The sequence below is a fragment of the Aplidium turbinatum genome, chromosome 4 (genome assembly GCF_918807975.1).
Source record: "Aplidium turbinatum chromosome 4, kaAplTurb1.1, whole genome shotgun sequence".
Lineage (NCBI taxonomy): Eukaryota > Metazoa > Chordata > Ascidiacea > Aplousobranchia > Polyclinidae > Aplidium > Aplidium turbinatum.
Genome location: NC_137475.1, coordinates 30,953,689 through 31,025,777, shown reverse-complemented (window position 1 = coordinate 31,025,777; position 72,089 = coordinate 30,953,689). Strand labels below are relative to the sequence as shown.

At 38.1% G+C, this 72,089-nt stretch overlaps 2 protein-coding genes and 1 long non-coding RNA gene across 3 annotated transcripts in view; 2 read left to right on the top strand and 1 right to left on the bottom strand.

Moving 5' to 3' along the window:
* The window catches only part of LOC145768142 (unconventional myosin-Ib-like), a 25,640-nt gene extending 1,253 nt beyond the window's left edge, over positions 1 to 24,387 (top strand). Inside the window, exons 2-25 of the mRNA XM_082579615.1 lie at positions 5,342 to 5,452; positions 6,052 to 6,167; positions 6,360 to 6,559; positions 7,212 to 7,258; positions 7,720 to 7,783; positions 7,951 to 8,049; positions 8,602 to 8,696; positions 9,979 to 10,126; positions 10,336 to 10,454; positions 11,115 to 11,273; positions 12,460 to 12,627; positions 15,064 to 15,258; positions 15,755 to 15,990; positions 16,834 to 16,983; positions 17,394 to 17,538; positions 18,609 to 18,758; positions 19,416 to 19,484; positions 20,419 to 20,580; positions 21,087 to 21,221; positions 21,570 to 21,651; positions 21,896 to 22,050; positions 22,359 to 22,514; positions 23,032 to 23,153; positions 23,836 to 24,387. Of these exons, the coding sequence (XP_082435741.1) occupies positions 5,342 to 5,452; positions 6,052 to 6,167; positions 6,360 to 6,559; positions 7,212 to 7,258; positions 7,720 to 7,783; positions 7,951 to 8,049; positions 8,602 to 8,696; positions 9,979 to 10,126; positions 10,336 to 10,454; positions 11,115 to 11,273; positions 12,460 to 12,627; positions 15,064 to 15,258; positions 15,755 to 15,990; positions 16,834 to 16,983; positions 17,394 to 17,538; positions 18,609 to 18,758; positions 19,416 to 19,484; positions 20,419 to 20,580; positions 21,087 to 21,221; positions 21,570 to 21,651; positions 21,896 to 22,050; positions 22,359 to 22,514; positions 23,032 to 23,153; positions 23,836 to 23,956 (3,204 nt within the window). The 3' untranslated portion in view covers positions 23,957 to 24,387. The remainder of the gene's footprint in view (positions 1 to 5,341; positions 5,453 to 6,051; positions 6,168 to 6,359; positions 6,560 to 7,211; positions 7,259 to 7,719; positions 7,784 to 7,950; positions 8,050 to 8,601; positions 8,697 to 9,978; positions 10,127 to 10,335; positions 10,455 to 11,114; positions 11,274 to 12,459; positions 12,628 to 15,063; positions 15,259 to 15,754; positions 15,991 to 16,833; positions 16,984 to 17,393; positions 17,539 to 18,608; positions 18,759 to 19,415; positions 19,485 to 20,418; positions 20,581 to 21,086; positions 21,222 to 21,569; positions 21,652 to 21,895; positions 22,051 to 22,358; positions 22,515 to 23,031; positions 23,154 to 23,835) is intronic.
* A 12,593-nt stretch (positions 24,388 to 36,980) lies between these two features.
* On the bottom strand, positions 36,981 to 38,945 carry LOC145769702 (uncharacterized). The gene is made up of 3 exons (XR_014289038.1): positions 38,650 to 38,945; positions 38,155 to 38,288; positions 36,981 to 37,777 (listed from the first exon to the last, which is right to left on the bottom strand). It is a non-coding gene; the product is annotated as an uncharacterized LOC145769702 (long non-coding RNA).
* Positions 38,946 to 51,084: 12,139 nt separating this feature from the next.
* LOC145769340 (uncharacterized) lies at positions 51,085 to 64,366 on the top strand. Its single transcript, XM_082580950.1, has 8 exons — positions 51,085 to 51,516; positions 54,699 to 54,860; positions 55,150 to 55,228; positions 55,557 to 55,792; positions 57,309 to 57,401; positions 60,357 to 60,486; positions 60,727 to 60,790; positions 61,237 to 64,366. Exons 1-8 carry the CDS (start codon positions 51,145 to 51,147, stop codon positions 61,373 to 61,375), a joined length of 1,275 nt encoding a protein of 424 aa, XP_082437076.1. The 5' UTR covers positions 51,085 to 51,144; the 3' UTR covers positions 61,376 to 64,366.
* The last annotated feature ends 7,723 nt before the right edge of the window (positions 64,367 to 72,089 follow it).

Below are 72,089 nucleotides of genomic sequence, written 5' to 3'. Positions count from 1 at the left end.
CTATTCTAAATACCCATTGTCAGGCATTGTCGGGCAATGTCGGTTTTTTGGGGGGTTGTTGAGCATTTCTAGGGGTTGTTGAGCATTTTTAGGGGTTGTCAGGCATTGTCGAGTAGCTACTTTCAGGAATTGTTGGGAATTTCCAAGCATTGTCTAGGATTTCCAGGCATTGTCGATTATTATCAGTGGTTGACGGGTTTGTTAGGCATTATAGAACATTTTCAGGCATTATAGAACACTTTCAGGCATTGTCGAACATTTTCAGGGGTTGTCAGGCATTGTAGAGTAGCTAGGTACTTTCAGGCATTGTCGATAATTTCCAAGCATTGTCTAGGATTTCCAGGCATTGTCGATCAATATCAGTGATTGACAGGCTTGTTAGGCATTGTCGAACGTTTTCAGGGATTTTCGAACATATTCAGGGGTTGTTGAGCATTTTCAGGGGTTGTCAGGCATTGTAGAGTAGCTACTTTCAGGCATTGTTGATAATTTCCAGGCATTGTCCATCATTACCAGTGATTGACAGGATTGTTAGTCATTATAGAACATTTTCAGGCATTGTCGAACATTTTCAGGGGTAGTCGAGCATTTTCAGGGGTTGTCAGGCATTGTAAGAGTAGATACTTTCAGGCATTGTTGATAATTTCCAGGCGTTGTCTAGGATTTCCAGGGATTGTCCATTATTATCAGTGATTGACAGGCTTGTTAGACATTGTCAAACGTTTTCAGGGATTGTCGAACATTTTCAGGGGTTGTCGAGCATTTTCAGGGGTTGTTAGATATTGTAGAGTAGCTACTTTCAGGCATTGTTGGCAATTTCCAGGCATTGTCTAGGATTTCCAGGCATTGTCGATCATTATCAGTGGTTGACAGATTTTTAGTCATTATAGAACATTTTCAGGCATTGTCGAACATTTTCAGGGGTTGTCAAGCATTTTCAGGGGTTGTCAGGCATTGTAGAGTAGCTACTTTCAGGCATTGTCGGACATCTTCAGGCATTGTCTAGGATTTCCAGGCATTGTTGATCATTATCCATGGTTGACAGGCTTGTTAGGCATTGTCGGAAATTTTCAAGCATTGTCGAACATTTTCAGGGGTTGTCGAGCATTTTCAGGTGTCAGGGGTTCTCAGGCATTGTAAAGTACTTTAGATTCTTTCTGGCAGGCATTGTCGGACATCTTCAGGCATTGTCTAGGATTTCCAGGCATTGTCGAACATATTCAGTGGTTGATAGGTTTGTTAGAATGCCTGGCTACCCCTGAAAATGCTAGACAACCCCTGAAAATGTTCGACAATGCCTGACAAACCCCTCAACCACTAATAACGATCAACAATGCCTGGAAATCCTAGACAATGCATGGAAATGCCCAACAATGCCTGAAAGTAGCTACTCTACAATGCCTGACAACCCCTGAAAATGTTCGACAATGCCTGAAAATGTTCTATAAAGCCTAATAAAAGCCTGTCATCCACTGATCATGATCAACAATGTCTGGAAATCCTAGACAATGCCTGGAAATTATCGACAATGCCTGAAAGTAGCTACTCTACAATGCCTGACAACCCCTGAAAATGCTTGACAATCCCTGAAAATGTTCGACAATGCCTGAAAATGTTCCATAATGACTACCAAACCTGTCAACCACTGATATTGATCGACAATGCCTGGAAATCCTAGACAATGCCTGAAAATTCCCAACAATGCCTGAAAGTAGCTACTCTACAATACCTGACAACCCCTGAAAATGCTCGACAAACCCTGAATATGTTCGATAATGCCTGAAAATGTTCGACAATGCCTCACAAGCCTGTCAACCACTGATAATGATTGACAATGCCTGGTGGAAGTCCTAGACAATGCCTGGAAATTCCCAACAATGCCTGAAAGTAGTTAGCATATTCTACAATACCTGAAAACCCCTGAAAATGCTCGACAACCCCTGAAAATACTCCACAACCCCCAAAACGCCGACAATACCTGACAATGCTCGACAATACCCGACAATGCCTGACAATGGGTATTTAGACGCACCCCCTGAGAACCCCTGACACCTGAAAATGCTCAAAAACCCCTGAATATGTTCGACAATGCCTGTCAACCATTGATAATGATCGACAATGCCTGGAAATCCTAGACAATGCCTTGAAATTACCGACAATGCCTGAAAGTAGCTACTCTTACAATGCCTGACAACCCCTGAAAATGCTCGACAACCCCTGAAAATGCTCGACAACCCCTGAAAATGTTCGACAATGCCTGAAAATGTTCTATAATGACTAACAAACCTGTCAACCACTGATAATGATCGACAATGCCTGGAAATCCTAGACAATGCTTGGAAATTCCTAAAAATACCTGAAAGTAGCTACTCTACAATGCCTGACAACCCCTGAAAATGCTCGACAACCCCTAGAAATGCTCTACAACCCCCCGAAAAGCCCACAATGTCTGACAATGCCCGACAATGCCTACAATGCCTGACAATGGGTATTTAGAGGTACCGGTACCCTTAAAACAGTAGGCTGCAGTGCTGCACATTACCATTAAGATGCTAAAAATGGTGTGAACTAAAAAGCTGTTTCTGTCCTTGCAAAGCTGTAGGCCTATCCATGCCACAATTTTTTTTTTGGTGTAGCTTTGGTGTTAGGCTATAGTATACACATTGCACTTTTGGACATTCGTTTCGATATGTTTCAAGTAGTAGCCAGAAAAAAAATTAGGGGGGGGCCAAATATTTGATGAAATGATGAGAACGACAAAGTGTTTGATTAAGCCATCGCCACCTGATGTGCAGTGGCAGATGTGCAGTGGCAGATGTGCATCGCCACCTGATGTGTGTATCCTGGTGGATTGAGCAAGGAAAGCAATAAAAGTGGTGGAGGTTAGAGCGTGCCGAAGACACGCGTATTCTAGGGAGGTCCGGGGGCATGCTCCCCCGGAAAATTTTTGCAAATTTACACTCAAATAATGAATTATAGTGCTTTCTGGAAACACTTTTAGGGTAATATTTGTATGAAATTTATTGGCAGAAAAACAGCTATTAGAGAAATAAAACATAGTAACTTTAGCGGGTTTAGCATACTTTATTTCACACAAAATATAACATGATTAAATAAAATAAACTCAAACGTTTTCGACACGTACGTGTGTCCTCATCAGGAATTAAATCTGCAATACATAAAATGAAAAATCGTAAGATAAATTTGATTATGCACTGTAACTGTAACGACACTCTGGACTGAAAGCACAAACTGAACAAATGATACGAGAATGATTGCGAGTAAATTATGCGGTGGGAAACAGATCACGTGAGGTGTAGACTACAGGCATTGGACAAAACAATTAGAACACACACAAAAGGAACGATGAGCCACAGGCGAATAACTGCCGGTTGAGAGATGGATTGTTACGTTTGATTCTTAAGGCTTCCATGATCTTAGTCTGAAAATCAGATCTGCCCCGAGAGATGATTTTAAATTGGTCGATCGAGACATTGTCAGTGCACGTTTCACAAGAGGCGATGTGCTCCTTAATTGCACTTTTAGTTGTTAGGTTTGGGTTTAAGTGCTCCCCGGCCCTTGTCAACAACTGTCTGGTTGACATACCAATGTATGTCTGGTTTGCGTCACGCAAACAACTAAACTTATACACAACATTTGAAGAAAGAGCAAAGGGGGTAGGCGACTTCAATTGAAAATATTGGTGCACTTTAAATGTTTTATACACAGGATGAATGTCACATGAAAATTTTTTTTTTACAAGTTTAGCTAGGTTTTTCGCAAAAATTGTTGAATCTTTTCCTAGGTAGGGTATATTGATGAAATAACTAAAATCTACTTCTTCAGGCGTGTCTTTTGGTTCATCAGCCATGAAGGTGTGTAAGACTTTATTGAAAAAGGGAAAAGGATATCCATTTAAATAAAACATGTTTTTTAATTTCTTGATTTCTTTCCGAAACAACTGATCATCAGAACACACCAACCGAGCACGAGATAACAGACACAAGATTAAACCAGATTTCCATTTCCTAGGGCATAGAGCGTTATAATTTAAAAGCAAGCCAGTGTTGGTAGGTTTTCGCCAAATCCAGGTGTCAAAAGAATTGTCTTTAATTTCAATTTCAACATCTAAAAAAGCGATGGCCCCTTTCTCCCCCCCACCTGGCTACGCCTATGCATGAAAACCCAAACTGTCAAAAAGAGGACATTTGAGCATTTTTTAGTGTTCTTGGAGGACAATTCATTTTTCTTCAAAAAAGAGGACAAATCCTTTTAAAAGAGGACATATGGTAGCCCTATCTTAACCTAAGGAAGTAGTGGGATGCTTTAAAAATGCATTTAGTACAAGAAACTAGTTGCAAACAAAAAACAGATGTTACATTGCTTTTTTGCATACATTTGTGCATTACAAGGCATTGATGTGACACTTTACATCAAAGAAATGTTGAAATAAATAATTTTATTGGATTAATTCAACAAAAATCTCAAACTTACAAAACAAACGTTATTAAACACAAAATAGAATACACAATGAAGTTGTTTTAATGCACTTTTTAGAACAAGCAGTTCCACCTGACACAAGGGTCGGAGGAAGACTGTTGCAGTGCTTTACAAAGAATTCAGTATCAGTGTAGCTGTATAGAAGTGCAGTTGAGTACAATATTGTCATATTATTTCTGTATTATTACCGTATTTTACGGACCATAAGGCGCACCCGACTATAAGGCGCACTGTCAATAAATTGCTTTGATCAGTTTTTTGTTCATACATAAGGCGCACCCGACCATAAGGCGCACCGGACCATAAGGCGCACCGGACCATATATAATAGTAGTATCGGTACTGGTTTTGAGTGTAGGCAATACAGCACTACCGCACTTGATCCATACATTAGGCGCACCGGACCATAAGGCGCACGATCAATTTATGAGGAAAAAAAGGATTTAAAGTGCGCCTTATGGTCCGTAAAATACGGTACCCTGTATTCATAAACTGTACTTTGTCATCAATTTTAAAGCTGAAGCTATACCAAACACTTGTTCTTCCCGTTTCTACTTATGCCTGCCAAACATGGAAACCAGCATTAAATCTTTAAAATACCATTAACACAATCCACACACAATCAAGAATTTTCAATATTTTATTGACTGAACATATTGACAATGACTTGTTATATAGTGTTGTCGAAGAAACTCCCCTGCTTCAACCAGTCAGCAAACGTCAATTTCTCTGGTTGGGAAATAGAATAGATAACGACATCACATTTTATTTGTTTGTTTTAATTCTAAAGGTATTTTTTCTCTTAACAATAAGTAGTTACAATGACCAGTAATGGAATTGAGAGCTTGCTGGATGGAACAATTGGAGTTGGAGATGCCGTTCTTATTGAACCTTTGACAGAGGATGTCTTTCTTCAAAATCTTTTTGAACGATATCAACATGACAACATATATGTATGTTGTTGAAGATATAATTTCAAATTAATTTTTAATACATTTTGATACTTCTTCAATGACATTCATGTTTTGACTTCGCAATTTTTTGTTTTCATAGTTTAAGCACATTGAGTCACAAATCACATAACTATTTGTTTATTATGATAATGTAAATTTAAGAACTTATCTCAGTCCTTTGATAAAGTAAAGCCCAATTACCACATAGTTATGCTAATTTCATTTACAATTATTACATTTTTACATTTAAAAGGGCACTGGCTCGACACAGCTCAAGAGCATGTGACTGTCTTTAGTAAGACACTTGAAGACATGCCTGAAGATTATACATTTACACAAAGATTGGATTCCTTCCTGTTCACGTTTCATCTAAATCTTCAACTATTGGGCATAAGCTAGGATATGACAAAAATTCATTTGTTGAAATGACAAAATTTTAAGAGATTTGATGTTGAGCTGGCACCAGTGTCCTTTAGGCTTTGCTCGGTGTTATAGTCAATATTCAACAAGTATCAATTTTCAAATAACAGTATATGCAAGACTGCGAGTAAGAGCAAAGATTTTCTTGATTTAGTCTGAAATTGTGTTCTGTGTCATAGACGTTTATTGGAAGTGTAGTGGTCTCAATTAATCCATACAAGAATCTTCCAATCTATGATGCAGATATCATTGAGCGATACAGAGGGAGAAGCCTCTATGAGCTCCCCCCGCACATGTAAGTTCTTATTAAATGAAGACAAGTACCGGTAATGAATTTCTGCAAAAGTAGCTACAGTACCGTAAAAACCTGATGCTTTATTTCTTGCTGAAAAAGTCAGAAAATGTTTTGTTAGAATTAATGTGGGATGTCAGCTCATGTTATTGAGTTTTTCTGCAACACCTAAACAATGTTACACTTAATTTTCAGTTTTGCTGTTTCAAACTTGGCTTACACTTCAATGAAGCAATATGCTCGTGATCAGTGTATTTTGATCACTGGCGAGTCGGGATCTGGTAAAACAGAGGCCAGCAAGCTTGTAATGAAGTATGTGTCTGCTGTAAGCAGTCATTCAAGTGAAGTAGAACGAATAAAAGAGCAATTGCTTCAGTCAAATCCGGTCTTAGAAGGTGATAAATTAACTGTCATTGTTGTGTATCTATGAAACGCAAAGGAGTTTATTGGATATGTCATACAAAATATGTGTAATTCATTTAAATTTCTTTTCCAACAAAAACATTACAACGTTTTTTGATTAAAAGCAACCAGTTTTTTTTTCAAACATAATGGTCGTCATGTCTGTCTCATTTGCACAAAGCTCTTTCTTGGGTTTAGCATGTTTTACTTATATATATATATAAGCTATAATTATACTGTATTATATAACATACATTTGTTCTGCTACCATTATTTCATATGAACTTGCAGTTGTTCTTTGTGAATGTATTGCATGCCGTAGTCAATTGATATTGGTCATACTTAATTTGTAGTGTTGTCAGATTACAACAGTCTTATGTTATTTTTTTTAAGTACATAGGCCATTAGTTGCAATATAGGCCTACTAGCATGCCGAGAAGTAAGTTTTTCCAAAATGTTGCGGTAGGTTGTTGCTTGACTATATAATATTGCCATACTCCATAGTTTTAATTTCGTATAGTATGAGTGTATTGATTCCGCAGATAAACTCTGTATTCTTGGATAAGTTTAAAATATATTATATATATATAAATTATACAGTATACACTATACAGCTAATATCTAATTTAAGTGCATTTTTTACAGCATTTGGTAATGCCAAAACCAACCGAAACGATAATTCTAGTCGCTTTGTAAGTATTGTTTAGTTTCTGTGATTTTAGTAATTCAGTAAATCTTTGTCTCACTGTTATGTAGTTGTGAAAGCACAAACTAAGAATGAAGAAGGCTAAATAGCTTCATGGATTTACAGTACTGTAGCCTATGTGCTTGCTAAATGCTGATTTGTCTGAAAGTATGCTGTTGCCTAGTCTGAAATGTTGTTTTTTTAAGTTCAACATCAAATGGTGTGTCTGTTGCAGGCTGCATTTAACACATGATCCTAAAGTGAAATTTTCCTTCTCTTTGTTTGCTTTCCAACGTTTTTCCTCCATAATTTGTGTTTGCAACATGATACTTTATATGTACATTGTACAGTATTATTATAGAGTAGTTAATCAGATGACAAAAAAATTGTGATTTGATTAATAGAACAAAAATAGCTGATCTTGTTCACAACTTGTAGTAATTAAATGAATGTTTTTATTTGAAACAGGGAAAATATATGGACATTGAGTTTGACTTCAAGGGTGACCCCATTGGAGGAGTAATAAGCAATTGTAAGCATTGAACTGTAGTAGCTAATACCGTTTTAGCAATAATTATTAATAAATTATCACGGAAAAAAATAAACCATCAATTTGAAGGGAAGTTTGGTATATTTATGTGTGTATTATATTTATGTATTCACACGTAGACACAAGTATTTTTATTTCACCCTTGTCAGATTTGTTGGAAAAATCTCGGGTTGTGCGTCAAGCTTCTGGGGAAAGAAACTTCCACATATTTTATCTCCTCATGAGTGGTGGCTCGCAGGAAACACTTAGTAAGTGCACCGAAAACATTGTTATTTTTTACTTGTTTTATGTCAGTAAACTGGGTTTACATTAAAGTTGTCGAATTCTTTTATTAAAGATTACCGTATATAATCTTAGCGATATGTAGTGAATCATACAGTTTCTCTGTCCTAAATTTAAGCATTTGAACTAGTGTTTTATTGCCTTATATGGTTACGGTAAATGACGTACAATGTAAGGCGTATCTTTTCGGCACTGTGTTATTTGCATGCCAAAGCTTAAAAAAATATTTCTTGCTGAATGGAACGAAGTGCCGTCATTCATCTTACCGGTAATGCATGTTTTATAAGCGAATACATTTCCGTTTTCATTATTTATAGCACACCAGGTTGCCATTTCTCAAGTCTCAAGGCACGTATATTACTGCAACTGTACAATATGGTTCAGCCTCACAATTTGACTAGCGTCTCATCTCGATGTACTTTTGATGACGTCATAATAATGACTGGACTTTTCTTGGCTGGCTTATTCTGCTTTGCTAACAACCACTTAATCATTCGATTGGTTTTAAATTTTTGCAGAGAAACTGATGCTTGGAGGTAAATGCGCGGACTATAACTACACAAAGTCAGGCGAAAGCACCAGAAATGATTCTAAGTCCTTCGAAGATGTTATGGTTTGTTGTTTTTTTTCCTGACGTTCAAAGTATTTTATTTGTTGAGTTGACACATGCACTATCAAATGAAATCAAAACCATTTGAAAACTGCGATTCATGCTTGATGCGGTTGTTTTCAACCGTACAAGGCAAGTGCAAGTTTGTGGGTGACTTCATATCTTAAATTTATTTCACCTCCCGTAAAGGGACGATCTCGAATCTCTACGAGAAGTACCGGTAGTAGTCGAGTTTGGTGGTCTGCTTGCTTTAATCTGTTTCTGTGCGCTAATCATCTAGTCTAATGCATTCGTCATGTCACTAAATTAATCTCTACTTACCAAGTTTGTCATCACGTCGCAGATTGACCGTCTGAAAACGTTGAAGTAATGTCAAAATTCATGAAAGTTGAAGGATTGTGCGATGAGCCACTCCACGACATTGTAATTAGATTAAATGAGACAAGACATTTCTTTTTTTGTTTTTTCATTCGCTCATCGTCTTAAAACTGCTATTTTCGGTTATTTAAAATGGCCTTACGCTAAAGCGACTGCAAACTTTGATATGCCGATTTACTTTGAAGTGCACTCAGAAATTGCATTTACATCCCGAGATTTCCAGTTTTTAAGAGTGGCATACGTTTTCTCGGCTTTGATAGATAGCATACGTAATGATTTAACATATGGTTTGTAATTGCAAAAACTTCTTGAAAACTTTGCCACATTTTAGAGCTGCCAATTTCAAGAAGAAAAACAGAATGTTGCATGGATAAATGCTTATGCAATGAAGGCTCAGGAAAATCAAAATTACAACAGTTATTTTAACTTTATGATGGTTGCTCGTTTGGCAGTACAGTAGTAAGAATATCTGTGTCCAGTCGAGTAATTTGAAATGATTGTCGACCAAACATATTGGGTGTCGATTTTCACCCTCTGATTGTCTCATCGTAGAAGTTTTTATTCTTAGACTTAAAAAACTGTTTGGAAGCTTATCCTAAAAGTTTTCTATACTTGTACAGGCTTGGAACTACTGACTCAGGCCCGGTCATTGAGGTTAAAATAATTAAGTTTTTGCTCATTAGAGTCATGTTGGCCTTTAATTATTTCATTCATTAGGTGCTGTTCGATAGAGATCTTTCGTTGCTCAAGCGTACACCTGGAGAGTAGATACATCATTTTTCGATTTTGCATTTTTTAACATAGAGTCCGATTCTGAACCGACTGCACTATCGCGGTGGACTTCAACAGCGTCCCTGTTTTTTCGATCCCATTTGCTTGTATTGATGTTGTTTAATTCTTTGCTCAGAATGCTTTTGACGTGATTGGATTTTCTCGTGATGAGGTGGACAGCGTTCTTCAGCTCATTGCAGCTGTTCTCAAGATCGGAAATGTCAAGTTCCAGTCGCAGTCAACAACAAATGGAATGGAAAATTGCGTCGTCGAAAACGCAGACGGTTTGCACACGTTGTAGTTGCTTGGTTACGCTTTGTTTAACCTTTGAAACTTTGTCAAAGTGTTCGAAGTATTTTGCAAATTGAAGCTTTTATTAATCATCCATCTTTACTCAGACAGCAAAGTCCATCAATTCACCTTTTTTATGTACGTTTTTCTGCCGTCGTTACGACAGAGTTGATTGTATTTTGGCAGTTTTTATTTTTTTCAGAGGTGGCTGAGATATGCAAGCTTCTTTCAGTGGACTCTTCCATCCTGACAACTGCCTTCACTGAACGGAGAGTTGTCACCAAGCAAGACTCTGTGACCTGCACTCTCTCAGCGAACGAAGTAAGTGCTGCTTCCAACTTTCGCCCAGCTGTAAAAAACCCTACTCATTTTTAAGTTAGTCTAATGTTAAAAGGACAAGTTTTGGTGATAAATCGTCTTGTAGTTTTACTTGGTTGTAGCTGTCCGTTTCATTGAAATTTGAATGTAACACAAGAAATAAGGATTGCACAGAAGATATACGCAATTAAACCTAGCGGTGAGCTTCTAATTGACTCGTTTTCGCATCAATCATCTTTGCTGGTGTCATCAAACATAGGTTCCAACTGTCAAACCAAACGCTTTAAACGTTGAATCAATGTAGAAAATGTCTGATATCATCTGTCTGGGATGCTCAACTTGCAAGTGTGCCAGTTGACGCTATATTAGGATCAACGTCCAGACAGCCCGATTGTCTGGTAGAGCAACAAAGCTAATGTTAATTCGATGCTTGCCGAGTTTTAAGGTGGCTCATTAGCATCTTCGTGTATTTAATTGATATAATAACAAGGAAAAATGACTTAAGAACATAACTCATTTCCAATAAGCGTAGTATAACCACTCGCTTCTAGAAAACTAATAAAAAAAGGATTTTTAAGACTACAGTTGTTTGGGAGTTTTTCCAAAACTACGACGTTGCAACGTGCAACAAAAATAACTAAACTAAGTTTCTTTTTTCTGCAGGCTTCGTACAGTCGAGATGCCCTGTGCAAGGAAATATACGATCGACTCTTCTCTTGGCTTGTGGCAAGGATAAACAGCAGCATAAAGGCTTCCCAGGCCAAACATAAGCAATGTCGTGTGATGGGTGTGCTTGACATATACGGTTTCGAAGTGTTCGAGGTTTGTACAATTCATCTGTTCATCTATTATTTATTAACGTTGAATGTCAAGCACGACTGAAAGGTTCAACCTTGATGCAACCATAAGTTGATGCTATTAAGGCGCGAGATTAGTTGGCGAACAACACATCAAGTTTTCTTCAGCTTTATTTGTTTGAGACAGTTCTTGCTTTCGCCTGGGCAGCCGGCATCTAGCGGTAGACTTCACACCATAGTGACATCCTATAGGCTACTGTAATTGCATGTTGCACGGACAAAAGCACGATAGAATGGTATTTTGCATAATTGCTGTGTGGGAAGTTTTAAATTATGTGACTCGGTGTTTCGTAGGTGTCAAACACTAGCTGGTCATCTTAAGGTTACTAATTTGAGAAAACGCACATTTTTCATGCCCTACTTTAGACTTTGTTGCTATTTTTTTTTAAATACAGCCCCGTCTGAAAAATAGTTAGTTCGTCATTTCAACAACATGCAGATTTTGTTAATCAGAAACATGCATACTGCATAGGTATTAGGTTTAAGTATCTCTTTTCCAGACATTGAACTAACATATAATAATAGACGTCTACACTATGCAGACGTTGTATTAATTTAAAAAAAGGAACAGTTTTGTACCTGAGCTCGCAACAATTAACATATATAGTTTGGCAACATGATGTTACACATTATTCTTGTGTGTTAGATTGCAGTCACAGCATTGCTTTCATTGTTGTATAATACATTTTCAGAAGAACCACATGCAGTATTTTTTGAATTTAATTAAATCTGGTGCGGTGCTACATTATAAAAATCTTCAATATGACCGGATGACATGGTTATCAAGGTGATTACCCAGTTAATACAACAAATCCATTTCCGGTGAAGGAGTTAGGTGTTGGCACGACTAACACATTGCCAATCAACTTGATACGTCACTTCCTGTTATGTAGCTTTCACTGCAAATGATCCAAACGATTTCTAAGCTTCTGCTGGCATTTATAAATTTTAAGGATTTTTTTGCCATAGGCCTATACAGATCTTCCAACGTGTGTTGGCACTTCCCAGACAGCAAATAAGTCTGCAGACGTTGAATCGATGCAAATATGACGAATTTTGTTGCCTGGAAACACTGTGGCTGGTGATGGGTACGTACGATGGATATCGCTATCGAAGAATATTGTACATCACTATTACGTTTGTTTTGTTAGAAAAACGGTTTTGAGCAGTTCATGATCAACTACTGCAACGAAAAGCTCCAACAGATCTTCGTGGAGTTGACTCTCAAGGAAGAGCAGGAGGAATATGTCCGAGAAGGGATCGAGTGGCTTCACATCGATTATTTCAACAACGCGATCATCTGCCAGCTCATCGAGAGCGTGAGTTTTATTTCACTTCTGTTTATCTCTTTTAGTATTCCTTTAGTATTGAGTCGTCCATTTGGTCATTTAATCGGGCGATATAACTCATCGCTGACATTCGATCAACGGGCAACTAATTGTCCAGGCGGTTTTGGCGTTTATCTGTAATTTCGTTGTCACTTGCATTACGATTCAGCGTGTTTCAACATGGACTTCTTTATCGCTAAGAAAATCTAGAAATGATCTGGCATTAAAGTGCCTCTGACAGGTAAATAAATTCGCTAAATTTACCTAAGATACCAAAAAGATGACACTAACAAACTTCCCTGACCAGCAAATCGTAAAATATATCAACAGGCTACTAAGTTGCACGCTTGCAAACTTTCGTTGACATCGGCGAATCTGGCACTTATTCAATTATGAAAATAAAAACGGCAACACCGCTGTGACGTCACAGTAAGCGGGAAGGATACATTCTTTCTCTGTGATGACTTGGTAAAGTATGGTACGGCTACTGCAAAACGTGAATGTGTGGGGCTCTGTTGGTCTAAACTAAAGCATGTGCAAATTAAGAATTACCGAAATGAAAAAGTGAAGTTATTATTACTATCTGGTTTCGATCAAATAGGTTGAGTTTACTTTTATCAAACAGCATCTCAATTCAATTGAAATTGCAGTTTCATAGGGCTACAATTTTCATACTTTTTTATTTGTCCTAATCTGGCTATGGCCATTTACAGTGTAACAACCAGGGCCGGATTTAGCTGATGGGGGGCCCGGGGCACTTTTAGATCGGGGGGGCCCCCGCTGCAAAACAATTTTTTGCTCCTACGGCGCGAAAAACCACCTCTGCGTCTACAGTAGCATCAATCCAGCACTGCACAGCATTTTGCAGAAACTTCAAAGGCTAAAAAGAAGAAAAAATAACACAAAATCACATTTTTTCCACGTAGGGAGGCCCTTCAAAAGTCGGGGGGCTTGGGGCACCTGCCCCCTCTGCCCCCCCCCCCTAAATCCGAGCCTGGTAACAACAGTATCTCACAAACAGGACCTTTAATTTATGGTTGAGGCAATGCCTACAAATTGCTGTTTATGTGACATTGTCAGTGACAAAGACCGTGTGCTTTCTTTTCCCACAAAACAAGGTAGCCTACTGAGAAGAAAATGATCAAAGTTTTCTTCAAGTGTTCGAAAGTGGGATGGGCCATACAAAACTAGTCGTATATGTTCACTTCACTGAAGATGATTTTGTTAATACCACTAAAGTAAAAATGCCTACAGGCATGTGTTGGAGTGGATACTACAAGATGATGCTCTCGGAAGCAACAATCGGATTGTGATGCCGTCATGTATTGTTTGGCGAATCCGAAACAATTTTCCAGATCCAGATGGCCGTTACACAGGATTTCAATGGCCAACTGAAGGCACATTATGAAAGAGAGAGAGAACTTTTATTTATTTTTGAATAGTGATGATGAATTAAATATGAATGATGATTCGTACGATTTCTTCATTTTTCACTTCAAGTATATTTTAGGTTTTGTAGGAACGTATCCAGTACAGTTTTATTAAACTGCAAAAAACAATAAATCTTCGAAAAAAGCAACCGCTTGTACCAACTCCGACCAAACTGTGATCTACCAATTACATCTAAGAAGCGTTTGTTTCATCTGTTGCTAACGACACCCACTTAGGATGACGTAATACCACCAAAGTCGTCCCAGAGCAGTGAAATATGGAGTTTCGCCTGTGGTGGCGCTGCGGAGCAGTCGTTTGATTAAATTACGCTCTAACCAGTCGAGCTACAAGGTTAAGATTAAAAATTCGCTAAGTGTAATTCTGCGCTAGGAAATGCTTTAAAAAGTTACTATACTTGGATCCAACCTGTCAGGGGCACTTTAACTGTTTTTATAATATTCTCAGTAGAACGCCATATGGCAGCCACAGCTTTCCAGCTGTTGCTGCTTTAATAATTTGTATATATTTGAAAAAGAAATGGAAAACTGTACTTAATAATGAAATTCAATAAAAAGGCGCATTTTATGAAACCAACTATTTTCAGTAACTTATAATTTCTTTTCGTTAAAGCTGTCGGTTCCTTAAAGGTTGCTTCTTGAGTCATCATTTTCTAAAAAGTTCTCATCCTTGATTGATTATATCAATATTAATTATTCAAGTGTATGGCACTGTATTGAAATATATATAAAGGTATTAGTTACGTTAAAAACAATATTCTTTTTCACAGATGTCATAATGTATCCTATCCATGGTACTGAACACAGATAAATTCAGTTTAAAAAAATTAAACTGATTTTCGCTGTTTTTTTTGTTATCTGTTTACGCAATACTGCCGTCCGCCGTATGTACATTTTTCACTACGAATGTAGCGCTGTATGGTACTATTACGTGGCATTACATTATCATACAATCCAACTTGGTTTGTTTCAAATTCAGCCTCACACGGGGATTTTGTCCATGCTCGACGAGGAATGTTTGCGACCTGGTGACGTCACTGATCAAACCTTCCTGGTCAAGCTCGAATCTACTTTCGGCAGCCACGAGCACTTTGAAAGCCGACAAGACGCCAAGTACCTCACTGACAAGTCTCTCCCTCACGAAGCGTTTAGAATTCAGCATTATGCAGGAAAGGTAAAGAAACAGCGTTTTATCTCAGCCGCATGATGTAGCTCTTTATGTGCGATTGTCATACTGTGGTCTTATTCATTAAATCTTCGTTTAAAATTCATTTCGTGAGCTCGGTATCCAAAGGTCTGCCTTTTCATCATTCCGGCGTACCTTAAGTGTTACCCTGACTGTATGGAAAGGCTACTAGTGAGCAGCCAATCTTTGATATTTTCATCCAAGGGCACGTGGGTCTTCTCCATTTTGTAAACACATGATCGCATTGCGTCCATGACGCGATGTGCGGTCGATTCCAAAGCGCCACAGTCTTAGAAAAGAGAATTTGTCACTACGCGTTAAACAATGTGCCGTTAACTTCTCAAACTGTCTGATTTTTGTAACTCTTGAGTTTATGTTTTTAATTATTCTCAACTGAAAATTCTGAATGTATTTTAAAACCAAACCAACTTCTACATTACTAATATAAGTTTTTAACTGTTTCATGTTTATTTCTTTTTGAAAGGTCACCTACTTGGTAGAAAATTTTATTGACAAAAACAACAACACGCTCTTCCGCTCCCTCTCCGCTGCTGCTTTTCATTCCAAGCACCCCCTGCTAGGGGGGACCGAGGGTTTGTTCCCAGAGGGAGACCCTTCGTTGTCCGTTTTGAAACGTCACCCCACAATTTCCACTCAGTTTCGAAATTCTATAAACGCCTTGATGAAGAATCTCTTGCTGAAAAACCCGAATTATATTAGGTTGGTGATTTTGTCCTCAAAGCATAAATTAATTGTTTGGATATTAAGTTGTTTGTTTTTTTCGTAATTGATTAGATTATGGGAGTTGTCGTGAGCCGTGGTAGTTATACCCGGCTTCTCAGATCATTTTGGTGCTTCAAGAAAACACGTCATTACGACTGGGCAAAATATCTGAAGACATGTTGTGTGGAATGTGGGTAAAAAACAAGCGAAAAAAACCTGCAGCCTTTACACCTTTTTTAATTGCCGTCAATCAGCTTTGAAAATAACACGTCAAATTTCGCTACTTAGGATCATCCGTGTATGATACTCAAATTTGAACCTTTGGTTTGTAACAAAACCAAAAATATGTCATTTGATGTTATTTTACGCGATAAATTTGTTTGACATCAGCGAATACGCTTCAAATTGTTAAAGCAACACTTTAACTCCACCGCCAATGTCAGGTTTGCTCCTGTTGACTGAAATCTGGTCTTCATGTATTGCGTTCTCATCGAAATCCTACCACTCCCACACGTACTATGCTAATCTTTGTAAATTATACTTTCGAGTAAAGTTAATTTTGATGGTAAGAAGCCACCTTGTCGCCGGATAGGATAGCATTATATGGATGATTGTGTGCCTTGCAGCAATTTAAGATAATATCAGTTGATAAACCTATTAGCTGTCAGTTCTACCAGTACAAATTCATAAAAATTCACCAAAAACTTCAGCGATAAGTTAAACTTACTACTTAGTGGTGCAGCAATTGCTTCCCTGATTCATTATTGCATCTTAAAAGAAATAGTAACACTTACAGTGGCTTAAAAACGTAATTGTAAATTGATCGTTTTAATCAATCAGATGTATCAAGCCAAATAATGTCAAGCGCTCAGCGGTCTTTACTTCTGATCTCGTGCGCCACCAAGTGAGATATCTGGGCTTGTTGGAGAATGTGCGAGTGCGCAGAGCAGGCTATGCTTACAGGCAGAAATACGAAGATTGTTTAACAAGGTATCGCACTGAATACTGATAATAATCAAGGTTTTTTAAATGTTTTTGATGAATTTCATGTACTTTTTAGTCTTCCACAAATAGTGGTGCATTACTAAAATAGTGTTTGGAATAGTAGTTAATAGAGAATACAAGGCTGTTTGGAATTTTTGGTGACAAACAATTGATTCCTTGGTTGAATTGTGAATCAAAGCGTGACCAAAAGCGCAATATCAGTATTTAATTAATGCATTGACGTCTCTTTTGATTCTATATTTGGACAATGGACAATCCTATATTCAATGCTGAAATTTCCTTCTTGCTTATGCAGCCACACGTCTATACACAAGTTTTTGTTTGATTGTATGCTTGGCGTGCTGTTTTGTTCATTTGCAGCTAACTGACGTGACGTTTCTTCAACTGTTATTCAGATACAAGATGCTTTCAAGTGCAACATGGCCGACATGGAAGGCGGCCCCGAAAGATGGAATGCGAAAGATACTTCACGAGACCAACACTCCAAATAAAGAATACGAGTATGGGAAGACCAAACTTTTCATTCGAAACCCTAGGACTGTGAGTAAAATAATTCTGATGTTAAATTCAAGATTGCTGATGTTAAACTGTCCGTGTGTTGGTAATCTGCTGCAACTGATGAGGTTTATTATCCAATCAGAAGACCAAACTTAAATCAGCTGATTGCAGTCATGTCATTCATTCACCTTTGAAAGTAAATTAAATGAACATTACTCCGTTGCCAGCGTGGCCTAGAAGGTTATGGCTGGGAAATAGTCCTTTCGATGCCGTGGATTCGATGCCCACTCCAGCCATTTCTCTTTTTCTTCTGTATTTACCAAAGATAGTTCAAAGCAAGAGTTAACTCTCTTGTTGAGTGCTAGAAAGCTCACAATGCTGCAGTCAGCTAGTTAGTAGAGAAAACTCTCCTTTGTTAAAGTGTCTACCAGATAAAATACCCCATCTGCTGCAGTGACCTACAGATTACAAATTCCCCAACCGTCCACCTTGGTTGATACTTGTCACGCGTGATTAAGGTTTCAATGCCAGCGTTTGGTTATTTATCAAGGTTCAAAACCCCTGTGTGAGCTTCCCTCCCCCCCAAAAAAACACTGATGAAGTATTATTATAACTAAAACAATACAAAAACATCTAGATGTGTGTCGCCGTATTTTAATACTAACATTGACTGAGTCTATCGGTTCAGTTGTTTACATAAATTATTATTGAGGTGACATGTCAGTATCACTTTACGTGTAACTTTAAAATATGTATTCGGAAAGCCAAACCAAAGAACGTTTAATATGCTCAAATACGTTAGAAATAGGGTCTCCTACCTAAAGCCTGCCCTAGCTGGCATTTCTGCTTAAGTTTTTGTTGAATAGCCGCATCCATTGTGTGGTACAACAAAGGGCGCTGAAAATATCATGAAATCGCTTTACGGAATGTATGAATCTGAAATCACCTTTTATTTCATAATCAAAAAACCTTGATTCTAAACCTGCCTGCGTAATGCAAATTTTATTAAAGCTCTACGTGACTTAAATATTTTTTTTTTCATTTTTTATCTCTAAAATGGGGTTTAGAAGCATTGATTTTACTCAGAATTGATTTTCTTTCTCCTCTTGCAGTTGTTTTCACTGGAAAAGCTTCGTTCAGAGAAGCTACATGATATTGCGACGATCATTCAAAAAGCATGGCGTGGATTCATTTTGTGGAAGAAATTCCAAATCATGAAAAAAGCACAGATTGTCATCAGCAAACACGTTAAAAAGCATCAGGTGACTAATGATCGGCGCCCAGCAAACAATTTATTTATCTCCATCGTATCGACGTTAAGCGTCGTTGCAACGCTTTAAAAATACAACTTTTGTCGGGTGGATTTGTCTATAACTCGTAGGATAACTTAGTCAATAGACACTCGGCTCTGCGCACAGATAAATAGCAAGATCAGTGGATTATAGTTTAACCCTCGTCATTCACAGTAAAGCAGTGCATTTTCCCTACAACTGTCGGTTTAGCTGAACATGCTGTGAACACAACAGGTTTTAACCGACAATAGGAAAAATGCACGAAAAACGTCTATCAGCGTCATTGAAGCCGAGAGTCTATTTTTTGCCATCCCGCAATTAAAAGTGTTTTCCTGGACTAAACCAAGAGTATACTGAAGAGCAGCAGCCGTTTGGCTTCGTCATCCTAGCTTCGCAGATCTTCTGCCCCAGCGAGTGGACGTGGAATCGCACAATCGTCGGTGGAATGGTCTGCGTTCTTTTCCAAAATAGGCGACTGTGTACTTTACGGTATTCACTACACGGAAAACTGATTCCATCTCGATGGAAGATATTTGATTGTGATTGTTTGTTTGGTTTATATTTTTTCGCACAAGTGCTTATGTTAGTTTTTAGATAAAGCAAAAACTCATCCTCTATGATGTTTAGGCTCAGCAGAAGTATTTGAAACTACGACTTGCAGCCATCATTGTTCAGACATACATTCGCGGTTGGAAGGTAAAAGTTTTTGACATTCTTATTGAAAATTATAGAAACTTCGTCACTTTTTACGTTTTTTTCTTTTGTTGACTCAAAAAAAAAAATTCATAGCAGTTTTACGCCTAATGGGTAGTCGGTTTTCTTCGTAAAATTTAGTATTTTTCACATACACAAAAACGATGTGACCTCTTCGTCTATAACTTTCCGATTATCATCACCATTAACTTTCTTCCTCTTGTCGAGAGTTGGAGCCAATGAAGCGCCAAATTTCTCTGTTGTGACATTTTTTTCTTTTGCAGTTTTGTAATCAAGTCCTGACCAGTTTTTATATCATTAGTCCAAATTCTTGGTGATCTGCCTCTATTTCGTTTTCCATTCATTTTTCCTTCTAGTAGTTGTCCTAGAATATAATTATTGCGCATCTTGTAGCTAAAATATCTTAATTTTCTTGTTTTAATTGTAGAATTTCCGTATTGGTTTGCCATGTAAAGAGTACATCTTCGTTTGTGATTTTATCCTTCCATAAAATTTTAAGCATTCTTCTATAAATCTAAATTTTAAATGCCTTAAGTCGTTTTATCATTTGTGATGACAGTGTCCATGTTTCTGCATTATATGGTACTGTCGTCGAAATATGTCAGAATCAGGTTATTTATCATGTAACACAAACATAATAAAAGATATGCCATAAACTGTTATGTTCCATACGACGCGAGGAGACAGCTAAAAGACCAGTCGGACATCGAGTCAGCTGCCACCTCATGATAAATGATGAAAATAACATACACATTAAATATGGTTTATAAACACAGAGAAGACAAAAAAGCATTTCATAACTTTCCGATATGTGATCCAAAATCACTTGTTCCAATCATTTGGCTTCGTAGAGCGCATTATTACGCTGCCTGCGCATGCGCACTTTAGACGATAGTGACGTTGGTTTGTTTTGTAGGCCCGTTGTTTGCTTCGTGCTTACAAATTGGAAAAGAAGCGCTGGGATTCGGCCACGACCATTGCTGCTTTCTGGAGAGGATACAAGACGAGGGTGGAGTACAGAAAGTTCTTCAGAGAGCACGCTGGAAAGATTATTGTCAAGATGATGGAAAAACTTGTGGTAAACATTTGTTTAAAAATTGAATGCCTCTCTACAAAATAACTTATTTGCGATGACACGTGGAGTTGCTGTCGCTAGGACTGTGATCCATTTGCTCGCGATTAGATGGAAATATCGTTTGCGGGAAATGCAATTTGTATCATATTTTTCTTTTTGTTCAGTACCTGGCTGTAACTATAATCACGTTTCCACGGCGCTAGACGTCTTCTAACCATGCTTCAATGTCATTGAAGTTACTCAATTTATTCTTGTATCTCGTTTTCAAATTGAAACTTCTTAAGAGGACCGAAAAGTCGAATCAATTTTTACCACTACATTGAAATAAGGCGAATCATCGTCAGTTAGATTTAGATTCTCCAGGTTGCAGAAAGTGCAGAGCTATTCACTTATTACACTGTATGTCGTCGTCTTCGATGTCTGATTCAACACACGACTTTTATCTTTTTACCTATCTGTGAAACAAGCAAAATGACAACAATCTCCATCAGGTTCGTTCTACATTGCAGATCTACAAGTACTTGATGGGCATTGCGAACAACATGCCACCCACCTCTCCAATCAAGGATGAATGGCCCGAATGTCGTTATGGGCAACTCAAATCAGCTCACTCTCAACTTAAGGACATTTTCCATCACTGGAGGGTATGCTAGAGTAAAAGTGCTGGTTCTGTTGTTTTTTTTTTTTCGGTGCTGATACGTTTAAAAAAGGTTAAAAAAAGATATATTTTTTTGCGATTTCTTTTGCTTTCAATGCGTTGATTTTAGCTCTACTCCACAAGGCTGACATGCACACCAGTTTTGAAGCCAGTAAATCAATTTCTTTTTGCACTGATTCAACGGCTGCAAATGTGGAGTCAATGTATAAAAAGGACTCGTTTGCTGGCCGGGTTGTTTGTGACCATTCCCAGACAGCAAGTCAACCAACGTAAAAAACGGTTGGTTTGCTGTCTGAGGTGCTGTGTTATGCTGACCGGTTGTGTTCCTTTGCAGTGCATGAAGTACCGAAAGTCGCTCTCACCCGAAAAGTCTCTGCAGCTGTCCGAGAAACTTGAAGCTTCTGTGCTATTCAAAGGTGATGTCTTCTATGTTGTCGTCAACGTACGTTTGTTTGAGTGAATATTAAGCCTTTCGACTATTAAAATAGCCGGAGTTGCATCTGTTTCACGTTTTTACACGTTGAAACAGTGTAAAAATGCAACTTAGCTAGTTGGCTCACAAGTGGCTCATAGTTTCATGATAATGAAACTGCTTTTCGAACAATATTCTTACATCCTCCGTTCTTTCAAAACTGCATTTTTAACAGATTTGTTTTTCAGGCAAAAAATCCCTTTACCCGACATCCTTACCCAAGCCGTTTAAAGGCGACCACATCGCAATCTCAAGCAATGAAAAATGGGCAAAGGCTTCGGAGGGCGATAGTGTTGTGTTGTTCGCTGGTAATGGATTTAAGATCAACCGCGCGAATGGAAAGGTAATTTTCATGGCCAGAAACGAATCTTTTTTATTGTCTGTGGCTGATTGTCTTGGGATGAAACAAATACCTCAACAAATTAGCAGTTTTATGTTTAAAGGTTTAGAGTTATAATCGGTTTCCGTCGTAATGCGTGCAGTTCTCTACTGATAAACTTATCCTGGGAACGCAGAAAACTATTTTTTGTACATTGTTTTTTTTTTGAAGTTACGCAGCTAAGATCACGAATTGTAATACGGACAAAAAAAACTCTTTCTGAAATGTATGAGTTGTAAAAGAACGAAAATGCGATCTTTTATTTCATGCAGGCTGTCGGCGGTATGGTCGTTCTTGGTAAAAAAAACTTCGTTGTTTTGGACGAGAAATTCCACGTGAAAAGTCGCATTCCTATTCAAGAAATCACCAAATTGTCCTTCTCGCCATTCAACGACGACAGTGTGGTGGTGCACGTTAATTCTAACGCTGTGAGTATTGTGAAGGATCGGCCGTTGTATGAGTGTCATAGCACGTTGTCAAAGGTCGTTTTCTTTGAGGACTTTTTTCGCTATGAAATATTTCTGTTTTTTTTTTTTTTTGGAAATCAATGATATTCATACATAAATTTTTGTAGTTGATATGTGTTCCTCATGTAAGCGAATGTTCATCGTTTCACTCGCCGGCACAACTTTTGGCAAGACAAGAAGTCGACTGAGTGATGAAAAGGTCTGCGCGACAGTCTGAAGGACGTCGGTTCGACACCGCTCCTGAGCACGTGGTAGTGTCTCGACAAAAACACCTTCATTGCATGCCAAAACAAGATTAACAGCTGACTTCAAGATTTATTTGTCCCTTCGCTTCTTCTTGTCTGTTGTGCTGCATCTGTCATCGCAGCGAAGTGTATGTTATCGCAATGGGCGCAAAATAAAACATGATTTTTATCATAAGAAACCTTTCTGTCTTGTTTTAATCGCTTCATCCTTGCAAAAATCTCACGGTTTCTAGGAGATCAAGAATAACAAAGGGGATTTAATGCTGGTTGTCAATAACTCAATCGAATTTGCGACCAAGTTAACGTTGAAGATGAAGAAGGACAACAAGGAGCTTACTTGCAACATGGCCAAGAGGTGATCATTTTTATAGCTTTTTCTGAAAATATAGTTCGTATTTATGTTTTACATATAAATCATTAAACCCACGGATCTTCATCGTTCTTATTTAGATCATGAGGAGCTAACCCAATCAATTGTAGTTCAAATCTTTGGACAAACGATTGGTAGAGTAATACACAAGTAGTCGACTATTTGTGCAGCACTTATTGGGTTGGACAGCTCGAATAGCGCTGTTTGAATGACAATTAAGCGAATGAGTTTGCTGCAGTATTTCAAGCTCTACCGAGAAAACAAGAATCGCAAGAACTAAAGTTCATAAGTAGCTTTCTCACTTTGATGGTAAATAATTGTGTAACCAGCAGGTGTATTTATGCAAAACTGCATCTTTGGTTTGCTCTACTTATGCTTTGCATTGTACACTATGCAGTAGAATGGCAGAGAGTATAGCACACCATGTATGTAATGTATCTCCCAACATAGACGTTGTAGTTTAGCTGTGTTTTGCGAAGGAAACCGATTGGTTTGTTTTCGTCATAAACAATGCCAGGACTTGTTCCGTTCGACTTCATGCGATTGCTACACCTTCTTCCAACTAGCAAAATCCGCTCTTTTCACGTGGATTCAACGTCAACAGACGTTGAAACTATGTGAAAAGAACGGATTTTACTAGCTGGATTATTTATTATCAACGTTTCAGCATCGACCTACACTGCAAATCGGACATGCAGATGATTTTCACCCAACGAAATGACGCAGCCACAGACGGACCGCCAGTCGTCAAGAAGGTAAAAAACACATTTGAAGTTACGGTCCCATGAGATGTGACCGACTGCAGTGAGAATTTGCGCTATATTTGCATGGGTATGATGTGCGTATTGGTAAGAATTTTTTATAAAACCCTTTGCAAAAAGCTTCAAAATCATACAGTGTTTATCAAAATTGAAATTCATTGAATTGTTGCTTTTTTATAGTTTTTAATTGCAACTAACTTTGGTTACTGAGTTCCATTTTCCTGCTTTGCGTTATATTGTGTAGAAAGTACATCTAGTGCATCATAATTTCCCAGCTACTACGTTTTCAATGCTCTCGTGGGCTTATAACTCGTTACTTTTTTTCTACGTATGTTGATATCGATTTGCAATAATGCCAAAAGATTCTAAATTGTTTTTACTTTTCTGTTCTGCAGTGATCATGAAATTTTTGTTGGCGCAAACATAGCCCTGTTATCACATCGCATAACTGTGTCATACCTTACCTTTTGAGATTTTCATCATGTAGACTGATTGCAGTGTTTAGCAGAGACTGGTCTTCATCTCGTCATGTACAGCTTGCTTGTTGCCTGCTTTTGCCTTTTCATTGTTAAGTGTAATCTAAGAACGTATTGTATGTTACCCACGAACAATAGCACTGCCACCGCACACGCTTTCGTGGTAAGCGTATCACTTTATTCACGAAGTGGCTATATCTACGGCACTGGGTGCCGTGGTTTCGATGAAGAGTTTTTTGCGTAGAAAGTGTTGCCATGGTTAGGGTTTGAGTTTTACTCTCTCCCCAGAACTTAAAAATTTTCAAAATTACAAGTTTTTGCCTTCAACGACTTGAAGTTTTCTCAGATTCAGAACTAATTCCTTATCTGGCAACACTAGTACCGTAGATATAGCCACGTTCCAAAGGTTAGTTTGCGTGCGAATCTTTTTTGTTTGTTTGTATTTACATGGTATAGATGTTTTTGCACTTTCCTTCAGTTGAATCTAGTACGGCTCTTTCAGGAAGACATTCGCTTGTCTCTGTGAAATGTCGTGTAGATATATCTGCATTCCCATATAAAGTGTTTTCTGCGTAGTAGCCTACTTTTCCCTTGGTAAATGTTTCGTCTATAGTACGTTTATTTACGTCTATAGTACGTTTATTTGCTTTTGTTACAGTCTAATGCCGTAATCTTCATGTACGTTTAATGTGACATCCAAAGTTTTTGCATTTTTTCGATTTTGAACACATTTTGTTTACCGGTGTAGCAGTCCAAGAGTTACTGCATGCCAAAAGTTACAAGAGTTGCCAAATATTTCATTTAAATTTTATTTAATTTTGGTTTGACAAATAATTAAATTTTTAATCTCTCAAAAGGTCAGATTAATAATTATAAGTATTTGTAATGTTGATTGAAAAGCTTGCATTAGTTTGAGAGCAAGAAATTCATTACACTTAGTTAAAACAATTTTCGCTTTTCTATCGATTGCAAAAACGGCGGGCACCGCTGGTAACTTTTGGACTGACAGTAACTTCCAGACTGCAACGCCGCAGAAGCAGTCCAAAAGTTACTGCTATTGTAAGTGAGTGTGCTTTTTCGAAATTCTTTTGAGAAAACTTGTAAATGGACTGAAACTTCACTTGGTCAGTAGATTAAACCCTCTGCAAGTATGCGAAAGATGAAACCCAAGGATAAACATTCTCACCACGAAACCATAATTCTAGACTTTAAGTTTCGTGCCACGTGTTTTCGATGGGAGTCCAACGGAAATTCATTGGAATCTCAAAGTGTTCAACACTTTCGTAAAAGCTAAAGCCTTCCCCGCGTGTGAGACTGTGATAGCCTATACTCACTGAAGGTTGATGGCGTTTTGACTACCCGTTGGCCCACATGTAGCCTAAGTTACTTTATATTTCTTCAAAACGTCAGTTATGAAAAACCAGACCAAAAATAGGCTCAGTGCTTCATTCACTACAAAACTTTGGTTTTAACTTTCATGAAATAGGCCTACATAAAATAGAGTCAAAGACTATGTTCGTCAACTAGAACTCAAGACCAGCGGCTAACAAGTCAGCCTTCAAATGCAAACTTTGCACGATATATTAAGGCCTGTAGCTTATTAAATTCCACCGATTCACGTATAGCCACAATTTAAACTTTGAAATGTTTGGAGCGATGATCAATTAAATTATTTGTTTCAACAGAACCATATAGCCTACAATGAGTCAATACAACACTCATAATACTACATTGTGAATCGTAGCTTACATTATAGCACAATCAGGATGACAGTAAAAGACTATAGGCTAAGTGGTCATCTAGTCAATCACCTCTCCATGCAAATTTATTTGCCAACGCACGTAAGGCACGGACACAACTTCAAATGGTATAATACAAACAAATCAGGTTAAAATGATAGCCTACGTAAATTGTTAGGTTACAAATTCAAATTTCATTCCAATACAGCAAAAATTTCTGGTACAAAACTCATCTTTTAACTTTCAACTTATTTTCGCTTCATTTCCAATTACGTTTCTGCTGTAAATCATGTTGTTAAGATACAATGGTGGATAAGTCTTCAAGTTCAACATGTTTCCAATGTTGAAATCATTTATACAAATCTGCTGCAAGCGTCAAATCTGAAAACCCTGTTTTAGTAACTTCTGGACTGGCAGTAACTTTCAGACCGCGTATACGCGGTCCAGAAGTTACGGTAACTTTCAGACCGCAGTAACTCCTGGACCGTTACACCGGTTCTTTTTGTTTTCAAATTAATTTTAGTGTTTTCTTTTTTACATTTTAATCAGTGTTTCCTTCCAAAATTCGACTTTATACAATAATGTTTGAGAAGGCACTCATGAGCAATGTTCATCACCGCGTATTTAGCTAACAGTTTTTTTTTTTTCAATAATTCAATCTCACATTATGCCGGATTGGCTTTTTCTCAGTTGATTGCAGTAGCCGTAGTAATAAGCACATTTTTAGAGTTTTTTCCTCAGTGTTTTATCGCTTCCAAGCGATTTGTTTTGGAGAGTCAAAGTGACAAATGCGTATTTGCCAAATCGTTGTCTCGTGACGTAGTATCAATTGCACAAAGAAACAGCTGTTACCTATGTTTGTACACCAGATTAGTTGTTTTTACGTTGGTTCAACGTCTGCAGACGTTGAAGAAGTGTTAAAAGAGACTGGTTTGCTCACTGGGCAAACATCACTGCCAATCACTCAGCTTTTATTAAATACGTTTTTACTTTAAGAAAGCCATGCTTATCTTTGTAGCCTATTACATGTAGTAAATGCCATGACGTTTAAAATATCATTGTCCATTATGTTCAGTACAACTTCGACAATTTAGTCGTAAAAAATCAAGTGTATAAGTATAATGTTCCTCTTTGTTTTTTAATCGAATGCGTTTCCGCAAGAATTATGTTTTTGTCATTTGCATGAAATTGTGCCATACCTTTTGTGACAATGTTTGTATCAATCGATATTCGTCGTTGCCACACCATGCACTTGAAACTGCTTCTTTTTATAAAAAACAGTCGAAACTTCATTGCATCGTTGATTATAAAATTTCAAAAACTCCAGCGTAACTTTTACCAAATGGGAAGAACGCAGCTGTCTCCACATTTCATTATTTGCATTTGTGGATTGTCTTCATTTAAAATCATGTATTTTTCTAGAATGAAATAACTCTGATGTTTTGATGCATTTGCAACGATCCTTCCACCCCATGACTGTCCTGATTGTATTCAGAATGAAGCTTGATTAACTCGTATTATTTACCACTGCGCGTTTGCGCGATTTTCCATAATTATGTTGTTGTGTTGGATTGCTGGTGGTAAAGCATGAAAGTGCATTGAGAAAAACACCTTTTAAATAATTATATTTCTTACATATCGTTTAACTTCATTTGTATCCTGCACAGATTTGTATGAAAATATCGAGAAAAAAACATTCAGCAAAGAACTTGGCTTTGAGTGTTATTCATTTGTATGTAGTGTAAATGAAACGTTACGCAAGATAAGGTAAATATAGTTAAAGATCATGAATCTAATTACCAAATTAAAATGTATAATTCGTGTTTATTTTTGAAGAAACAATTGGGTTCATTGGTCATTGATTTGAGATTGAAGTTAGGATTCCGGGGCTATCTTTAGTGCAGTTTTTGTTTCTGACCATCACAACGAAAAAAACAATATATACTAAACATAGTTTTCAATTCAAAGCCCAATATCGGAATTTTAACCTCATTTGTGAAGTTTAAAAACTGTCAACAGAAAAATACCTATTACCTAAGTAAAGCATAGCCTACTTAATTTTATAAAACAAGGTTAGGCTATCAAGAGCGTCCATCATTAGCGAAATAATTCAAGCCTAATCGATGAGAATGCGCGTTTGGTCCCAACTGATGTATTTGATTTAGGCTAGCTTGCAAAATTTCTAAAATTTCAAGGTAATTGATAAAGAATTTATAAAAAAAAACAACGGCTAGATTTTGACCTAAACTCCATGTGGGCTCATACTGAGCAGTTTATCTCAACCATTAAAAATACCTACAACATTCCAAGCTTTTGCTTGGATAAGAAACTGTTGATGACAGTTAACATAATTTGCGTCAGGTAAGCTAGATTGTTAGAATATAAAAAAGGATTGGTTGTCAGTTTCAAAATTGGTCAAATACCAACAAGTTTACCTAATTCCATGTAGTCTACTGTGTAATTTGATTTAGCCTACGACTGTACGTAAACCTGATTTATACACAAATATGATCTAATTTGTAGCCAACATTGGTTACACTTTCCTGGAGGTCAGTCTTCAAACGTATATAGGCGGCTAGGCCCACTGCTCAAGTTCGTTCTTGTCGCATTTGAACAGGAATTGGCCGCTTTAATTCCAATAAAAACAAGTGATGAGGTTTTACTCTCTCATCAGCCTATGAATGCGGCACGTAAAATTGCCCACCACGTCAGTCTTAAATGTCCCATTTGCAAAGTATCAAAGAAAATGCATAATAAGCACTCGATGTCAACGAAGCTACACAGACCTGACTTTCCATCACCTCTCCTGAAATTTAAACAATCATGTATAATGCGAAAGAAGATAGGCTAGTTTAATCTTTTAAGAAGTATTTTGCTATCGGCTTATGAAGATTACTGTGATCAGTTGATCCAGGGAGCGAAGACGCGAAAGGTAGGTGGACCACTTTCACCTCACCAATCATTTTTGCACCCAAACATAATTATATTATGCTTAATTCGGATTCACTGGCCGTCTTGGGAAATAAAGTTCAGCAGGCCATAGCCCTAAAAAGGGTCGAATGTCGAAAGCATTTGCTTCCTCGAGCATTGTAGGCCTACTGTTCATAATCATGAGAGAAATCAAGCACTATCTATAGTTGAACGGTGGCCACTTCGCAATCAGCGGCATGATGATGAACTGTTTTATTTTGATCAACGACGCACGAATACAAAATAATTGACACGGCGAGAAGAACACAATAAACATAGCCAGGTTAGAGACTTTAAAGAACCGGCCTGCCACGCCCCGTGGAGGCGGGGAGCGGCGTGATTATGGGGTGGCGATGCACCCGGAAGGGAAGTCCACCAGCTTAGGTCGCGGGGGCCAGGCTGGGGAGTCTAGGTACCTGTGGAAGGAAAGTGTGGATCGAGAATTTTGTGCGACTCGTCCGCAAAAGTTAGAATGGCGGAACGGGCCAGGGAGACGGGCTTTGCTTTCTGCAAACGCAAAAAGGTCAGCTCACGACGGGCCGGGCGACAGAAGTTTTATAAAGCCAGGCAGCGCCCACGTCTCCATCACGTGACCGTAACACAGGTACGTTTAACTCCTATACCCGGTCTGCCCGTAGGCAGAGCGGATAAACTTTGGGGTCTCCCACGAGGAAGAGAAGCTTAGCTACAAGGACGATTTGAATACTCGTGGGAGACGAAAATTATATAAAATCTGGAGCAAAGGCTCAATTAATTGGTGTAAAAAAAAGATGGTAAGTGGGAATATATTGTATGCTTTACCTACCGAAAAAGTGTTGACGTTGAACCAACGAGCACGGATGTGCACTGGCCAGACGTTGAGGCAGGTTCGCCCAGATGGGTCGGGGGGACTAGCGATCGAAGCGTAGATATGACTAGGTTAGCCTGTTAAGTGTCTTGCAAAAGATACAGCCTAGTAGTCACATACTCTTGTCGAACTGGCGCCCTTTCGGGGGAGGGTCGCTAGTCCTCACACCCGTTGGTCGACGTTGCCTTACATGCGAGAGTGGGAGCTCCCGATGTTGGGTTTGCTCAGCGAAGCAAGTCGACCCTTGTGTTCTATCAGAAACAACTTAGGTTAGTGGTACGTAACGAAGTAAAGCAACATCCCGAAAACGGATTTAGCTGCTTCGTGCCACACCCTATCGTTCGTCGAACCACGATCGTCCTTTCACCATTCAGCTATGCAGCCGAAATTGCGAACGTAATCAATCAGTCCCGTAAAGAGATCAATGTAAGAAAGGAAATGGCGAAAAGGGGAGCAGCTGACTCGAAGACTATATGTTACTTCACTGCTTCCTGTCGTCTGTTGTATCGCATCTGTGATCGCAGTGCACTGTAGCCTATGTTATCGCATTGGGCGCAAATAAAAACACGATTATTATTATCATTACTATTTATTTGTATTTTGTGCGTGACAATAATCAGAACAACTTTATTCTCTAAAATAGCCCAAGCAAAAAAGAGGAAGTAGTTATTTATTGAAAAATAATAAAAATTGATAGAAGCCCTGCTTTTGAACAAGTTTTGTGCTGACTGCCTGCCAAAAATGTCAGAGCTTGGTTTTTCCACTTAGATCTGGGTTTTTTTTACCACATCTGGGTTTTAAGTTTTTTTATTTCAAATTTAACTTTGTACAGAGCTTGCACGGTATTAAAGCACTGGGATCTTCGATAAATGGTCCACACTGCAACACAAAAATGATAAGGGTACACCGGTAATGTTTTTTGCATCAGCCACCGTACTGCAGTCAGTGAGGTACCGTACAGGATGCTGAAGAAATGATCCAACTTTATGAAAATGTGGATGACTAAAAATTGGAGTAGTACAACTATTTGTCGTTTCTAGCACTAGTTGTTACGTTCATCTGATGAAATTGAAAGTAAAAATTAACAACAAACAAGATGGTTTATTGCTTCACTGACGTTTCGCGCACCATGACAATGCGCATTCTCAGAGCGAATAACATACAAAATAAAATTTCACCTGGTTATATACTGCAGTGCGATTGAACGCAAGAAAAAATAAAACACGCAATATTTTAAAAATTGGCCAATGATGTGTGAGCGGTTACTTTCCACGTTAAATTACGTAAAAACTTCCAACAATAGACATAAAAATTCGAAGCGGTGACGACCAATCAATTTCATCAGATGAACGTAGCAACTAGTGGTAGAAACGATAGGCTAATTGTCCTGATGAACACCCAAACTTTTCAGTATTCACAACTATTTGTGTTACTGAACATTTAGTTATTGTGAATTTGAGTTATTCTTTTCAACAGTATGTTCAAATAAAAAAGGCTAAGCAGGGTTTATTGCTAAGAACCAAGTTATCGTAGTTGTACACCAAACTGTAAGCAGAGTTGCCAGATTTTGAAAAAAAAAGTAGCCAAAAAAGTAGCACATTTGCTCCCAAAGTAGCCCAATTTATAGCGCCCTCCACACCCCTCGTGAGACGTTCTAACACTGACACAGCTACAATCTTTTGGATGTCTCTGTTAGACATAATTCATAACAGAACTGCTTAGTCTCAGTTTTGTCATGCCTTCTTGCCTCCATCGCTCGATTGTAACCAGTTCTTAAACTGTTTTTCTTTCAACCATGTTTCGTGGAAAGTTTTGCTGTATTTAGCCAACTTTCTCATTAATATCAGCAGCAAAATCTACAATGTAGTGTTAGATAGCAACAGAGATGTACGTATGTACTTTTTGTTTACATTAACGCTTACGGCCACATTTTTTTGGATAGTTTGCGCTTGAGGCTACGCCGTAAAGTTTTCGCGGTTTTTTAGCGCATAGCGTCAACGCATACTTTTTAATGTCTTTTTTTTCGCTACAACACGCCAATACCTTCCAGCGCTGCAGTTGAAAGAATGTTTTCAATGGGCAAAGACATATTGGAACCAAAACGCAGCAAAATGTCAGATAAACACTTTCAGATGCTTGTGTTTCTTCGTGGAAATTCAAAATGAAACTTGTTTGTTTCGAGTGGTTTATACCGTGTGAATGTTTGGCACCTAGCAAACAAAATTAGTTTACGCTAGTGTATGCGCTGACGCCGCCAACTTTTTTTAAAAGTTACGTTGACGCATACGGCGTATAGTTTTTCGAACGTTTGCGTTTACGCTGACGGCGTCAATATTTTTTGTATGCGCGTACATCACTGGATAGCAACAGAGTTACTGGTACAGCAAACACATTCACAGCAGGCTCTATCGGGTACGGATTAGATTCTCACTACTTTTTCAGCACACTACTTTTCAAGTACTTCTGAGTTGTGACTTCTACAGTAAGAGTAAACTGTAAAGACATAAAACGGAGATAACGTAACGCTAGAATAGACTAGAAACTCACTCAACCATGTCCCTGCTACGTCTTGGAAACATGAGAATGCTCTGTAAAATTTGTAAACTACAAATAAACTGTCAGTAGACTGCAAGCGAAACTTACTTTAGTAAGAAATTTCCGATGTAAAAAAAGTCGCAATCTTGTTATATTGTCGCCAATCCAAATTTAAAAGTAGCCCAAAAGTCACAAGTCGCCAAGCTCAATTTTTTGTCGCAAATCACATATGGAAAGTAGCCCAATTTGTGATAAATCGCCCAATCTGGCAACGCTGACTGTAAGCAGTAAGCAGGCGGTGCAAGTATAGAATCCGCCACCCTGGTCAACATGACGTCACAAAACGGACGCAACTACTACCTAAGGGGTGAAAAAAAGGATGCTGAAAAGCGGCGGAATGAAGGTGATAAAGCGGAATGGATATGGATTTTTTGACAATTGTTTTTACAATAAAAACATTAAACCAAGGTCGAGTGTTGAATTTTACTACCTAGAATGACATAAAATTAACCAAATTGCATCAATTCAACTAAAAGTTTACCCAATTAAACTTTAAAAATAAAAATATGAAACGTTTGCAACTAAATGTGTTGTAGATATTTAATTTTTGCTCGCATGTTAATTTTTACAATAAAAGTACAAATCTAACGCAACTGCAAAGACCATGTCTTGCTTTATGCACCTGGAAAGTTTCAGGTTTATATCTTATCTACAAAACGGGCAATCGTTGTTCAAACTTAACCGCCCAGAGAAGCTTTTTTCCAATGCATTGTAAAGGCGAATCGATCCTTATTCAGTATAAGCCACCCCCTGTTTGCAGTGATCGGTAAATAGTCCTTCCACTGAAAGTGCTGTAGCTTTCTCATTTCTGCTCGGATTTTAACAATTTTGCTATCGTTGGAAAGTACAATTATATATCTACCCGAATCAATTAAACACAAGCACAAAGTAAGTACTAACTTTATCTTGTGATAACTTAAACTTCACCAATTTGTACCGATTCTCAGCAATTTAATTTTTACAATAAAATCATTAATCTTTTGCAAATTGAGAGTATGTCTTGGTTTATGCACATGAAAAGTTTCAAGTTTATATCTTAACTACAAAACGGGCAATCGCTGTTCAAACTTAACCGCCCAGCGAAGCTTTTTTTCAATGCATCGTAAAGGCGAATCGATCCTTATTCAGTATACGCCACCCCCTGTTTGCTGTGATAGGTAAATAGTGCTTCCACTAAACTTGCGGTAGTTTTCTCGTTTCTGCTCGGATTTTAACAATTTTGCCATCGTTGAAAAGCACGATCATACATCTACACGAATCAATTAAACAGTAGCACAAAATTATTACTAGCTTTATCTTGTAATAACTTAAACTTCACCAACTTGTAACGATTCTCAGAAATTTAACTTTGACAATAAAATCATTAAATTTTTACAAATTAAAAGAGTATGTCTTGGTTTATGCACCTGAAAAGTTTAATGTTTATATCTCATCTACCAAACGAGCAATCGTTGTTCAAACTTAACCGCCCAGCGAAGCTTTTTTTCAATGCATTGTAAAGGCGAATCGATCCTTATTCAGTATACGCCACCCCCTGTTTGCAGTGATCGGTAAATAGTGCTTCCACTAAACTTGCGGTAGTTTTCTCGTTTCTGCTCGGAATTTAACAATTTTGCCATCGTTGGAAAGCACGATTATCACGATTATATATCTACACGAATTAATTAAAGGAAAGCACAAAGTAAGTACTAGCTTTATCTTGTAATAACTTAAACTTCACCAACTTGTAACGATTCTCAACAACTTAATTTTTACAATAAAATCAATAAATTTTTGCAAACTAAAAGAATATGTCTTGCTTTATGCACCTGGAAAGTTTCAGGTTTATATCTTATCTATAAAACGATCAATCATCGTTCAAACGTAGCCGCTCAGCGACACTTTTTTTCAATGCATTGTAAAGGTGAATCGATCCTTATTCAGTATTTAAGCCACTCCCTGTTTGCAGTGATCGGTAAATAGTCCTTCCACTGAAAGTGCTGTAGTTTTCTCATTTCTGCTCAGATTTTAACAATTTTGCTATCGTTGGAAAGTACAATTATATATCTACCCGAATCAATTAAACAGTAGCACAAAATAAAAACTAACTTTATCTTGTGATAACTTAAACTTCACCAATTTGCACTGATTTTCAGCAATTTAATTTTTACAATAAAATCATTAATTTTTTGCAAATGGAAAAAAATGTCTTGCTTTATGCACCTGAAAAATTTCAAGTTTATATCTTATCTACGAAACTGGCAATCGTTGTTCAAACGTAGCCGCTCGGCGACACTTTTTTCCAATGCATTGTAAAAGCGAATCGATCCTTATTCACTATTCAGTAGCCTATACTACCTATACGCAACCTCCTGTTTGCTGTGATCGGTAAATAGTGCTTCCACTAAACTTGCGGTAGTTTTCTCGTTTCTGCTCGGATTTTAACAATTTTGCCATCGTTGGAAAGCACGATCATACATCTACAAGAATCAATTAAACAGTAGCACAAAATTATTACTAGCTTTATCTTGTGATAAATTAAACTTCACCAACTTGTAACGATTTTTTGTTCAGTTGTTTTTTTATTTCTGACCATCATATCAAAACAATACACATCAACATAGCAAAGGTCAAGAAAAAGGTAGAAGCGACAAAACTCAGCAGTTTAATTTTTACAATAAAATCATTAAACCTTTGCAAACTAAAAGAATATGTCATGGTTTATGCGCCTGAAAAGTTTAATGTTTAATGGTTTAATGTTTTTATTGTAAAAACAATTGTCAAAAAATCCATATCCATTCCGCTTTATCACCTTCATTCCGCCGCTTTTCAGCATCCTTTTTTTCACGCCTTATGTAGTAGTTGCGTCCGTTTTGTGACGTCATGTTGACCAAGGTGGCGGATTCTATACTTGCACCCGTCTGCAGTAGCGGCGCTACTTTTTTTCAAAGTAGCGGTAGCGGCGCTACTTTTTTTCCAAAGTAGCGGGAGAGGCGCTACTTTTTGCCCACTTCTGTTAACTACCATACCAACATAAGCATGTATATTGTATAGGCTAATTATATATACGGTACATGTTACTATTTGTAGCTTTCTGAGGCTTCTGTGTAATGCTTTAAAATGGTGCTGAAAGCAGGATGCAACCTAGTTCGTACCATGAACAGTTCGGACCGTCAGTTCGTACCTTGAAAAGATCAATAAAAAAAATAAAAAAAGCCGAAGTCGCTGATCGCAGTTTCCGCAATCATTTTAAAATTTTCCCCCTGAAAAGATCGAGAGAAAAAATAGCTCAAAACCGAAGTTCGCTGATCGCAGTTTTCGCAAACATTTTTCCGCAGTTTCCGCTATGCTCTAACCCTCGCTGATTGCAGTTTCCGTTAACCCTTACCCTAATTCTAACCATAGAGTAATCTATGCTCTAACCCTAACCCTCGCTAATCGCAGTTTCCGCAAACATTTTTTTGCAGTTTCTGCTAATTCTAACCATAGAGTAATCTATGCTCTAACCCCCGCTGATCGCAGTTTCCACAAAAAATTTTCCGCAGTTTCCGTTAACCCTTACCCTAATTCTAACCATAGAGTAATCTATGCTCTAACTCAGGGGTGGGGAACCTTTTTAGTATTGCGGGCCACATAAAATGAGAAATAACACAGGCGGGCCACTAAAAATTTCGGAATTTTATTTACAGATAAAAAATGCAGCGAAGTAGACAATGATTTATTTCACTTTCACAGCTAGTGGGATGGCTGAAAGTTTTTATATTTGGTGAGTTGTTTGATGTCTGCTGACGCGGAAGATGTTGCAACTCTTAACTGCATCTCCACGCTTTTGTTTTTGACCAATCTTTCTGGAACATTCTGCCTTTGATCACCAATCTTTCTTTTCTTTCCAGAAGCTATTATACAACGTAAAATTTTGCTAATTTGAGAAGTAGGCTACTCTGCAAAACACTTTTCACGAATGGCATAACTGACCGATTAACAATCACTGGTCACATTGTGACGTACACATTGTTGTTACAAATGGCCTTCTATGATGGATTAATTAGTCATAGGAGGCCATTCGCAATATACCGAGAATGCAGAGCCTACTCTTTTTTGAGCTGTTGTTTCAATATATTTTGGGTAAAGAAATTTTGACGCGGGCCACATGGAACAGTCACGCGGGCCGCATTCGGCCCGCGGGCCGCAGGTTCCCCACCCCTGCTCTAACTCTAACCCTCGCTGATCGCAGTTTCCGCAAACATTTTTCCGCAGCTTCCGCTAACTGTAGTTTCCGCTAACTGCAGTTTCCGCTTACCCTAACTCTAACCTAGGGACGCGAAACTCCGCTTATCCGCCAACACTAGAAGGCTCACTGCACAATTTAAGTAGATACGCAGTCACATCGAACATCATCATCAATTTTGAACATATGAATGTATTGTCACTAAAAGATGGCAGCAACGTTCTAATAAAGTAATAAATGTATCAAAACGCTTATATGACATTTTTTAATAAAATGACATAGGCCTATGCATATTATATGCCACAGGCTATATAAAGCTATGTTGCATACATTTCACATACCATAGCATTATAAACAATATTCATATATCAAAAAATGTCATGTACAAAAGTGAACAATTACACAATGCAAATATGGTTCTTCTATAACCAATCAACCTCTTCTCAATATATAATTAATGGTTGCATACAGTTAGTTCTCTGAAAATAATTTTTAAATTTTCCGTGATGAACTAGCAACCAAATCTTTTTTAATGTCTTCAAAACGTTTAAGTTCATTCTTTGCGAAACAATTGAAAGCAGTTTCTACATTTATCTTAAAGTTTGCATGACTAGAATCACACTTTAAAGATAGCCTACGATGCCAAGAAGGTGATCAAATTGAGACACTGACTCCGTGAGAGCGGAAACAAAAATATTACGTTGATTTCCAATAGTAAACAGTCTCCTCTTAATTTCCCACTCTAATAACACAGAATAATAATGGTGCACTGCAAGAGAGGTTACAATAAAACATAGTTCTGTTGGCTTGGATAAACCATCACGATCATCTAAAGCAAGAAGCTTGCAATACTCAGTGCTTTCTTCTACTAAAGTGTCATCTTGACCGGCAACAAGAAGTTCCTTGCAAGCATTACATTTCTTACGATGAGAAATGCTTCTGCCAATATACCCCCCAGCAACATAGTATGCAACTATCATGTCAGATGTGGATAGGTCATCTAATGTCACAATCCTAAAAAAATCAACCAGTCAAATTACTGACAAAGCAACTTTTGTTGCTGTAATTGCTGGGAAATTTAAGGATGAAAATTTGGCTCTAACTAGCAAAGCTTCTTGTTGAAGTAAAAACAGCATCATCTGGTATTTTATTACCTGAAACATTCAGTAAATGTAGTATCTATCTAAGAAACTTAAACTAATTTTGGCATAAGCATAATCTTTGGGTAATGACAGTACTTTATGAAGATAATGTATTCTAATATGTATTTTTTTTTTGTAATCAGTCATCCAAATTTTGGAGCTAACATGCCAGAAAGCTTCAGTCTCTACAAATAATTAAACAATTAAGAGAAAACAAAAATGTTAATATTTATGTGAAGTTGCTCTAACCTTAAACGGATGTTTCACAGACATCACTTTCCACAAATTCCCCACCATTTTGATCAATCCAGCAGTTTCAAGAAAAGATGGGTGATCCTCAATATAAAATTCCAATCCTCGACTAGTTGATTCATGGAAAATGCCTTAAAATGTGTCATATGTTTTAGAGTTAATATATTGCAACTTTCAAGACCACTGAGGTTAATGTAAATGACAGTCATGCAAAATTGATTAGCAAGCATATTTCTTTATATTGCAAACAAGCATATTAGATTACAATATAAAATACAGACAAAACCAGATAATTGCATAGTCTAATTGTCAATTTTTTTATGATACATGCGATTATCCAATTATGTTATGGTTTGGTATTCAAGAATCTCATGCGATAAAACGGTTTGTGTATTTAACCAAGATATATGTGATAAATCAATTTTATCTGCTTATGTCAAAATTTTAGTTTATGATTAACAAAAAATACTGTAAACATACTTTTCAACTTACTGAGAGCATGTGTCAGAAAAACATGGCTTGCATGAGTGTTTCAAAATGTGTTCAAAGCCAGAAGTTGGAATATCAAAGTAATACTCTTGCATTCTCTGTGACAATCATTCAAACTCCAATTTTTTTGTGGTATTGCTCGCACCCATTTTTCCTCAGTTCAACATCATTGAGAAATTTGAACAGATAAATTTTAACCTCGCTACTTGATTTATATCCAGTTGTACATCCGGATACACAGCAAGTGTTAACCATTTTAAGAATTAATGGTCAAACACATTATATAGTTATAAATACTAGGCTACTAAAGGTATAAGAAGGATTAGTAGGTTAAAACTACAGAACCTACCTATGACATCAATACCTTGCCTAAGATTTAAGTATGAAACTTTTTCTGGTATAAAAGCTGTTTTATTTGAGACAAGTGAGATTTTACATAAATAAAACAAAAAGTATATGGGTAATCCACTTAGTTTTCATTTTGCTAATAACAGGATTTCTGCTTTATTTGAACAAATGAATAATATTTATTACCGTACATGACATCTAAGGTTTAACAAATATCAACAATCCTTCAATGTCATCATTATTATAAACTAATTGACTACTGTTACTGACTGACTAAAATCTAGAGCAGACTATAAGACTAAAGAAAAGTATGAAAATAGTCTCCACTGCTAAACTGTGTTACCGTACTGGTTTGAAGTGCAATAGTCACACCAACAAATTGTTGCCAGAGTTGATACCCATATGATATATATATCCCACACCTAATTAACGTGTTAGGCTTTACTAGTGATTGCTACAGTCCATAAGCGCCGAGCAACAAAACTTGTCCCATGTCTCCATGACCTGCCTTACGATGAAAGACTAAAAAGACTAGACCTACCAACACTAACATTTAGAACAGGGCTTCTCAAACTTTTTTGCTCTGCGACCCCATTTTGAAAAATATATTTCTATGCGACCCCATTTATTTATTTATTTATTTATTTACATCAGACTCAACATGGTCCATTTTACAATCAAACATAAAATGTAGAAACAAAGCAGATACTCAACTCCGAAGAGCTGAGTTGCATTGTACCACATACAAAGATTGATAGTAACAGTCTGTTGGCATTATTTCATAAATTCATTGATTGGAAAACAAGTTACATCGTGTTACAAACTGGTATAATTTTTACGAATGAGAGCTTGAAAAGTTGTGGAGAGCTGAGTTGCATTGTACCACATACAAAGATTGATAGTAACAGTCTGTTGGCATTATTTCATTAATTCATTGATTGGAAAACAAGTTACATCGTGTTACAAACTGGTATAATTTTTACGAATGAGAGCTTGAAAAGTTGTGGTATTGTTATCAACGAATGCAGAGGTGATGCTGCGTCGTCTCCGCAGATTAAACAACATTCTGCAACAATTATTGTATCCAACACGTAAGCGATTACTATTGGATGAAAGATAGTTGCACCATAGTTGACAGGCATATAAAGGCATACAATAGGAACGAAACAACACATTTTTAACAGCAATCAAACATTTGGAAAACCTTGCTTTTAACATGTTTCCAGCACAATACAACGACCGTAATTGTCGTTTCATGTCTTCATCATCGGATAGCAAGTCGTTAATTATTACTCCTAAATATTTCACTAGGTCTCAAAGCAGATACGTTTTTCATTTAAATATATGATCGGATTAAAGTCAAGTTTCAACATCTTGGATTTAAATAAAACACCAACAGTTTTGTTGCAATTAAAGTTTTGTTGCATTATGGGGACATCCACGTTAATGACATTAAAACGGATCATTTTGATCATTATATTTTCTTTTTCTTTCTGACTTATCAATTGTTTTCTTTGTGCTTGCAATTGTTACCGCATGAATCTACGAAACCTAACCACTGATCCATAGTCAATTAATCTTGTAACTGGTTCCTTCAGAAACTAGTTGATAAGCTACTCTGAAATCATAATGCGAGCGGTAAGGTTACTTTTGGTCAGCACGTTACAGCAATGATAGCGTAACAATGCATCAATTGTTACGATTGGTTATATTTTATCGTTCGACATTTCATACCGACGGTTGCGGTCAATTGACATCATGGCAAGACTACAACCTACCGGCACTAGAATTTCATTACGACCCCAAAATTTCATTACGCGACCCCATTTGGGGTCGCGACCCATAGTTTGAGAAGCCCTGATTTAGAAGACTCCGAAATGACATGATTCAAACTTTCAAGTATCTTCAAAATTTTTATGATGTTAATGAAAAAGAAATTTTTTCCTTACATGAAGGTGTACCGACTGCTGTCTCGTATTCGTCATCAGCCATATCTGCAGTACAGTTATCATAATTCTACTGTTTAGTCTACTTTCAAGTTTTAATATTATTAGCATAATTCAACTGTTTCAAGTTTTATTAATTCATTTCCAATGCGCCTGGCAGCACTCGATTCTTGCATAAAAACATCTAGCTTGGCAATATTCGTCCTTTTTTTAAAATTGACACAACTTGGTGTAGCACGTCGTTGTCTCGGCTATCTGATGACATCCTCTTGCACGCTGGGTAATCAATAAAGAAACCCTTTTGAGAAGCAACAGTAGTGCTTTGTCCACGTATACAGAATGTTAGCTTAGCCACATCTAGTTTTGCCACTTCTGTTACAAAGGTGTCCACAACACTCGAGGTCACAAATTTAAATTAAAAGTCAGTAGGCTACCTTCAAAACAACAAAGCGAAGAAATTTTTTTCCGAATCGGATCGTAAATGAATGGAATAAGTTACCCGAGCAAATTGTCACAGCACCTAGTTTAAACAGCTTCAAAGCAAGACTGGATCACCACTGGCGAAATAGAGAAGTCAAATTTGACCCAATTGGGTAGTCATATTTTGCAAGTACTGGCTGCCTCCACTAATGTTGACATTCAGTACATCTTGTAACTTGTACAGTATATATAACGTATGTAGCCCATTATTGTATGATGTATTGTATACCTATCTCTACTGACAGTTATATTCTATGTTATATGGTGTCTCCAGCCTCAGGTGTTTTTGTTTGATTTTAGTGTTATGCTGTGCCTTAAATAAGATATGTATCATCTAGGACCTAGGTAGTATTGACTCGTTTTTCTTGGTGTTTTGTCTCTTGTTTATGACTTCCTTGTTGGTATTCTATTTCGTTTTTTTTTTTTTATTTATTAATATTGCTACGTAAGTTATGAAGGTGAAAAAGCACTGCTGTGCTTGCAACACCATTATTATTATTATTATTATTATAAGCAAAAGGTGGCCATAGATTCAATGCAGACATTATAACTTGCTTTAGCAAAGTTCAAAACCAACCAAACTATAGGCCTAAGCCTGCCTTGGGCTAACTTACTTCTCAAAAGCATTTTATCAAATTTGTATATTTAACACATTATTTCCTTTAACTTGTTCAAATTGAAACACCGCAGCAACAATCATTTGGTTACTTCTCACTTGCAGCCACACACGCTGCACCCTAGCTTACTGCTAATCACTAAAAGGAAGTACTCTGAAACTAACCCTTCTAGTGTACGGATAAGGAAAAAAACGGAAGAGGCTTCGTATCCCGTACTATAAAATCCCTACTCTAACCATGGAGTACTGTAATCTATGCTCTAACCCTAACATAGATATGCAACTCAGTGGTGCGTAACGATGTTTGAAGGGGCTAACAGCGTAGCTATGGCTGTATGCATTGACTTCAAACTTGGCACAGCAAAACAACTTTATTTTTAATATATTTTTTTGGTTTTTGTTTAAATAAAACTTTCTTCGTTTTCAAGTTGACGTATGGATTGCTTGTGATGACGTCACATTCTAGTTCCGCATGGACTGCTTTATGGAGATTCTGGCGATTGAAAACAAGTCACAGTCACAGAGGGTACCTCTAAATATCTATTGTCTGGCATTGTAGGCATTGTCGGGCATTGTCAGGCATTGTCGGCTTTTTGGGGGGTTGTGGAGCATTTTCAGTGGTTGTCGAACATTTTCAGGGGTTTCAGGTATTGTAGAGTAGGCTAACTACTTTCAGGCATTGTTGGGAATTTCTAGGCATTGTGTAGGATTTCCAGACATTGTCGATCATTATCAGTGGTTGACAGGCTTGTGAGGCATTGTCGAACATTTTCAGGCATTATCGAACATATTCAGGGGTTGTCGAGCATTTTCAGGGGTTGTCAGGCATTGTAGAGTAGCTACTTTCAGGCATTGTTGGGAATTTCCAGGCATTGTCTAGGATTTCCAGGCATTGTCGATCAATATCAGTGTTTGACAGGTTTGGCAGTCATTATGGAACATTTTCAGGCATTGCCGAACATTTTCAGGGATTGTCGAGCATTTTCAGGGGTTGTCAGGCATTGTAGAGTAGCTACTTTCAGATATTTGTTGCGAATTTCCAGGCATTGTCTAGGATTTCCAGGTATTGTCGATCAATATCAGTGTTTGACAGGTTTGGTAGTCATTATGGAACGTATTCAGGGATTGTCGAGCATTTTCAGGGGTTGTCAGGCATTGTAGAGTAGCTACTTTCAGGCATTGTTGGGAATTTCCAGGCATTGTCTGGGATTTCCAGGCATTGTTGATCATTATTAGTGGTTGATGGGTTTGTCAGGCATTGTCGAACATTTTCAGGGGTTGTCTAGCATTTTCAGGGGTAGTCAGGCATTCTAGATTAAGCTACTTTCAGGCATTGTTGGGCATTTCCTAGCACGTCTAGGATTTCCAGGCATTGTCGATCATTATTGGTTTTTGACACGTTTGTAAGGCATTGTCGAACATTTTCATGCATTTTTATTCCCAAGCTCTGCATGCGCAGCAGAATGATCCCTTTCTATTTTGCGTAGGTTGTAAACGTATTTACGGTATACACAAACACAGCAGCGTTTAAATGACCTGGCTATCATAAGTATCGACAATGCCTGACAAACCTGTCAAAACCTGGTAATGATCGACAACCCAAGAAAACGTTCGACAGTGCCTAACAAACCTATCTACCACTGAATATGTTCGACAATGCCTGGAAATCCTAGACAATGCCTGAAGATGTCCGACAATCAGTGGCGTAGCTAGGGGGGGAAGGAGGGGCGGACCGCCCCGGGCGGCACGTCTGGGGGCGGCACTTTCAGACTACGATATTTGATTTTGATTATAATCTGATAAAAAACGCATTTCATTTTCACACAGGGCCGGATTTAACTGATGGGGGGCCCGGGGCACTTTTAGATCAGGGGCCCTCGTGAAAAAAAATTTGCCTATGGCGCGAAACACCCCCTCGACGTCTACAGTAGCATCAATCCAGCACTGTGCAGCATTTTGCAGAAACCACCAAAGCTAAAAGAAAAAAAATAACACAAAATCACATTTTTTTCACGTAGGGGGGCCCTTTAAAAGTCGGGGGTCCGGAGTACCTGCACCCTCTGCCCCCCCCCCCCTAAATCCTAGACAATGCCTTGAAATTACCGACAATGCCTGAAAGTAGCTACTCTACAATGCCTGACAACCTCTGAAAATGCTCGACAACCCCTGAAAATGTTCGACAATCCCTGAAAATGTTCGACAATGCCTGAAAATGTTCCATAATGACTACCAAACCTGTCAACCACTGATATTGATCAACAATGCCTGGAAATCCTTGACAATGCCTGGAAATTCCCGACAATGCCTGAAAGTAGCTACTCTACAATGCCTGATAACTCCTGAAAATCCTCGACAACCCCTGAAAATGTTTGGCAATGCCTGAAAATGTTCTATAATGCCTAACAAACCCGTCAACCACTGATAATGATCGACAATGCCTGGAAATCCTAGACAATGCCTAAAAGTAGCTACTCTACAATGCCTGACAACCCCTGAAAATGCTTGAAAATTTCCGACAATGCCTAACAAAAAGCCTGTCAACCATTGATAAGTAGCCTAGGTAAAGACTTTTTTTGGAGCTGTAGTTCCAGGACAAGCTGAAGTTTTATTCAATTAATCTACTGAGTGTTACCAAAATGAAAGTTACTGCTGGCTACCGAAAGCTGTGCTATGGCATTTGGTAGCCTAGTTATGGTGTGTACCAAACATTAAAATTGTCTTGGTTTGGCGGTTGGATCCGTGATGCTAATGAAGCTGTCTCAGCAGGGGGGAGGATGCCCCCTGCCCTCAAATTTTCTCTGGATGGGGGGCAATGGTGCCCTTTTAAGATCATGTAAGCTACTGCACATTTTGCAATATAGGCTAACAACTTCTGCTATTCGCTTTTAGCCAAATTATAGGGCCTATAGCCTACAGTTGGCCCACACAAATTATCCCGTGGACACATTTTATACTTTGCAGCAGATTGTGATGCTATGAATGTGAAATTTACCTTTCGTTTCTTGTTCAAGTTATTGCAATTATTCAGCTGTCTCACATTTCGACTTTCATGGCTAATAGCGGGAAAACGAACGAGTTGCCCAGCATTATCGCTACCGTATATCTCACCCTAAAATCGTTCCGGCGCCCCTCTATCTCAGGTTTGTAAACTGCCTACAACAAGCTTTAATGAGTCACTGGAAATAAGCTTAAATGGTAGTTCCAACGATCATGAAACAGAAGTTGCATAACCTACGTGAAGAAAGATTATTGTCTTGATTTTTCATAGTAGGTTATTCTGTGAAAACTTGAAATATACTCCAAACAAAATATTCCAAAGGAGCTCAAAAGCCGCCACTCGCCAAGCCCAAACCGTACAATAATAGCCTACCATAGATACGCTAGCCAAGCTGGCAACCTTGATTGTTGATTGTGTCCATAAAGTCAGTCGAGCGTGACGATAATTCCACGATTGCTGAGTTGCATATCTATATATAAGATATCTATGCCCTAACCCTCGCTGATCGCAGTTTCCGCAAGCATTTTTCCGCAGTTTCCGCTAACCGCAGAAACTCTGATCTTCGGCTTTGTGCTATTAAACTGCAATCAGCGACTTCGGCTTTTTTATTTTTTTTCTCGATCTTTTCAGGGTACGAACTGACTGTACGAATGGTTCAAGGTACGAACTAGGTTGCACCCCTGAAAGCACACGCAGGTTTTTTTAACCGCTTTACTACATATTTTCTGGACCTGGGTTTTTTTGCCTCATCTGTTTTTTTTTAGCACACAATCTAAGTTTATTGGAAATTTGTCGCTGGCATCCCTGCTGCCTGCTGAATGCTGATTCTGGTTTTTTGTTTGACATTAAATGTCTGTAACTTTGCTTTGACTATTAACTTTTGTTACTCCAGTTTGACATTTCACTGAGGAAGGTTTTTTAACCCTTCAACTTTGTTTAATTTGCGTGAATAAAAGATATCTCGGTGGACGGTGGTGTAAAAAGGTGGTAAAGTTGACTAACTGGGACATGCACAAAATATACGATTCTGACAACTACAAAATTGATAACACCTGAAAAATTGACAGAATTGATCACTTTCTTGAAAATAAGCGAGGAAAATTTAACTGTATCAATGCATCACATTAATAAGCAGAACCAATAGTTTTTAAGTGATCTTTTTTTCAAAGAAAATGCAGGAAAGTGTTCTGTTTTGATTGTTGTAAATATTTCTATTCTGCAGTGATTGTTTAGTTAACTTTTTATGTCAATGCTGTACTCAAAAGCCGTATGTTTTAGTTACAGTTTTGCAAAGACTTATGATCAATCTTATAGTAGTAGCCAAGACCTAGTTCGTACCCTGAACAGTTCGTCCCCTGAACAGTTCGTACCCTGAAAAGATCGAGAGAAAAAATTAAAAAAGCCAAAGTCGCTGATCGCAGTTTCCGCAAACATTTAAAAAGTTTCCCCCCCGAAAAGATCGAGAGAAAAACGCAGTTTCTGCAAACAAACAAACTGAAAAGATTGAGAGAAAAAAATAGAACAAAGCCAAGTCGCTGATCGGAGTTTCCGTTTTTCCGCAAACATTTTAAAATTTCCGGTAATGATCCTAAGAGTTTGCCGAAGTCGCTGATCGCAGTTTCAGCAAACATTTTAAAAGGGTTAGGGTTTAGGCAGGGATTCATGGTATAGGGATCGCCAACTCGGCTGGATTTCTGACAAAGCAGAGTGTAAAAGTGCTGCCAAATATTTTTTAAATTTTTAGAAAAAATATTATTTTGGCATTTATTTTTGCAAATTTAACCTCTGTTTTTAAGTTTTATTTAAATTTTGTGCATAAATTCACATTTTTATTGCAAAGTAACACAACTAAAAACTACTTCAACTCAATCTGTGCAACTTTAAACTTCAGGTTAGTTTTAAATGGACAAGCTTTGGGCGGTGCACGGTCGTTTGGTCGACAGACATTTGGTCGACAGGACGTTTGTTCGACAGGACGTTAAGTCGACAGAACGATTTATTTTAGGGTTAGGGTTAGGGTTAGAGTCAGGGTTAGATTAGGGTTAGGGTTAGTTAACTAACCCTAACCCTAAAATAAATCGTTCTGTCGACCTAACGTCCTGTCGACCAAACGTCCTGTCGACCAAATGTCTGTCGACCAAACATCCTGTCGACCAAATGACCGGGTACCCTTTGGGCGACCACTACTCTTTAACCTGTTAAGCGTCACCAACTGTATGTGCCGTTTACAGTTGTGCTCTTGGAACTGACACCAACGGCATATGCCGTTTTTAAAGTTGATGTTTCTACATTGACTTGTCAGCCACGACATTGTCCGTTACTCGCATTTGAGAGTTGTTGTAAAAAAGCAAAACTGTCTGGAAACTTTTTGATCAATCTAGCGCGAAAAAAGTCATTGTCATGGCAACAGTGCACAACTGCACATGCACTTTGCTGGATTAGCAGAGCACTAGTCTGCTTGGTGGATGCGTTTATAAATATTTTGTTTTTACAGATTTTAGACAATATTCTACTTTGAAATTACGTTTTACATACTGTACTGTACTCGTTCAATAACACAATGAGTGCAAGAAAGAGACATTGTCTCTCTCATGATGAAATTGAGGTTTTGTTGGAAGAAGATTTTGATGATGATACCACGGCCTACTAGAACACGGCCAAATATGTTGCTATTTTGGAAAATTTCTAAGAGTCTTAATATTGTTACTATCCTAGCCATGACAAACCTGTCATTTTCCCACTTCCAGATAGCCTACAAAAGTATGTAAAATAAGCAATAGGCTATTTGCATCTACATATTTTTGGCTTGTTTTGCCGGAGATTAGATATGTATGTTAAGCACAATTTATGCAATAGTAATGTAAAATATGTAATATAAATACTTTTCAACCGCACCCTGGAGGTAGTCTCATAATACAGTCGTTATGTTTTTTGCAGGATCTTTCGCCAATAGATAGCTATATTTTATTTTCAAAATTGAACTTGACGAAAAACCAAACGAACTAAGATTTAAATTGGCACAAGCTTACAACATAGAATCCAAAAAAAATCCTTGATACCGTACGTTAAATGCAACATGCAATTGCACAAAAAGTGACACACCAAACGACATTACCTCCAGGGTGCAGTTGGAAAGTCTTACATTATTATTGTGTAAACTGTGCTCAACGTTCATACCTAATCTGTCAGTGTATAGCTCCGTTGCGGAAGAATGTGTTAATCTGTGGTGAATCAACAAACTTTAGAAGACTAGATAGAAGAATACCTAATCTCCGGTTAAACAAGCCAAACATATGTCTGGGTGCAAATATTGCTTGTTTTACTTACTTCTGGAAATGGGAAGATGACAGGTTTGTCATAGCTATGATTAGGTAACAATTCAGACTCTTAGAAATTTTCTCAAATAGCAACATATTTGGCCGTGTTCTAGTAGGTCGTGATGATACATTGGATTTAGAAAGTTCTAGCTCCGAATCCTCCAGCGATTCTGATGAAAGATCGTATTTATCACCTGATAGTGATGACGATATTGCATTGCCAAATGACTGGACGACAAGTGGTAGGGAAAGAAACCCATTTACTTTTCGTGCAGACCATGGTGTAAAATTTATAATAGAAGAAAAAGAAAACCCAGTGGAGTATTTTGAAAAGTATTTTGATGAAGAAGTCATTACTTATCTTGTTACTGAAACAAACAAATTTTCTAATCAATTTCATGACGAAAATACAGAAATTCTCTCATCACAATCACGGGTACATACATAGCTGGTATGACACTAGTGCAAGTGAAATGAAAGTGTTCATTGGTTTGCTTATTCTGCAGGGCATTGATTCTAAACTGGCAAATTCGATGTATTTTTCTACTTGTGAAAGTGTTGCTTCTCCTTTTTTTCGCAAAGTGATGAGTGGGAGAAGATTTGACTTGCTGCATAAATTTTTACATTTGGCTGATAATGATACCATAACAGATGGGCCAGGAAGAAAGACAGCGAAGATAAAACCATTTATTGACCTCATTTTGAAAAAGTTCAAGGAAAATTACGTTCCAAATCAGAATATTTCTATTGATCAATCTTTGTTAGGATGGAAAGGGAATTTGTCTTGGGTTCAGTATATACCAACACAACGTAAAAGGTTTGGTATGAAGTTTTTTGAACTTTGTGAAAGTTCAACAGGTTATATTTGGAATTTTTTCATTTATGCAGGAAGTGACACCAGTTATTTAGAAAGATATATGGATTTGCCAGTGACTTCTCGGATTGTGTTTTGTCTAATGGACCCTCTGTTGGGAAAGGGGTATTGCCTTTACACTGATAACTTTTACACAAGTCCGACATTGGCAGATCAACTTGTTGACTGTGAGACAGATACTGTTGGCACTGTGAGAATAACAAGAAAAGACATGCCATCAAAAGTAAAAGAAGCAAAACTGAAAAAGGGTGAGACAATAGCAGCATACCGAAAAAAGTCAATGGTACTGAAGTGGAAAGACAAAAAGGATGTGTGCGTTCTGAGTACATTGCATGATAACTCTGTGGAAAATGTAAAGTCTAAGCGTGGAAAGGAAATGTTTAAGCCAAAAGCAGTGGTAAATTACAACTCAAACATGGGTGGTGTTGATTTGTCTGATAATCTCATGGTTCATTTTTCGACGGCAAGAAACAGGCTGAAAAAGTACTACAAGAAGGTATTTCGGCATATGCTGGACATGACTCTTCTGAACTCGTATGTTACATACAAAGCTCTTGGTGGAAAAGTAACACGACGTGAGTTTATTTTGACGCTAAGTGAAAACCTCATATCTAAATATGCCCCTGAAAGGCCTGCCGCTACACAAAGGCCACCCCAATTGTCAATGAAACCATTGCGGCTAATTGGCAGACACTTTCCAGAATATTGTCCCCCCACTGAAAAAAAAGCAAGACCACTCAGAGCTTGTGCTCAGTGTCGAAGGAACAAAAAAAGAAAGGAAAGCTCGTATTGGTGTAAAGACTGTGAAGTTGGCTTGTGCGCTGCTCCCTGCTTCCGAGATTGGCACACGAAACAATGAATTCTGTATTTCAACAAACATTTGCGTACGGTTTCAACGGCCTATAGGCTATTTTGGTATTTTAACACTTCATTTTATGTAAAAAAGTGTGCTGAAAACTAATAAACTGAAATAATGTTCAAAGCTTTTTCTGCATTTGTTATTGTTCTAACATGAAACAATAAAAATCAATCATTCGCCAGGAAAAATGTACCGTTATTGCAAGCACAGAAACTAGTCTCTGCGCGATAACAGCCGAAAAAGGGTGACGATATGAAGTAACACGATTTTGCAGCGGCGACGCTTAACAGGTTAAAAATGCCAAAAAATTGTTTTTCTAAATATTTAAACAATATCTGGCAACACTTTTACACTCCGCTTGTCAGAAATCCAGCCGAGTTGGCGATCCCTATACTGGTAACTATGAATCCCTGGGTTTAGGGTTAGGAAAAGATCGAGAAGAAAAAATAAAAAATAGCCAAAGTCGCTGTTCGGAGTTTCCGCAAACAAACAAACTGAAAAGATCGAGAGAAAAAAAGAGAACAAAGCCGAAGTCGCTGATCGCAATTTCCATTTTTCTGCAGTTTCCGCTAACATTTAAAAATTTCTGTTGATTAACCTAAGAGTTTGCCGAAGTCGCTGATTGCAGTTTCAGTAAACATTTTAAAAGGGGTTAGGGTTAGGAAACAATCGGGAGAAAAAAATTAAAAAAAGCCGAAGTTGCTGATCGGAGTTTCCGCAAACAAACAAACTGAAAAGATCAAGAGAAAAAAATACAACCGTTTTTTCGCGGGTTTCCACAAACATTTTAAAATTTCCGGTAATGATCCTAAGAGTTTTTGTGTGTTTGCGGAAACTGCAATCAGCAACTACGGCTTTTTTGAATTTTCTCTCTCAATCTTTTCAGGGTACGAACTAGGTTGCATCCCTCTGGAGCAATACAGTATTTCTAAGCTGAAGTACGGTACTACATAGAACAACTTTCAGTTAAAGTTGGAATTCTTTTGTTTTTCAGATTCATAACTGTTAACTTGGTTAGTGCCTTTTGATATCACAGTCTGTTTAAAATATATACAAGAACATGAAGAAGAGATTTTCTGTGAATGATGCTCGTTCAAGGATTAAAGGCAATGTTGCTGATGCTCGACAAACTTTAATCAAACGTAAACAAACATTCAAAGCTGACAAAGTACAGGATGCTCGTTATAAAATCCGTGCTAATAAATTTCAGACAGCACAGAAAAATACCCCATTTATAGCCAACATATCTTCTTTGAAAAAACAGGTTTCAAAACAAAGTTCAAGAGCTTCAGTTCTGCCTGGTCGAACAATCTCAAACAGAACAAATTCTGCAACTGGAATAAAACAACCTACAAAATTACAAACATCTAACTTTAATTCCAATGTGTCTTTATCAGATGTATCCGGCTTCATATCTGTGAACAATGGGCAGGTAAGATCTGTCTAAAGTAAATATTCTACAGCACAAGCCTCTAAACTGTTTAATTTTTCGGCGACCATGCATGGCCTACCACTACCAGAGCTTCTTCCTACCGGCAGCCGAAGTATAAGCTGGCTTACATGACAGTTACTTCAGGGGACACTCCTAATAGAAAAATTTTTTTTGTATCTACAAAGCAGTAAATTTCGTCAGGATTCTAAATATGGTAAAATTTTGACTATTCAATGTCTTTGTTTGTCAAAACTTACAGTGATAAATGTGAGTAATGTAGCTTGTGTTTTAATGGGTGTTTTTCAAATGGTACTTAATTTTTAACTACTTATTTATTTCTTGTTAGAATGTCATGAAATTTTGCAGGCATAATCAAAATATACCGTTGAAAAAGTGATCTATGGGAGGATTTTTGCTATTTCTGTGTAGTTTCACATAAAATTTAAAAACCATTGCAAATATATCAAGTTTTCCTAGTAGTAGTACATAGATTTAAAATTCATATATATATATAATATATTTTTTAATTATACACCTGTGAAAGAAAATTTCTCATCATTATATGGGTAAGGGATGACGACAATGCCAGCAAAAAGTTAGGAATGATATATATAAGTTCTCCCTTGAGTCTCATTAAATTTTTATCGGTAAAAATTTAAAAAAAGTTGAAAAACTTGCATTTTTTTTCACAGAAACGTTTTTCATGTATTATATATATATACTTTAGTGCAAATATAGTTATTACTATCTGAAGCCTTTACAAATTGTTTCACCTAACGGATCATCAGAAGGTCTTATTCAAATAGAATTCTATTTGAATAAGACCTTCTGATGATCCGTTAGGTGAAACAATTTGTAAAGGCTTCAGATAGTAATAACTATATTTGATTTAATTTGCTCTGCTTTGCTTTTATGCTTAGCATTGAGCACTTTTTTGTAGTATTGATAGTTTTCATTGTTTTATACTTTAGTGCCATATTTTGATTGCAATGTTCATACTCTTTCCAAAGATATATAATATGTAAGGTTTTTTACAAGTTAAGCACACTTGCATTGTTTTGCAACATTTTTAAGCACATTAATTCAACCAAGCTTAAGCACATTTTTCAACCTATTTATTAAGGGCGGTGCTGAAATTGATGTTCCATCAGGAGTGTCTCCTTAACATTTACTTGTTTCTTTAAATGTTTATCACAAGCTTTACAACTTACATGCATTATTTATGCATTGAACAATTTAGCTCAATAAAAAATCCATTATAAATTATCGTATACGTGTTTTTAAAAATGGTTTAATTAATGTTGTGTGTTTGCGGTCACGCAGGTAAGAACAATGTATATATATATAAAGTCAGTCCTCCAGACCAAACCCCCCTATATCTGACACTGACACATGCATGCCTTTGGAAATGGAGTATGCAGACGATGTTGAGTTTCTGGATAAGGAAAGACAGCCACTTGATATGCTACAACCTATTGCTACAAAGAACCTGAAAAACTACAATCTTTTCATGAATGAGATTAAAACTGAATTCACCCACATATTTCTTGCAGACACAAATGAAACTGATGCTGATAGCCTACCGATTCGAGGAAACGAAAAATGGCGTACACACAAACTTTTGGGATCAACATTGTGCAACACTGCCGATGTCAAATCTCGCTGCAATTTAGGCAATGTCGCTTTCAGATCACACTGGAAACTATGGAGCAAGAGATCGAGAATCCCATTACAGTTGCGACTAAGATTGTACAACGCGTACTACATCCCAATTATGATCTACAACTGTAATAGCTGGTCTGTTACCAAAGCAAGTCTTGAAAGATTGGATGCCTGTCATCGAAGACATTTACGTGTCATAACTGGTCATACTTGGCCAAACAGTCTTATCTCGAACAAAAACCTCTACAAAATATGCAACAGTGAAACATTGTCTTGCAAGATCTCCACCATGAGATGGAACATGTTTGGACACATTCTGAGACTTCACCAGGACTCACCTCCCCAGAAAGCCCTTGAATTTGCAATAATTGGCAGCAAAAAGTACCAAGGCCGAACCGGACGTCACCGTACCAACTTATTACAACTGCTGAGATCTGACATCAGAAAAGCTGGCCTGGGATCCCTGCTCAGCACACCACACCTTCATTGATTGCAAAACATCGCAAAGGACAAAACAGAATGGAGATCCTAATAACCTTGTTGAAAGACTGATCGAAGCCAGCGGATGCCAAACGATTTGGCTACACTGGCGGCGGAGACAGTTACAATAATAATATATATAAACATTAAACAAGGCCCTGAAACATATTTGCAGTTGTAAAATGCACTGTACCCACGGAATGGCCCGTTTCGGTGAGTCCGATTCGGTGAGTCCGATTCGGTTAGTCCGATTCGGTGAGTCCGATCCCTTAACGGGGGATTTTTTCAATTTTTTTTTTTAAATTATCGGGTACCGTAGCCTAATAATCATTGCCGTTTTAGGGTTAGGGGTTAGGAGTTAAGGTTAGGGGTTAGAAGTTAGGAACTCACCGAATCAGACTCACCGAATCGGACTCACCGAATCGGACTCACCGAATAGTAGCAGACCCCTGTACCCAAGTAGTGTAGAGCTAGTCTTTGAGTTTTTGTAGATCGACACTCAGATTTATTGCAAAACTTTCATCAGTAATGTGTCTTGTCTGCTTGTAAGAGATTTTGACTTGTTTGTGAAAGAAGTTACGAGTGCAGAGAAAAGGGTTTCACATACAAACACCACTGCAAGCACTGGAGAAATGTTGGCTTGGGGAAGCTGGCGACCAAACATGGCCTAGTGGCGCGGTAGTTTTGGAGACCATTTTAACGACTTCTCAGCGGCCATAGCCGCTGGGAGCTTAGAGGCCTGACAGCGTATCGATGTGCTTAATTATAGAATTGATTTAGACCATATTATGTATAGTTTTGGACTGGGAAAGCTTGTTATGTCTCTACATTTGAATCTTTGATACAGGCCTGGTCAGTGGTCACTGAGGTTGACAATATGACGTTTTTAACTTGTAGTGTTGTTGCCTGGTATGAATTCACTAGAAAGGAAAATATGACCTTGAAATCCATTGTCTGCAATTTTGCAAATACTGTTGTTTGCAAATACATTGCCTGCAAATACTATATATATGTCTTTAATTCTTTTCTTAAATGTTTAGAGAAAGTTAATGGAAAAAGTTACTCTGCATCAGACCGGAATGAAAATTGCTGTCAGAAATGAATTTGCTGCCCCCGCTGCACCAATAAAAAAACCGGAAGGCGAAAATAGGGTTACAGATAACACAATCAAAATTACACTAAAAAATCCAACCGCTAGAAAGGTAAGTTGCATGGCTTATGCTGTTTTATTGGTCAAGCATTTTAGTAAGTACTGTACTAGTTAAATTTTCTCATTCAAAATGGATCACAAAAATTATATGATATTGCACTATGATGTGTTTTGATAAATGAAATATATACTCTTCGACTTCAAGAATATTTCTGACAGTTTTGGACTGTTGAAGCATATCAGAGATTTGCACTATCTAGGTTAGCCGCCTAACTGTTTTGTTACACTTAATGTGTGGTTTAACGTAACACCTTTTTGCAATAAGTTACACACATTTTCAGAACATGCCGCCTTCATATTCGTATCAACATCGAAGGTCCATGAGAGAGCCAGAACATTCCAGAAGACGTCCATTTTCAAGTGAGTATTTTTTTAAGATTTAACGCATATCTACAGAAAGTTTAGGTCAATACAGTTGGAATATGCAGTATCTTGACATAACTATACAAGTAGCATACCTGTTTTCAGGTTCGACAAGTAAAATACAACAGCTCTTATGCATTTCATACCTATCGACTTAATTAAAGTTGACTTTTGATATCCGTTTTGTATGAACTGCTGTTCAAAGATTAGATTGCATGTAGCATTCATCCTTTGATAAAAAACAAGACTAACAAACATGAGGAATTAACCTTCGAAGTTATCGGCTTTGTGACAGAAATCATATGTCTTTCTAAAATATTTTCAGGAACAAAAGCTTATGATAAGCCTTATCAGCGGCCTTTGCGTGTCCAACGCAACCGTACGCCATCTCCTTTGCGTAGGGAGTCTTCAAAGCCACGAACGACATTTAAACGTGATCAAATCCGACACGATATTTCACCTCTTCCAACTCGACTTGAAAGCAATGGGCTGAGACCAATGAATTCAAGTGAATCAAAGGGTTTTTGGTCTAAACCTACCGGTCGTGATTCGTTTCATAAGGTACGTTTTGTCACGTTAAAATCAACCAACTATTAACGCTATCCTTAATGATATCGCAAACAGTCGCTTCTGCGAATGAAGCTTGATTACGCCACGTTCAACTCTACACGTGTGTAGTTTCTCTGCCCTTTAAGATCAGTTCTCTTTTCAGCGATATTTAATGGATACCTGTGCACACAACAACACTACGACAACAGCAGCCATGCGTTAGTTGTTGAAAGCCTCTGCAATAGAGTGGTTCAAAAAAATACAATTTTCTCAGAATCTTCCTCCACAAGGCTTAAAATGTGCCATTTCCCCATAGAAGTGCCCTTGCAAAAAATTAGACTGATTGGAAGTCGTTTAAAGGTCAATCAGATTTTCACTTTTTTACCACATTCTGCCTATGTCAAACCCTATCGCACACAGGCCGATATTGTGTACAAGAATTACAGAGGGGGAAATGCCCGCTATCATCTTGAAAACCACAGCAGAGAATGAGCTAGACTTCTAAATGATGCAGAATTAAACTTAGTGTGTATGTAAACAGATTTATTTACTTAACACCCAACAAAGCAAAAATCTTATTTCCATACTAAACTATCGGCAATTCGGCATCTACCATTATTATTGAAAAACACTCGAAACCGGCATTAGTCTCATCGTCATCACTTCAATCATTTTCATGAGACTCAGAAACAGTACCAGTACCTACTGCAGTTAGTAAGCATCTACAGGAAAAGGTTTCCGGTGCCAACCAAAGCAACCCTTAATCTCAACAAAGCCTGAAATGAGACTGTGACGAAAACAGTGGCCGAATGTCATATCTGATTTAACACCACAGTCCTTGATGCTAACATTGTATTTTAATTCATTTATCGTGATATGGATGTCTCTTTGTGATAAAAGGAAAATTGTATTATGTTTAAACTTATTTAACCTATCAAAATAATTGAAGTGATGACTGATGAGACTACTGCTGGTTTCGAGTGTTTTTCAATAAAAATGGTAGATGCCGAATTGCCGATAGTTTAGTATGAAAATAAGATTTTTGCTTTGTTGGGTGTTAAGTTAATAAATCTGTTTACATACACACGAAGTTTAATTATGCATCATATAGAAGTCTAGCTCATTCTCTGCTGTGGTTTTCAAAACAATAGGGGGCATTCCCTCTCTGTAAGTCTTGCACACAATATCGGCCTGTGTGCGATAGGGTTTGGCATAGGCAGAATGTGGTAAAAAAGTGAAAATCTGATTGACCTCTAAACGACTTCCAATCAGTCTAATTTTTTGCAAGGGCACTTTTATGGGAAAATGGCACATTTTAAGCCTTGTGGAGGAAGATTCCGAGAAAATTGTGTTTTTTTGAACCACTCTACTCTGCAAGGATGCTGAACTGTAACAAGGAAGATTGAAAAGAATTTTTCTCGATCCGAAAACAATGTTTTTCTTAATTGTTGTAATATATACACATCAAATTGACCATTTTGAATGTACCCAACAAATTAAACTGTCCTAACTTTGTATGTGATCACAGGCAGAAGAGGCTACAGAACATCCAAGTCCGATCGAAGGAACAAAAATCTTAGTTTCCAACCTCCATCATGTCGTTGTTGAAGATGACATCTTGGTACTGGTTTTATTATAGATGTTTTTACGTATAGCGTGTTTATATAGGTAATAGGTATACGTATTGGGTAAAGCAGCATTTTTTGTCTTTGCAACCAATTTAACATCTGCTAATGTCGAGAAAAGAGTAGCGTATTACTCTGTTAACCTTGTTTTCGTAACGAGACATCCTTTTCATCAGGTGATTACGAGTGAACATGTACAATAGGGTGGATCGTTTTTCAACTTTTTTTCATAATCGCTTATTAATAGTGCGGAAAAGTTGTGCACTGACATTATAAGCACAACACAAAAAACAAATTTCAAAAATTTTAATATCTTGGGTTGCCCCAAAGAAGTTGAAATATTGGAAAAAGTGGAAAATTTCCAAAAAAATTATTTTTTGTTCTAGTTTTTAATCGCTTTTTAAGAGCGCGGAAAAGTTGTGCACTGACATTGTAAGCACAACGCAAAAATAAATTTCCAAAAAAATTAATATCCCCAACAAAGTTTAAAATTCAAAAAAGAATTGCAAATTTTTAAAAATTCCATTTTTTACACATTTGTAACTGCACTGCCTCCCGCGAATCATTGTAAATTACGCAGAAAATCAATATTTACAAGTAGAATTATGGTACAAGTACATGTAAGATACGCAAATTTTTTAAGAACATAATCTAAAATCTTGTTTTGTATTGAGACGGGGCATGCTTTGCTGGACAGTAGCCGACTTCTGATGAATCCAACGCGGTTAGCGGCACCACATACTGCAACAGAGGCCTCCGTGACAACCTTGATACCTCGCTCGAATGCTTGCGTGTGGCAGGGGAAATTGAGAGAATGTTGGCTTGTGTTGATGTTTTTGCACGACCACAGTTCTCTGTTGTCATTTTCATAGTTATTGGAGGTTCGGTTTTGTCGTTATCGGTTTGCCAGCATATCATATCAACATAACTGACAGCATTAAAATTGAATTTTGGCAGTTTGAAGCGCCGGATTTCAGCGTAAACGGGAGTTTCCCTTGCAAGCAGTATACGGCGTATTCCCAGCTCACGCACATGTGATTCTTTGTCAAACAGCATTGATAAAAGTATGTTTTCGCTGTGGCCAAAAATACATTTCTTTGAATAGCAGGGTCGACAATGGCCTTTAGTTTATCCGACAGGTAACAAGATTTGGGTTTGCGATAGATGAAAAGCACCGGTGGTACAGAGTAGATTGCACCTTATTTCGAACCACATAGGAGCATATAGCCTACCTTCATAATGACAAAGGTAGCCAGCGTTTTCAAATTATCAGAGGGTCCTGTGGTCCCTATATAAAACGCAGAATGCGATTCCCCACAGTTAGCCAGCGTGAGTGATTAAGCTTACCTGGACTTCTTGTGGCGAGTGAACTGGGAATTTCTCCTGTACAAACGCAATGACAAATGTCCCGGAAATATCTTTGGTCTGTGCTTAAATCGGTCACACCCATATGAGGAAAATTACTTGATATTGATTCAAATCGTCGGATAGGCATTTTATCACATGTAAGTAAAGCCTTTCCAATCTGTCCGGAATACCCACGAGGATCAGTTGTACTACCATCCAAAAACTCAAAAAGATGCCGCAGGGGTATATCGTTTGCGTGGAGTTGACATACCAACCCTTGCAGCAGTTTTCGAAACTCTAATTCTAACAGTCCGATAACACCGCCTGCATGACCCGTATCTACCACAGTACCATCACACCCCACGGCTGTTATTAAGCTGGTGTCTGTTCCTCTATCATGAATTGCTGATATTATGGAGTCGGCAATGCTTCTGGCTGTTCCCGCGGTTGGACTTACCTGGCCAAAATACTGAGATCCAGGTTCGGCGATAATAATACACACATGCTCTTCAACAACAGATCTTCTATGAGGCACCCCATGATCGTCTACTTCAATCTTTAGTGTCTTGTCTTTTCTGCCATCAAAATACAAACCGTGTAAAACGTCCGACATGGACTCTTGCAATTCTTCTCGATTTCTACTTCTTGATCTCCGAACTTTGTTTCTATCAATAATACCAGTTTTATCAGCACTAACCATTACCATACCTACGTCGTGCAATGCAGCAGACGCTACAGCGGCCGCTGCTCGATCAGAGATGGCATAGCGATCTCACATAAGTGCCATCGAACGCATCGCCACAGGTCTGGTGGTCTAGTATGGTGGGACGAAATTAGAGTCATGGTCGTCGTCATGAGATCGATTTGCGATCCGTGTAGCTGCGTGAGAGAGATACAGCTTGAAACCTGCAGTAAGTCAAGTGTGTGCTGTGTTGCCTACACATACCACACAAAAGGCCCGCACTAAGGGAAAGAAAGCAAACGGTGGTGAATGTTCATGTTATTAAACAGGATACAGACAACCATGACATCAGCACCGCGAAGTAAATATTGATTTTCAGAAATTTTCTGAAGCGGTTAAAAACTAAAAACAAAAAATAAAATTTTTGGAAATTTTCCACTTTTTCTAATATTTCAACTTCTTTGGGGCACTCCAAGATATTAAAATTTTTGAATTTTTTTTTTGTGTTGTGCTTACAATGTCAGTGCACAACTTTTCCGCGCTCTTAAAAAAGCGATTAAAAACTAAAACAAAAAATAATTTTTTTGGAAATTTTCCACTTTTTCCAATATTTCAACTTCTTTGGGGCAACCCAAGATATTAAAATTTTTGAAATTTGTTTTTTGTGTTGTGCTTACAATGTCAGTGCACAACTTTTCCCCACTATTAATAAGCGATTAAGAAAAAAAGTTGAAAAGCGATCCACCCTAATGTACAATGTGCATATCCTAAAGAAATTTTAACTGAATCGAATCTAGTCGAAAAACGGGAAAAAAATGTCAGCATGCACTCAGTAGAAAGTACCTGACAGCTTACTTGATAGTTCTAGAATTAGTTGGAATGAATTGTAGACTAATTAAAAGTTTGCTTTTTGTTGTCCCAGGAACTGTTCAGTGTGATTGGTCCTGTACGTCGGGCGAGGATGGTTGATGTGGGCAAGGCCGAAGTTGTGTATGTGAAGAGAGACGATGCAATAGCCGCCTACCAGAAGTATAACAACAGAGACCTGGATGGTGAGAACGATCTTTGGTTTTCCAGTATGCTTTCAGTTCAAAGTGTTGCGGTAGAGATAACATATGTAAGATGAAATTCCTGTGCAGTTAGCAGAGTTGGTTCTGTGTAATTCAACGTCTGCTGACGTACTGATCGATGTGAAAAGCGCCAGTTTTAGGGGCTGGGTAAATTTTGAATCAGTTTGTCTGGTGGGGTAAAGGACAAGATTATATGTTGAACAAGTGAACATGTTCAACCAGGTCAACCAATGAGAATGAAGCTGCTACTTCGAGATTCCTCTGCTCTTAAGAACGTCAAGTACAGGTACTTATCTACAATTCTACATCGATTAATTTGATAATGAAACCAAGTTATTAGCTTCATTGATATTGTTGCCTATCGCAATTTTTTTTTAATTTTAACCGAAAACTCTGATAGGACGAGCCGAAATTTCTACCTCAGCAACATACTAGTCAGCTGCGTGTGTTTATCCAAACTAACTTGAAACAAAGATTAGATATGTACTCAATATAATGTTGCAGTTATCCGCTGTTTGACTGAATAGCGAGAAGTTTGTCAGTTCTGGTCCCACTAAGTGTGTGCTGCTGCATTCTGACATGTTCTACACTTGGTTTCTTGCCATCTCGTCCACTTCGTCAAAACCATCACCCCCCAGTTTTCTAATTGCTGTTTTTGTTTTTTTTGTAGTGGAGCAATATCACTATCAGTTAGAAAATCGTTAGCAATAACAGCATTTTTTGTCTTTTTAGCTGGATGGATGAAATTGGATCCAGGAGGAGCAGCGGGAAGAACGTTGAAATCGATCTTGATGTCCTCCAGAGAGCAGTCTTCAAGGGTGCCAGTTCTTCATCGTCGTCCAGGCCTGTTGTCTTCACAGTGAAAATTTAAACAGTCGTCAATAGTGAATGTTCTTGAGACATCTTGTACAATAGAACTTCGTGTTCTTGTGATTTAACAAAAATGTCAAGTTTTTATATTTGTCATGCGACTGTCTGTTTTCAAAAGCAACAACAAAAACAAAATCTATGGTCACGTTGTAATTCGTTATAGAGGCAAAACTGTTGTATTTCAACTTTTTTCATTACTGGCAGGTTTGTTTTTTTCAAAAAATCTTTGCAAAAACTGTCGAGTATATAAACCAACGTTCGTCTGTGTTACTAATTAAATTTTTTTTCCAACTGATCAGAAAACTTGTGCAAGAACAGAAAGTTGGAAGCGCAAGACTATCTAAGACCTTATATTTTGCTGGTAAACAGCCAATAAAACCATGCTCCGGCGATCATGAAAATGGCGTGAATGTTTTTCACAGCTCGAAGCTGCGTTTTTCGTCTGACTCAAAGAGAATCAGGCGAAAAACTGCAGCTCGAACAATGAAAAACCTTTTTTCTATTTTCAAGTTCTGTGCCAAAAATCAACTCTTCGATTTTATTGATCTCTGGATGTGCTAGGTTTAGGCTACAATTACCAATCTGGCATTATTGATCCTTTTTACATTGAGTCACTATCTGCTGTAGACTTTCAAACTGGGTGACTGTAGATTTAGAGGGATTACATCTCAAAACTAATGCAATACATTGTATGTTTGATATCTACTGCAAGGAGCATTTATGAGTAAGCCATTTTCCAACGCTAGTCCCATAACTGGCGATGTGATTGAATACACTGCTTGTGCATTCATCAAAAATGTTGTCTTGCATCTCAATCTGTTTGATTAGTCTCGTTTATAAGTCTGTTGATTTTTTTGAGAATACTGTCGCTCGTATAATTTGGCTTTGATGGATGCTATAATAGGTCTTTCTCAGTAGTGGCCTGTGCAATGTGTGTCGTTATTTGCAGGCCAATTTAACAAATCGCATTCACTATTTTCAACTTGCCATTCGTTTTTAAAACGAAGATGGATTTTCTATCTTAATTTGTCAAAATTTTAAGAGCCGTTTCTGATTTATCGCGTAAGCACAGAAGTATCAAGCTTTCGTTGCATTTGAGTTTCACCAACGCTTGGCCTGCGATGTCATAATTCTTGCGTTTTCAAAATTTCGGAAAGTGCCAGTTTGGTATTGACTAAGCTGGCAAAATCCTTATGCAATGCATTGATTCAACGTCTTCAGACATGTATAAAAAGGCTAATTGGCTGGCTGGGTTAGAATGTAGGCTAGTATAATGATTTATGTCCAAATGCTGTGTCACTTAACTTTGATGCTGTCATTCTATTCTCCCAATCGAATTCCACAATGCAAACGTACCACCCTGGACAAAGTTGATCACCTGCTTTGTGATGACATTGACTTGTATCTTATTGAATGTTGAGTACAACATTTAACATCGGGTCCGGTTGCTGTGGGCGGCTAACCCACCCAGAGAATTTCTACATTTGTTCGTCTTTAGCGTTGATGAAGCATTATATTTTTACGACGGTCTTTTGCAGGTGATATTCACAAAAACTTGGTCATGTTTAGCAGCTTTCATTGCGTTAGTTGAAAGTAGAAAAACAATAAAATGAAAAAGGGCGTTTGCGGTATTTTTTGCACAATCCCCTGTGACAAGGTTATATATACAGTACACTCAGTCTGCGTTTAGGAGTTTGAATTCTATTTCAAGAAACAACCGCATCACATTCACACTTTATAGGTCACCTCTTTTATGTCATTTTTTAAAAATTAATTATTGTCGCAGAATGGAATGAAAGACGTTCTTCCTTTCCTTTTTCAGATTTTGTGGTTTCTGTGTTATATATGCCACAAGTATACCCACAGGCTCAATTTCAGCTCAACATTTAACAGCGGTGTTTTCCTAAGTACTACGTACCGTCTGGTGTTAGAACTACTGTAGAAGACCTTATCCTATCTGGTATTGCTTCGGTGCAACTTCAACACTTGTGTTGGAACTGGAAGCGCGGTGAGATCGAGTACGTTGGGGTGGCTTTTTGTTTTCAGTCGATTCATGGAAATGTAAAAACATCAAGAGCATCTGACTTAGATAAATGTTTAGCTTTTTTGATGTCTTAAGACTACTGTTAACATGTTTTTGCGAAAAATTGAATGGGGCTATTCACCTGGTCAAGCGTGGGAGCAGCTGTTTTTGTGTTCTGTTGTGTTTTCGCGGGGATTTCTGTCCCGTGTGTGTTTGTAGTGGGGCAAGCTTACTCTATCTTGTGTTGCATGAGCTTTATTGAAATTTGGCTGAGTGCCCCCACCTTGATTTGGTAACCGCATGTCTTTTATCGATGCTTCTACGATGTAACTTCCATACAAATAAAAATATGTTTTTGCCTATTTTTGTACAATGTACCGGACCGGTATGTGAACTTATGCTGAGATAAGCTGGAATGATTAATTATTATCACAGTTATGGTTTTAGTTTTCAAGCGCTCTACGGTTTTGCTCTTTACTGTATTGTTCTTGTTTTTCTGACTGTTTGATTGATTGAACACTCTTCAACACTGTTCACACAAACAATCATTCAAGAGCGATGCGGGGCAGTTAAATGACTGAACTGAAGTGATACTATGTTGCTCACGAGGTGTAAATGTTGTCGGCTTTTCATTCTCGAACAGTCGTTCCTGCCAGCAGTCGTGCTGGTTCAATACGAACCGAAAATCGAATTATTGCAGTTTAAGAAACGTAATCATAGGCTTCGGAAAATTTTTACTCAACGTATTTTAGAAGTTTTATAGCCTATGTCTTAATATCGTGTTAGACAGTTAATGATGGAAAACAGTCTTCCATTTCATCACTAAAATCTTCCATCCCAAAATGTACCTTTCATCTCATTTCCTGGTTATTGTAGGCTTACTGTTTTGTATCATAAAAATGATATGTGTAATTCCGCGAAAATAGATCAAATAGCCTATTTACAATAAATTTAGATTTTATTTGTCAATTCCTTTTCATAGATTGCAACAAAGGCATGGATTGTTATGCAAGTGGTATCACTGCAGTTGTCGAATAGAACCGGCTTGTCGATAGGTTTGAATAGCGAGACTAGCTATAGCTGGAACCCAATTGAAATTAGTTTGTCGCTTTGTGTTGACTGCGGCATTAGTGAGGATTATGTTAGTTTCCTGTCATTATTAGGAGCTTGTTAGGGTTCGTTGTTTTATATTGTATTTGCGAAGAGAACTAAGGTACTCAGTTGGCAAAAATTTTGCGTCTTGATGTATAATTTAACTTGCATCAACGTGTGATTACAGTGGTATATAAAAATAGAAATGACAGAAATATTCAAGCCTTGCTAACGAATTTACTGCCTGCCGATTTTGCTAACAAATTTACCAAGGGCTGAGACTACTGTTTTCAGTGACATTCAGTTAAGTTAAAGCATGTCAGTCGACTGCAAAAACTACTTTTTAATTCAGGAAAAGGGTGTTAAAAATGGAAGGTTAACTTCGGCTTGATATTTTTCATAAATGCTAAACCAAGACGCCTTTAGTTCAAACTAATGGTAGTCCATCTGTATGTTGACTATGGTGTTTGGTTTTGAATCTTTATCCTCGGACTTACAAAGCCATGCTAGGTTGGTTATTCTTAGTAGTTTCACATATTGTACTTGTAGAGATTTGTGACGTAGGGCCGGTTAGCGAGATTTGTAGAGTGAAGTTTCCGATTGTTGAGATGTTGTTGCTGGGAAATTATTCCATCCATTAGGGCTAGGTGCCGCTGATTGAAGAGCAGTGGTGAAATGCTTCACTCAAGACCCCGAGAGTCGAACCAGGCCGCGTGATCTTGAGTCGAGCAAGTAACCACTGAGCTAACGGGGCGACCTTGATGTAATTGACTCACTATATGTAGAACAGTTTTAAAAGAATGAACAAAACATACAAGAAAAGTAGACGATTTTGAACAATGGTGTTGGAGAAGTATAGCCTAAGCTGCGTGTGCCACAAAAAGTAAAAGTGGGAAATCCAAGCAAGACAGAACTGTCGTACGGTAGCCTTGTTATTTCATACAACCTAATGATAAATTTAGTGCCGACAAATTTTTAGAATTTTTTGATAGAACGAGCTTATACATGTAGCCTAGACTTATAAGGCACCTGCAGCTAATAAGGCCCACCCCCTGGATCTCCGTTGTTACAAATCTTTTAAACAAAATTGGAAGCTCTGATTGGTGCTATGGTGAATTGAGACAAACTGGTAAAGTTTCACAGCCCAAAGTTGAGAACTTTTTGAGTTACGGAAAGTTGAAGTTTGGGGGGGCTGAAATTGAGTGGTTTTATTAATTTTCACATATTTTAGACTGTTCTGCAGTTAACAAACCGCTTTGACTTCCGTTTTTTTGCATTTTATGTAAAAGATATGTGCATGCTGATGCAGTAAAACCAATAAATTTGAACTTTTTTTCTAATTAAAGCAAGACTGATAATGATGATCAGACTAGGCTAATTTTGATAATGAGGCCCATGGGCCCCTGGGGTAACGTTGTTCACCCCTGGTTAAGAAAGTGAGGGTTAAAGACTTGAGTGACCTAAACAATTTTTGTTACACCATTAATCCAATTTGTTATTGCAATGGAAATATCATAATTTTAGAATCAAAATACTTTAGTATCCCTACCATATCTAAAAACACCATGTCGCTTTTTAAAAAATGGAGCATGGGGCGGGGGAGGGAATAGTTGTCTCTGTGTATTTAATTATTAGTTATGTGCCTGTGTTGTCGATTAGAATTTGTTTTGTGGTGTTGTTATTGTGAAAATATACCTTTTCCATCACTTTTGGTGCTAATTCAAACCGGGCCTTATTCACAACACGTGTATCTAATAAGGCCCGCTTGAGATTTTTTTTATTTTTTTAATATTTTACAACCCCTTTAACTTAGAAACTTGCTTCATAGATATGTTGTTTAGATAGACCCAAAGTATCCTCATTCCAAGTTTCGTTCAAAATTATGCAGTATTTAGAAAAATATTGAGGTTTGAAAATTAGCGGGCCTTATTAGCTGCAGGTGCCTTAAGCTTATAAGCCGTTTACAATATTTTAGTCTAAGGAATTCGTTTTGACCCATACAGCAGAATATACAATGTCTTATTGAAGCTAAGATGTTGACAGCACTTTACCAGATCGGATTGATCAATGCTGTGTTCTTTTTTATATCATGTAAGTCGTCATGTTGTTCTTTCGTTCAGTTTATCTTTGACTGATAGGCTAAAATTATTAGAAAGGCAAAGTTGTTGCGCAAAAGTTGATCATAGCCTTGTCTTTCCTGGTTACGCTAGAGTAAAATCTAACTTTTGCAGTGGATGCACACAGGGCCGTTGAGAAGATATTTTGGGCCTGTACGAATGAGATGCTTGGGCTCCAAATCAAGACATTTATAATAAACAAGCACTGTATTCAAAAAATGCGCTGTGCTTTCTTTATGTTTCCTACCCTCTTGAAAAGGCTCTGGGCCTCTAAAGTTACCCGGGCCCCGGTCCAAAAGTACCTCCAGGACACCCCCTGTCAACTCGCGAGATGCACAATTGTAACTTACAGCAAAGGTTATGTTATTTTCTGCCCTAGGGCTTTATTTCATATTTTTGGTTGCAGTGAATCAAGTATTACCGGTATCAAGCCAATCAACAGTGTCATTTGAGTGCAAAGACAACCACACCGAATGTGAGGATGCGACAAGACAAGAATGCATTTCAGACGTTTTCATCAAGAACAACTGCCCTAAAACTTGCGGATTTTGTGGTAAGTAATAGTAGCTTGTAGTTTTGACATGGGTAAACTATACGGGCCACGGTCTAAATCCGACCCGTTGAGTCTTTTAATCTGACCTGTCAGAGATTAGTGTAAACACTGATCTGTCTTGCTGCAGTTTAATTCATCATTTTATTTTCAAGAGCATGCGAAGACTACGAACTGTTCAAGTTGAATAAATGCTTCCCAAGTGTTGCCAGGAGGTTAAGTTTTCCTTATATTTGAGGAAACTTAAAGGTCCTAGGTTAGAGCTTTTCAGAAGGCACTGTAGCAGTCTTGCAAAAGTTTCTGATTGATATTTGTTTATGTGTAGATTGTGAAGACACAGATTTGACAAAAACCTGCGACAATTCCTTTGACATAAATTGCGAAAAACCGCTGTTCTTCAAAAACTGCAAACGATCTTGCCGATTTTGTCAAACATATCCAGGTAAGGTCCTGAAAATATTTATTCAGTTGAGCTATCTAATGACTAACTAGTAATTACAGTAAAGCTAGCTGTCTGACTAAAAGTTCCTTTTTTGTATGTGATGGAACTTATAGTAGCGTAGCCTACTTCAACTGAAAGTAAAAAGTTATGTTCGTGAGAATACAGCCTGCTTATTCAGTTTGGCTATCTAGTAGCTAATCGGTAATTAAAACTACCTATCTGATTCAAAATTCCTTTTTCTACTTAAACTGAAAATAAAAAGTTATGTTCGTTCGTATTATCAACTACTATCTACATGCTGTCGCCTTCGTTTATAAGACAGATTGTGATACGAAATTTTTACTGCTGGAATAGAGAGCATGGGTTCTCTTGGTAGATTGGTAGCCTATTTCGGTAAAACGCGATCGAAGGAATTCAGCCAGCCTCCGATGTACCCAGAAGAGCTCTTGTTTTGCCGTTGAAGCGACGGTTGCTTCACGTTCTAGGATGGCATGCTACCTTTGCAACGGACCACATATAATAGATGTAGATGCAATGAATTTCTGAAAAAAATCAATTTCTAATCGCAGAGACTTCATCAGATATGAAGGAATTTAAGGTGCTACAATTGTTTCAGCGACAAGCACGTTGTTAGGTCTTGTGATAGACCGCCCCTTTAGCTCAGTGGTTATTACGCGCCTGGCTCAAGATCACGCGGCGCAAGTTCGACTCTCGGGGTGTGCACTTGAGCAGCAACGCATTTTTAGGACCGCTCTCCACTCAGCGGCACCTAGTGAATGGAAAAATTCCCCCGCAACAACAATTCAACAATCAGAAAACTTTACTCTGCCAATCTCGGTAACCGGCGTTGTGTCAAGAGCCTCTACAAGTATGCAAACTACCAGGAATAACCAATCAAGGTTTTGTCAGTCCGAGGACAAAGATTCAAAACCAACCAACCAGACCGCCGGCTTGCACAACAAAAGGTTGTGGACGTCGCCACAACACTCTGTTACATGAAGAAATGGGACCTACTGGCCCGAGGCAACAGCTTAACTTTTCACTAGGTCCTAGCAACAATAATCAAAGCGTAGAAAATAGCAATAGGCTAACGGCTAAAGCCACCATTACAAAGTGCAAAAAGTTGCCTGAGGAAAGGAAGAATTTCTTTTTCTGCGTTATCCCGGTCAAGGTTTATAACGAAAATAAATGCTTGACCTTTAACGCTTTTATAGACACCGGAAGTGACACCACGTTTTGCACCTCGTCACTGGTCTAGAAATTGGGTTTAAAAGGTTAGCCAGACAAAATCCCATTGACAACTGTGTCCACATTGACAACATTGACAATCCCATTGACAATCTTTACTAAACATCTTTAGGTTAAATGTATTTTGCAGATGCTTGACATTTGTCATATTAAGAACAGGGAGGCAGCTGACTCGATGACTGATATATTCTTTCGCTGCTTCCGGTTTGTTGTGGTATCTAGATTGCTGTGATGCTATTTTATTCGTAGCTTATTGTTTATAATTGTACCGTACCGTACTGATTAGTGTGGGGCGTTGTGTTAGAAAACTGAGCTTTCACGCATTTTCTGGAAATGACATAACAAGAAAGTTTACTGAAAAAAACGAAGGAATGTACAGGAAGATATTCATGAACTCCGACAAAAGATATTCGGGGCCTTCAATGCTTTGGGTTGTTCAGATTTAACAGAAAAAAATGTGTGTGCAGTTAAAACGCTTCATATGCTTATTGTGTAAATCGAAGGGTCCAACAAAAGTAAAAGATATCCGCTGGTTCTTGTTTTCTAATCGTGATAAAGAAGGAGAAAACCTTCCTCCACAACTTCTTCTTTGTTATTGCACATTTGGCGATCAGATTTCATTGACATGGAGGAAATCAGTTGAAAGTCACCCCTCTCTTCTTTTCCCGACTGTTCCAGACGGTTGTTCGCCTGGTCAAACGTCATGTAGAAACCGTTCGGGTCTACTGAATATTACGTCATGGAAATTCCTAAAACATGAGCCAAAATTGCGCCATCGTCCGTAAGACCTGTGCCAAACCGGTTTAAACCTGTTTCAGTTTGAAACCTGTTTGGACATGAAATGTTGCGTCGCGCTACTGCTGGCGTGCCTTTGAGTTATCACAAATTTTTCTGATTCATTCTTGAAGTTGTGTGTTGGAAGTCGGTCGCACATTTAACTGGTTTATTTGGTGCTTGCTAGCTGGACAAATTCTCCGTATTTTATCCAAGTAATCTGTATCGTAGTGACAGTTTTTTAGAGGTGTAAGGCATTGCATCTCGATTTCGATAGCCGCGGGCTAATTTTACAGGAATACACTTATTGAATAGACGTTTCAAGAAGTGTTTCTTTCTCGGTCGATACATACAGACGAACGGATTCGGGAATCTTATGTTACAATTTTCCCACGAAGAGATTATGGTTTACCGCTGTGACCACAAAAAATAAAAGACGATTTTTGTCAGTTGGTAGGTCAAGAAGAAATTAAAGCAAAAAAAATAAAAGAAGATTTTTGTTAGCTGGTAGGCCAAGAAGCACTTGAAGGCATAAAAATAAACGACGTGTTTGTTGTCAGCTAGTGCAGAAGAACTACTTAGAAGTACAAGAAATAATAAAAGAAGATTTGTTGGTTGGTAGTCTACACTCTTACAGAAGCAAAGAAAAGTAAAGACATTTCTTCTCAGTTTGGTACTGAAGAAAAATAACTTTGGCATTCATTGGCAAGAAAGAAGATTAAAGACAATCCATCTGTGCTTGTAGATTCAAGTGGAAGAATCCAAGCAAGTTTTGTGGACTTTAGGACTTCATACTCGTACAGCTACGGTATCGTGCATTTAAACTCTTTTTTGTATTTTTACGGTCTTTGCAGTTAAGTTTTTTATAACTACTGTAGCCTAATAATTTTGTGTGTTTGTGTAACTTAATTTTTTTAATTGTTAATTTAGCCCCAACATTTAATATGTTTACACTCGGTGGCGACAAGGACTCGGCCGCCGTCGACTCGACTGAGTTTAAGCCTGATGATGTTCTTTGCGGTCGGGCAGGCCATTCTGGGGAGGGATCCAGTAACGATGAGGCTAAGTCAGTTCGAGAGGCCCGGCATCTTAGACGGGATATTTTGACTGAAATTGGGGAACTTTCTGTAGCCCTAGGTTCTTTGAGTGATAAGCAGGAACTGTTAATTTTTAGATCTAAGTTATCTACTTTAGAAGAGGAATTACGGCATTTCCATGCTCTTTTGACTAAAATCTTTAACTCTGCAATCTTGGCAGAACTTCGTGATAGGGTAGATCCCGAATTTAACTCGTTAAAAAATAACTTTGAACAAAAAGAAAGTGAGTTCTCAGATATGTTGGATGCTGACATACATCCTGAGGATAGCGCCTCAAATGTAAGCACTAGGATGTCTAGGACTTCGTCTCGGATAGTGGCACAAATTAACCTGCAGCTAAGACGAGAGGAGCTCCAGATACAAGCTGAGGCCGAAGCGAGAGCTGCTGAGGCTGCCGCGAGAGCTGAGGCCATTCGAGCTGAGGCTGCCGCGAGAGCTGAGGCCGAAGCGAGAGCTGCTGAGGCTGCCGCGAGAGCTGAGGCCATTCGAACTGAGGCTGCCGCGAGAGCTGAGGCCATTCGAGCTGAGGCTGCCGCGAGAGCTGAGGCCGAAGCGAGAGCAGCTGAGGCCGCCGCGAGAGCTGCTGAGTTCGCACTCAAAGACGCTCAGTTGAGGGCTGAACAACGTAAAGAGGTAGTTTTAGCTGAATATCGATCAGAGGTGGGCTCTCGGCGTAGCTCTAAGAAGGGCTCTTCTAGGCATTCCAGAAATGAACATCAATCGCAGTTTAATTTACATAACCTTTTCCAAACGCCCGTTCAACCTGTGAGTGGACCAGGGCAATCCACACGTTTTCCAGCTGTTTCAGGAGGTCTCGGGGCCGCGGCTAAGGGTCTTCCGAATGCTGTAGAGCCAAGGTCTGCGAATTACAACCGAACTCCTCCCCCAGAGCGTACAGGTCACGGGGCCGCCATTAGTAGTAATGCTTTGCCCCCTTCACAGTTTTCTGCGCCGCTAGGTTTTGATCGCCCAGCTACACGTAATTTGGGTGGTTGTGAGAGGCGTATCGCGTCTCCTGATTTTAACGTGTGTGAGGATCGTGATCGGGCTGTGCATGTGACTGAGCCCACTCAGCCCCTCAAGGGATATAGCTTGTCTTCTCCCGCTAAATCGAGTTCTCAACAGCAGGATTGCTTTTTTGAATACCAAAATAGTAGGACGTTTTTCGATAAGGCGGCCTTGATTGGTTACGATGGTAATAATATGCCATTTATCTTCTTTAAAAATCGTGTTACGGCCTTAATGGCAGCTTCGCCCTTTAAGGGGACTTGTTTGACTTTGTTACAAGCAGCTTGTGTTAGAACAGCTGCGCAAACGATTGCTAATTTGGTTTCTGACACCCCTGGCTTGTCAGAGGAAGACAGGATAGAAA

Coding starts and splice junctions, on each gene's coding strand:
- LOC145769340 (XM_082580950.1), top strand. CDS start 51,145: ATGAAGAAGAGATTTTCTGTGAATGATGCTCGTTCAAGGATTAAAGGC. Junction 57,402..60,356: donor TTGTTGAAGATGACATCTTG/GTACTGGTTTTA, acceptor TTGTTGTCCCAG/GAACTGTTCAGTGTGATTGG. Junction 60,487..60,726: donor TAACAACAGAGACCTGGATG/GTGAGAACGATC, acceptor ATGTTCAACCAG/GTCAACCAATGAGAATGAAG.